The sequence below is a fragment of the Periophthalmus magnuspinnatus genome, chromosome 22 (assembly GCF_009829125.3).
Source record: "Periophthalmus magnuspinnatus isolate fPerMag1 chromosome 22, fPerMag1.2.pri, whole genome shotgun sequence".
In the NCBI taxonomy this organism is placed as follows: domain Eukaryota; kingdom Metazoa; phylum Chordata; class Actinopteri; order Gobiiformes; family Gobiidae; genus Periophthalmus; species Periophthalmus magnuspinnatus.
Window position 1 is genome coordinate 21,423,651 of NC_047147.1, and position 61,986 is coordinate 21,485,636.

The window sequence follows — 61,986 nt, forward strand, 5'->3', positions numbered from 1 at the left end:
CAGTCCGGGTTGGTTTCTGGACCCAAGTCGTGTTGTTTGTGATGGTTGTGCGTAACAGGGGATGCGGGTGGAATGTGGGAGCGTCCCTTAAAGATTTCCTAGTGTTTTTTTTGTCGGTGAGATGAGCAGTGCGCGTCTATACAGGAGGAGGAGTAACAGGGAAGAGAGGCAGACGAGCCGGCTATGTGTATTTACTGTGCGTATATGGCGAGGGAAATTAAGACAATAGCGAGGTATTTTTGTTGGAGATGTGAGAAAATAGTTTAAATAATCTTTGTCCATTTTTGAGTGGTTTTCTTTTATACAAAAACATAAGATAGTCGCTCTGACCGGGAGCAGCACTGACAATGAAATTCCCAATAGAAAACCCGAGGAAACAAGTGAACTGGGACCCGGAACAAGGTCGGTAATGCACGTTTTAGTTATTAATGGCAGCGATTTTTACAGTTATTTTTAACATTTTTTATTTATTATTATTATTTTTAAATCTTTGTTATCGTAAATTTCTTGAGTAAAATTTAAAAAAAAAAAAAAAACACAACATAAATTAATAACATTGATACTGGTTTCATCTAACGGAATGTGTTAGTGGAATGATTGATGTTTTTTATTTTATGATAAATTTTTATGATTATTTTATTTTGTATTGTTTTATTTATTTGTTCTTTTAGGCTACGTACCTCAGTGTTCAATTCTATAGAGTGGTATGATGGAAGTGGATGCTCAAGCAGGTTGTGTCATCCACATTCTTTTTTTTTTTTTCAAAATTTGCATGAAAATAAAAGCATGATTAAAAGCTGGTTTTATGCCTGCTAGTTGCTGGAAATGTAAATGCATCCAAGACAAGACACTTATGGGGGTAAATAATGACTTGCACACAAACTAACACACGCTGAGTTTACATGTTTTATGGAGACAATACATTGACTTACAATCATTTCCTGGAGACTGATCCTATGTCAAAGGAACTATATGAAAGATTTAGATTTTAAATTTCACAAACTTAACTGTGTCCCCTGATACAAGGTAAGCATGTCCAAATCAAATATAGCTTGAACTGATATCAATTGTTGATTTATTCTTAATAACAAAAAACCTGGACATGACGGCCAAGTTATTTATGTTATGATTTGGTGTTTTGGTTCCTCACACGAGTCTCTCATTTGTGTTGCCAGTTTTATTGCTGAAATTCAGTTGGTTTAAACCTAAAATGTCTCTCTCTGATCTGAATGGTCACTGCCTAAACCTCAGCACCTCCAGCCAAACATGAATCAGTGCTAGTGCAGCCTCTGCAGCTCAGTGAGTGAATTCTGGAGGTTCTGAGGTTTCACATGAGGCCTGTTCATAAACTGAGAATGAGAAAAACTTAACTATTGGCAGGTTAAGATTCTGGCAACACAGGTTCAGTTAATATTGTAGTACAATATCTTTTTTAAAACAGCAAGGGCCCAGGCTTCATACACTTCCTTTAAACATACATTCTGGGTTTACATACTTAATGGGGACAATACATTCAATACATTTCCTGGAGACTGATCACACACAGTCACTTCTTGCCTTAACCTTAAGCCTAATGTTAACCTATTTAACCCATATCTGAACTTTAAACCATGTTGTTGATCTAGTTATAAAGGGTGTACATCATGGGGACCTGATTTTTGTCCCCATAAGGCAGGCAGATCCGCACAATGTGATAGATACCTGTCCAAAGAAATTAGCCTAATTGATTCTATTCAAGTCTATTGAGTCTATTCAAAATAGCAAGCTGGATTTAGATGTGATGCATTTGAGGGTACAGTTCGATGGTGGAAAATTGATCTTGAATTGCTTGATTTGAATATGTTAATCACTGATTTGTCAGTATTTTCTGGACAAAATTAAACTTCTTCTTGACTAGAACTGAACTGACCACAGCAGTATTGACCTTTATCCTAGAACCATTGCCCTGATATTGCTTCCCATTGTCTTTGGGTCAGTGGTCACTAGTTGATTACACAAACTCATTGGGGCGACTTTAGCTCAGTTAATAGAGTGTTTGTCCACAATCTGAAGGCTGGCAGTTCAAATACCTCTTGACATAAACATCATTGGTTGAGCAGCGAGATCCACTAACTTGCAGATTCCAGGTCCCACAAATGAATGCTGTTGTTGTGTCCTTTGGCAAGACAGTGAACCCACCTCACCCCCAGTGTTTGTTTACACTGGTGTGTGAATGGGTGTGTGGTTCCTTGATGTAAAACGCTTTCAATGCCTTGAAGCTGGAAAAGCGCTATATAAAAATCTGACTATTTACCTTTAGTTATTTTTTATGTAAAGTAGGTCCGATATGGTGATATGAAAAAAAAACAACAAAAAAAAAAACAAAACAAAAACAAATATCAATATTTTTCCCCAAACACTGATCCATCACAATTTTTGATTTGATTTGATTTATTCCTCTTTTATTTATTTCAATATAATTTCCGTTTTCGTAAACCAGACAGAGTTGACTCATTTCCACAATAATGATCATTTTTCCTTCCAATCGGATGTTTCTCCTGACTGAGCATTGGCTATAGACCTCTTCTTCAGCTTTAATGTTTCACTTTAATGCTCTCTTCTATGAGGGTTGTGAAAAGTGCTTATAAACTCATCGCTGTGAATGATTAAGATGTTCAGAATGCATAAGGTGAGTGAGCTACAGCACTACTAATGAGTACAATAGCATCCGTGCGAGTACAAATAGTGTTTCATTGTAAAGGAGCAGCAGTGATGTTTGCATGGACTGAAATGGTCTGGCTCAGCTGCAGTTGTGCCTATTCACCGCCACTGGGACAAGACCTGAGCCCACCTCGCACTCTCTCTGTACCGCAGGCTACCCAATCCAACCGACTCACCTAACACCATTTGTGCCCCATTTTGTAACACATGCTTCAGTAAACAGGGTGGTCTATGGCAAAAACTTAAAATAACGGCTAAATAAAGCTTAAAGCAGACTTACTCTTATATGTTATAGTTGTTTCCTTCTCATTTACCTTCTGAAGTTGTATTTGGAGTGATTCGTGGATGTTTGAGCAGCCTTTAAGCGCTTAGATTCAAGACGCCATATTGCAGATCAAACCATGTTTTCGCAGCCACAGGTACACGCCCACTGTAACGTACTTAATCTGTTTCCAATTGTATTTCAGTTTCATATCTGTATTAAATATTGGTTTATAGAATGTTGTGAAGTCATCTGAAACCCAGAAATTAAAACTGGCAACCCAAATGAGAGAGAGATTCTGCTTTCTGATAATTGTCTTGTGAACCAAAACATTAAAACATTAAATTATAACTTATCCATAATGTCCAGTGTTTTTGTAATTAAGAATAAATCAGCATTAAAATTGTTAGTACTAAAAGCTATATTTGATTTGAACATAGATGGGTCATGTTTATGTCATTTATTATAAAAAATGACTTAAATTTCTTTGAAGAAATGGGGTATTATCGTTTATCGGTTTGAAAATGGAATATTTGCTGAAAACCACTTATTAAAATGTTTACATTATGTTTAAGTCACTCACACTTCACAGCGCTATCACATCTCAATCTGCTTTTGTATAGTTATGAAAAATGGCCGCACGAAAGTAACGCTTGTGGGCGGAGTCTTGTACAAGAAGTGTCAGCTCGTACCGCTAACTGCAATGAGGGTTCAAATAGTGCCTGGGAGAGATCGCTAGATTACTCAAACATGCATGAATGACATCTTAAACCAGTTCAGGTTTTCAGTTTTTGATGAGCGAACAAAGTTATAAACATAAAAAGCTCCAAAAAGTGGATGTTTAGTCTTTAATACACTTAGACATGTTTAAACAACATTTCTTGAGGTGTAAAAATGCATAATATTGGAATTTCATACTTTTGCTAATTTGTCCTCATAAATATTTTAGCTTACAGTACGCCAGTGGTGGATAAAGTGCTCAATTTTGTTACTTAAGGAAACGCACAGATACAGAGGTAAAAAGTTACTCAAGTAAAATATAAAAATATCCCATTGAAAAAATTACTGTTAAAGTGTAAATGTAGTGATATTGATTAAAAAATGATGCATATTTTGGTCAGCAGTTGCAATATGAACCCATTTTTTAAATTTTTCTTATGAATTTTGTGCATTTGTTTTTGTTTGCTCAAAGCCAAGGGTTGAACTCAAAAACATTAGTCAGGATATTACTATGAACATGGTAAAAATAAGTACTTTTCCAGTTAAAAAAATATGCTCTCAAGTGTTTTGAAGTAAAAATTGAAAGTATCCACTGTAAAATCTACTGTAGTAAAGTACAGATACCTAAAAATGTTCCTTAAGCACAGTACTTTACTATTTGTACTTCGTTACCATCCACCACTGCAGTACGCTCATTATTTTGTTTTCCTGCGAGCGACTGCTCTTCACCTGTCTATGACCTACCTGGCTAGCGTAGCATGACATTGCGCATAATGCTAACATGTTTCACGGTCCGTTGCTTCAGTATTGCGTCACAGAAGATTAACGCATACATTTACCATCTCACGTGTATTCAGATGACTCAAGGACATCCAGGAAGCACTGGGCTGAATACGGTTAGCTTATTCACGTGTCTGACCCGATCAATAACAACTAAGTGATGTCACAACCTGCGCTGCCAATTCAATTCAATTAAGTCACAAAATGTACCTTAAAGGGCACGGTCATGCTATTTTTAGACGAAAAAAAAAGGCCACTTAAAGGAGACATATGATGCTATTTTAGGGGTATTTCATATTAAAGGTGGGGTATTGCACTTGTATTAACTGCTAACACATAACATATTTAGATCACGTTATCTTGTATTGTTTTAAAAATGCTATATTCGTGGAAAATAATGTATTAACATGTTTTATACGTTTCTTTTTAAAGCTCTGAGCCTCACCTCCCTTTCCTCTGACTGATTAACACATAAATACTTGCTCAAAGTGGGACCAAATACCTAAGCTCCACCCACAACCACATTTCAAATTACAAATAAAGCTGCTAAACTAGGCAGTATCTGGACGACTAAAGCGGAAGGGGGAGAAGGGGCGGGGTCTGGCGGTATAAGAAACAGTGTGATTGGTCTAACAGGTATCCCTACTTCAGACTCCGCCCCTGCAGCCAGGTGTTAGTAAACAGAAACACCTGGCTGTGGTCAGGACAGTCCTGAGTGATGTCACATAGTACTTGAAATTGAGGCAACTGAAGGCGGCACGAACTTAGATTTAGGCGTTTTGGACCAGAAAGCTGCAAATGAACCTAGTTTGCATCAAAGTTATCAAAAAAGACTAGGAGCAATGGATTTAGTTTTTAGTTCCTCGGCGCGGCTTGTGTGACCGTAACAAAGGTGGCAGACATGGCTGTAAAGGTTTAAGTTTTCTACTCGAGCGTTTAATCAATAATTTACAATAAATGTGCAAATGGTGCCTAACCGCTGAAGTGATGGCCAGCAGCTGATGGTGGAGCCAGGTGGAGTCGAGCCAGAGGAGCAACCACAGGTCGTTTTATAGGTGGGTGGATGAGCTGGGCCCTATTGCATCTGGATCATCTCCAAAAACAGATTAATTATTAATTAAAATCATGCCTAAATACTTTGGTTTGCACGTAAACTGAAAAATCTGATGGACACGAGAGATGAAGTATGACTTCCGTAGTTACTCAGAGCGTGCCTTGTGATGATGTGACGTCTGTTGCTAATGTATATGTTTCTATGTGCCTGTGGACTTATGTGCTGAGAGATGGAGCTTGATAAAAGCAGACTCCTGTTTATTGACGTGAGCCTGAGGAGGCGGTAATGCTATTTATGCAACAAGTCCATGACTAATGTCCACGGATATGATGTCTGTGTGCAGAGTGTACCTGTACTTGTGGTTGCCAAGTCTGCAACTCGGTTTTGTTTCACATGAATAGACTAAGTTAAATATGCTAATAAAAATATGCATATCTCATTCAGGTGTGACTCAAAAACGTTTGACTTGTGGTTTCTTTTTGTAGTGATGTTCTTACTTGTTTTAGGCTTTTTTTTCAAAGGCTTGATTGTTGGTTGCTATCTGAAAATCTGGCAACTCTGCCAGTACTCAGCTAGGACTAAACAAAGGCTAAACCAGGACTGGACCAAGGCTAAACAAAGGATAAACCTAATGTTCAACCAGGACTAAGCTAAACTGGGACTAAACCAAATCTAAACTTGGATATTAGAAAACATTTTCTACATTTCTTCTTACAAGTTTACATTTTGAGATTTTGAACATAATAGCAGGTTATATCAATAATCACACACAAAATGTAATTGAATTTAGTTTAGGTTTATGTTAGGTTTAGGTTAAGTTTAGTTTAGGTTAAGTTAAAGTTAGGTTTAGGTTAGGCTAAGTTTAGGTTAGATTTAGTTTAGGTTAGGTTTAGGTTAAATTGTTTTAAGGTTAGACTTAGTTTAGGTTAGGTTTAGTTTAGGTTAGGCTAAATTTAGTTGAGGTTTATGTTAGGGTTAAGGTTGAGGTTAGGTTTAGGTTAGGTTTAGTTTAGGTTAAGTTTAAGTTAGGTTTAGTTTAGGTTAGGCTAAGTTTAGGTTAGGTTTAGCTTAGGCTAGGTTAGGCTAAATTTAGGTTAGGTTTAGTTTAATTTAGGTTTAAGTTAGATTAGATTTGGGTTAAGTTTAGTTTAGTTTAGGTTAGGCTATGTTTAGGTTAGGTTTGGTTTAAGTTAAGTTTAGGTTAGGTTTAGGTTAAATTTATTTTAAGGTTAGGTTTAGTTTAGGTTAGGCTAAGTTTAATTTAGTTTTATGTTAGGGTTAAGGTTGAGGTTACGTTTAGTTTAGGTTAAGTTTAAGTTAGGTTTAGTTTAGGTTAGGCTAAATTTAGGTTAGGTTTAGCTTAGGCTAGGTTTAGGTTAAGTTTAGTTAAGGTTAGGTTTAGTTTAGGTTAGGCTAAATTTAGGTTAGATTTAGTTTAATTTAGGTTTCAGTTAGATTAGATTTGGGTTAAGTTTAGTTTAGTTTAGGTTAGGCTATGTTTAGGTTAGGTTTGGTTTAGGTTAAGTTTAGGTTAGGTTTAGGTTAAATTTATTTTAAGGTTAGGTTTAGTTTAGGTTAGGTTAAGTTTAGTTTAAGTTTAGGTTAGGTTTAGTTTAGTTTACTAAACAAAAGCTAAACCAGGATTAAGACAAGATTAAACCACATCTAAACCTTACACATAAATAGCGTCACACTCCTCTTAGAAACTGGTAGAATAGCAGAGAGGTCGTGAAGGGTGAAAGGTTCCTGTGAATAGCTGAAGCAGGACTTATGTACATTAAAGAGTCTATATTTAGCTGTGCTCGTGTGCTTCAGGCCAAATGTACACACTCTTATTTATATGCAAAATAATAACAGAGAGAACATGCCTGAGACCTGCAGAGTGGAGTATTGGATTTGACTCTGGCTTGCACCACAGATAATCAAATCAACAACACTCCTATACAGGTTAGTGTGCCTTCTGCTGCATAACTCTATAACGTGGAGCAGTATACATTACAAATATGGGACTTTAAAGGAGAGCTGGTTACTTTCTGAAGGACCAAACAATGGCTAGACTCGGATTGGACAAGCTAAGCAAAGGCTAAGCCAAATGTTCAACCAGGGCTAAATTACGCTGGGACTAAACCAGGTCTAAGACAAGGGATAACCTGGGACTAAATCAGGATTAAATCAAGACTAAATCAGATGTGAATGAGCTCTAGACAAGAGCTAAATAAGAAGGACTAAACCAGGACTAAACCAAGACTAAAACAGGACTAAACTAGGACTAAACCAGGCCTAAACCAGAACTAAAAGAGGACTAAAAAAGGGCTAAACCAAGACTAAACCAGGGCTAAACCAGGGGTAAACCAGGACTAAAACAGGACTAAACCAGGACTAAACCAGGCCTAAACCAGGACTAAAAGAGGACTAAAAAAGGGCTAAACCAAGACTAAACCAGGGCTAAACCAGGGCTAAACCAGGGCTAAAACAGGGCTAAACTAGGACTAAAATAGGGCTAAACCAGGACTAAAAAAAGGGCTAAACCAGGACTAAACCAGGACTAAACCAGAACTAAAACAGGACTAAATCAGGACTAAACCAGGACTAAAACTGAACTAAACCAGGACTAAACCAGAACTAAACCAGGACTAAACCAGGGCTAAACCAGGACTAAAACAGGGCTAAACCAGGACTAAACCAGGAGTTTAAAGGAGGCGAATTGTTCAAATTCTACTTTTATGAACTTTGAAAGCCTTTTGAATGGCTGTTACTCTGTTTAAGTTACCTTTATGGTCCTGCATTTGAGGCTTGAGTTCCATTTTTTTGCCATTATCCGCCCACAGTGTTATGTAAACATTTTCAAAAATAAAAACGTAAATGTAAATGTGTCTCTTGTTACATTGAAATAAATGTATGAAGAGGCAGTGCCAGCAGCAGAGAAACCATTGTGCAGTTTTGAATAGGAAAAGTGTATAAATATATGTTTTAAAAAGTAGGATTCTGTTAACAGTTGTTATTGTAAACACTCCCGTAGCATTCACATTTGAGAGACTGAAATATGAACTGATAAACTAATACACGAATCCCATGTATTTCAGATGTTTATAGAGGTCTAAGTACAAGATGTATCTATGAAAAGACAGAGGACGCTCTACCATCTAATTGTGCAGCCAACTAGAAGAAGAATGGAGGACACGCTCTTCAATGTGCAGTGGTGAAAGAAGTACTCAATTTGATAAAAGTACAGATACCATACTTTTACTTAAGTAAAAGTATTAAAATATCTGTTTATAAAATTATTTTGTGCAGATTTTGAGGTCTAATGAAGCTACAAATTTAGTGATTTTGATAAACCTGGGTTGAGCTGAGTCGAAAGGCAAAGCTCTCAATTTACTGGTCAATCTATGTACCTCCCCACACCTATGGTCCCTGGTTTAGTCCTGGTTTAGATCTCTGGTTCTACCCTCACCTATGGCCATGTGCTTTGAGCAATGAACAAAAGGACAAAACCGTGGATACAAGTAGTAGAAATTTTTTTCCTCCACAGGGTGGCTGGACGCTCCCTTAGAGATAGGATGAGGAGCTCAATCACATGTTAGGTGCTTGGAGTAGAGCCACTGCTCCTTCACGTTGAGAGGAGCAGCTGAGGTGGCTCGGGCATCTGTTTCGGATTCCTCCTGGACACCTTCCTGGAAGGTGTTCTCACTGGGAACAGGTGCTGGGGAGCTGGAGGAAGTGTCTGAGGTGAGAGAGCCTGCAGAAATGGCTGCCCTCACAACCCGGCCCCAGTTAAGCAGAAGAAAATGGATGGAGTGATTTTTGCTTTTTAGTCTTGTTCAAAATGTAGTGGAGTAGAAAGTTTCATAAAGTAATTACTTTAGTACTTTTACTTTGTTTACATTCCACCTCTGTCTATGTGTTCATATAATGCATTTCATTTTTTTTAACGATATTGACAACTGTAATATTTAATCATTTCTGAACGTCTGGTCTTCCTTATATTGTTTGCCTTTTACATGATGATTTCCTGATGAGCTATTCTTGTCCTGTCTAATTGCTTTGCGCGAAATGTCAGAGCACTTTAGCAAAAGTTGCCTATTTACCAGTCCATAAATGAGGAGACGTGCAGGTTCATTTGTGCTGCTGCATTTCATGACTCATATTTTCTCTGTAAATCCATTAGTGATTTAGAGTTTAGTCAGTGCAGACACAGTTAGACTCTGGGACCAATGTGCTAAGACAGAAGAACAAATTACTCAAACTCTATGAACCTCTTGCCCTCACAGTCTCTACGGTTACACGCACAGAGAACTCCGAGTGAGCTAAACAACCACATTCAAATTGTCTTTGCCCCAAAACTTGTCAGATCACTGCTGTCCCAGCCTAAAGCAGGTCAAAAAAACAAATAGGTGTAAATGAAGGGCTAGGAGATGTTCAGGGGCATTTAGTAATTAGTGATCATTAAACTTTGCAGCTAATTGCTAATAAAAACAGTTCTCACACATATAACCACACTTACGTCAGAAACAATCTAAAATGAGTAAGGATCCAAATGTATTTCCTAATAGATGGCATTTTCTTACCTCGTGCAGTTGAATGACTCGACTACTCACCTAGTGCCGGACCGTGCTGTTACATGCAACAGATATACACACACGAACCAGCGTCTCCAGATGTTCTTGAAAGACGATTTAAGATTCCATTCGCAACATCTCAATTGTAGTTCCCGGGTTTACATATATTTTGATAAATTAAACTTTGTAATTTAAACTGGACTAAACCAGTTATCCGGTTTTCCTGTTGTGGATGTAAATGTGGTGAGTGTTCATGTGGTTCTCCGGTTGGAGAAGTCAGGATTCCACCTTTGCCTTTTTTTTTTTAATCTCAGAAAGTCTGGATTTTAATGTCACCAAATATATAATTCCATTCTGTTTTTTAGTGTTTAATAGACCTTTGCGTAAGAGGACCTTCACGTGCGAGCACTCTTGTGTATTTTTCATCTCGTAACTTTTGGCTATTTTTTTATATAGACTTTAGTACTTTAGTGATGCCTCATTAGGGAAATTCACTCTTTGCTGTTGACACATCCTTCCACCTGTGCCGCTGGGGCAGCCTGTCAGGAGCACTGAGCTAATGCAGCACAGTTTTGGGTTAATGAGGGAAACCAGAGTGCCCCAAGGAAGCACGCCCACACACAGGGAGAACATGCAGACTCTACACAGAAAGGCTCGGGCAATCTGAGAATGGAACCCGGAACCTTCTTGCTGTAAGGCGTGAGTGCTAGCCACCACGCCATCAGTTTAAAAATTACATCGAGAAACCACAAATGTATAATTAGGTTAAGTTTATAAAGTAGAAGTAGTAGTAGAGCTGTAAGTTGGATATAAGATTTTCTGACCAACAATATTCCAGTTTTGAACTTCTTATCATGAACATTTTGTTTTTATCTTGTATGTAACATATCTCCCACCTAACTCCCTCATCTCCTTCTCCTACAGTGGCAGTCCAGACCAACCTGGCGCCTCCCAAGAAGGCCCAGCCCGGAGCAGTCAAGTCCAGCCTGGTCCAGTCCAGCGTCCAGACCATGCAGAACCCCATGGGCTGCGACCCCAAGTCCAGCGGGCACAGCCCCTTACCCCGGCTCTCCATCTCGTCCCGCTCAGCCTCGGTGGTGACGAGCCTGGACATGACGCAGGACCCCGCGGCGGCCCTCCACTCAGTGATGAAGTGGCAGACGGTGCTGGCTGTGTTCGTGGTGGTGTTGGTGTACCTGGTGTGCGGCGGTTTGACGTTCAGCTTCCTCGAGGAGCCGTACGAGAGCCAGCAGAAGACCTTCATCACCCAGAAGAAGAGGGCGTTTCTGGAGAGGCATGAGTGTGTGAGCCGAGAGGAGCTGGACATACTCATCAAGGTACGTGGGCAAGGAGGGACAGGGAGCGAGATGTGGAGGCATTTTGTTTATCCCGAAGCACATTGAGCAGTGAAGAAATAAGTAATAATAGAAAGCTCAAACAGTGTCAGTGCAGCCTAACAGGTAGAGTCATCAGATCCAGTGTGAAGACAGTTTGAGGTGAATAACAGCCCTCAGGACAAAATAATCCCTCCTCTGTGACATCTGTGTCCTGCAGCATCACAGCTGTGTCCAGGGGGAACCAAGTGAACTGTGGGGACAACAGGAATTGGATGGTGATGAGAAAGACCACTCCTTCTGGAAGGTCTTCTACCATATTTGGTGTAGAAAGCCCGTGGCGTTGTTATAAAAAGTCTATAGCACTTCAGAGCTAGCTGGTTAGCTAGCTCCATGCTGGGTTGCCATAGATTCAGGAAAAACAAACTGCTCAAATCGCACAATCCAATAACCCTTAACTTCCATCCTATGAACTGCACCAGCTGCACTTCTTAGTTGATCAAAATCCCAAAATGTTAAGTTAAAAATTTAAAATAAACATAAAATTTTTAAGCTTAAGCATTAAACATTAAAGTGTACCAGCCAGGCAGCCACAGAAGCATCCAACCACAACTATGGCCACCACAGAACTGACTTTTTGCTTTGTGGGATCATATCTGTGGTAAATATTGATCACACCTTTACATCAGTTAAGTGGCAGTTAGTGGAAAAAAGTTGAAAAGTAAAGTACAAAAATATAGAAGTTCTAAAACAATCCCTCTGCCGCTGTTATTAATTCAGAAAACTCAATCCAAAATACAAAGACAATTTATGCACACTTTCTGACTGTTTAAACATTCATTTAACAAAATAAATGAATTTTTATTAGTCTAATCATAACTAGAGTCTAAGGAGTGTTGGAGGAGTTGTTATATCATGGTTGCCAGATAACAGCTATAAAATTACCTCCTTGTATGTCATATCTGATGTTTAAGATTTTTTTTGTTAAATCTTAACTGTAATGATGTTAATTATGTAGTGAAATTAGAAGTCTATATATAGTTTAAAGCTGGGATACCTAATAAAGACAAACCCAAGCGAACCAAAACAAACCGATGACAACGGATTGTCGTAACGGTGCGGATAGGACCAAAGGATGCAGACCAGAGCAGTTTTAACAGTGTTTATTTACAGCGGTGAAAATGCAGTCTTTAAACAGGTCACAAGAGCAGGTACAGGAACCGGGGAGCGGGAGACGGGTCAGGCGGGTGCGGTGCAGGTAGAGGCGGGCAGGACAGGACCAGAACGGGGATAGAAGCAGGTGCGGTACCAGGGCGGGCGGAGCAGACGAAGACCAGAGCGGGGAGCGGGCGACAAACCAGAGACCAGGACCGGACAGGAGACGAGACGAGCAGGAGACGAGACGAGCAGGAGACGAGACGAGCAGGAGACGAGACGAGCCGGAGACGAGACGAGCAGGAGGCGATACCGGGACTGGAACGTGACGGCAGGAGCTGGGCGAGTAGAGGCAGGAATGTTTTACACGCGGACGGTCTGGCACCGAGTGTAGACTGCCAAGCCTTCTTGTACTCAGCAGCAGGTGGTGGTGATTAGGCTGATGCACCCCAGGTGTGCACGGGAGGAGTCAGGCACTCCACCCAGCTCCAGACACACAGGTAGGGGAGGGGGAGAGAGCACGGGAGGACAGGGAAACTGACATCATGACAGTACCCCCCCCCTAAGGTCCACCTCCTGGTGGACCCCCAGGCTTGTCAGGATGAGCGCGGTGGAAGTCTCTCACCATGTCGGGGTCCAGAATGCGTGCCCTGGGCACCCAGGATCGCTCCTCCGGACCGTAACCCTCCCAATCGACGAGGTACTGGAGGCCCCTACCACGGCGACGAACGTCAATCAGGCGGCGGACGGTGAACGCCGGGTGGCCGTCAATGACTCGGGCGGGCGGTGGGGGATCGGCCGGAGGGCACAGGTCGCTGGTCCGGACTGGTTTAACCTGGGAGACGTGAAAGGTCGGATGAATCCGGAGAGACGGGGGTAACTGGAGGCGCACCGCCGATGGATTTATGATCCTCATGATCTTAAACGGTCCCAGGAATCGGGGGGACAGCTTACGGGAGTCCGTCTTCAGCGGGACCGTCTTGGCGGAGAGCCAAACCATCTGGCCAGGTTGGTATACGGGCGCCGGGACACGGTGGCGATCGGCCGTCGCCTTAGTGCGCGCTCCAGCCCGAAGAAGGGCCGCCCTGGCCTTCTTCCAGATCCGGCGACAGCGCTGGAGATGGCGCTGAACAGACGGGACGGCGAGGTCCCTCTCCTCCGTGGGAAAGAGAGGGGGTTGATATCCCAGCGATGCCTCGAAGGGGGACATACCAGTGGCGGAACTCACGAGGGAGTTGTGAGCATACTCTATCCAGGGCAGGTGAGTACTCCAGGTCGCGGGGTTGGCGGAGGCTGTGCACCGTAGGGCCGACTCCAGGTCTTGGTTGGCCCGCTCCGTCTGCCCATTAGATTGTGGATGGAACCCGGACGTGAGGCTAACCGTGGCCCCCAAACCGTCGCAGAAAGACCGCCATACCTGAGAGGTGAATTGGGTCCCTCTGTCGGACACGATGTCCACCGGGATGCCGTGGAGTCGGAAGACATGACTGGTCAGCTGGTCGGCAGTTTCTTTGGCTGTGGGGAGCTTAGGCAGGGCAACGAAATGGGCGGCCTTGGAGAAGCGGTCCACAATGGTGAGAACCACCGTGTTCCCCTGGGAAGGGGGAAGGCCCGTCACGAAGTCCAAGGCGATGTGGGACCAAGGGCGACGAGGAACTGGGAGAGGATGCAAGAGACCAGAAGGGGGTGAGTGGGAGGCCTTGGCCCGAGCACATACCTGGCAGGCGGCGACATAAGCCCGGGTGTCTGTGTCCATCGTGGGCCACCAGAAGCGTCTCCTGAGGAGGGAGAGAGAGCGACCGGCACCAGGATGGCAGGCGAAACGGGAGGCATGGACCCACTGGAGCACCTGAGACCGGACAGAATCGGGAACAAACAGTTTACCTGGAGGGCCGTTACCTGGGTCGGGGTCGTTGGTCTGGGCCTCTCGGACGGTGTCCTCGATATCCCAATGGACCGCGGCCACCACACACGAGGAGGGAATAATTGTTTCTGCGGTGACCGGGCTATCCTCCAGGGCGAACTGGCGGGAGAGGGCATCGGGTTTGACGTTCCGAGATCCGGGGCGGTAGGTGAGGAGAAAGTTGAAGCGGCTGAAGAAGAGGGACCAACGAGCTTGACGGGGATTGAGGCGCCTGGCGGACTGGATGTACTCCAAGTTTTTATGGTCGGTCCAGACGATGAATGGTTGCTCCGCCCCTTCGAGCCAGTGGCGCCACTCCTCCAAGGCCAGCTTTACGGCAAGGAGCTCCCGATCCCCTACGTCATAATTGACCTCGGCCGAGGACAATCGCCGGGAAAAGAAGGCGCAGGGACAGAGGCGGTTGTGGGGGTCGAACCTCTGCGAAAGCACGGCCCCCACTCCCGAGTCGGAGGCGTCGACCTCCACGATGAATTGCCGTGAAGGGTCGGGCTGGTGCAGGATGGGAGCGGAGGTAAATAGTCTCTTAAGCTTCTCGAAGGCTGTCTGCGCCTCAGGAGACCAGGCAAACTGCAAAGCAGGAGAGGTGAGTTTAGTTAAGGGCGAGATAACCCTACTAAAATCCCGGATGAAACGTCTATAAAAATTGGCAAAGCCGATAAATCTCTGGAGCTGTCTCCGGCTGGTAGGAACGGGCCACTCAGTGACAGCCTGGATCTTTTCAGGGTCAGCTCTTACTTGGCCCCGCCCCACAATGAAGCCCAAAAAGCTGACCTCCTCTGCGTGAAACTCGCATTTCTCAGCTTTCACGAACAGTTTATTCTCGAGGAGGCGCTGGAGAACCTGGCGAACGTGCTGATGATGCTCCTGGGGGGACCGCGAGAAAATCAAGATGTCATCCAAGTAAACAAAGACGAATCGGTTAAGGAAATCACGGAGCACATCGTTGATGAGGGCTTGGAATACGGCAGGGGCGTTGGTGAGACCGAAGGGCATAACCAAGTATTCGAAATGTCCCAGGGGTGTCTTGAAGGCCGTCTTCCATTCGTCTCCCTCCCTGATGCGCACCAGGTGGTACGCATTCCGCAAATCCAACTTGGAGAAGATGGTCGCACCGTGGAGGGGCGTAAATGCCGAGTCCAGTAAGGGAAGCGGGTATTTATTCTTTACAGTTATATTGTTCAGACCCCGGTAATCAATGCAAGGCCGCAGGGATTTGTCCTTCTTAGCCACAAAGAAGAACCCCGCTCCCACGGGTGAAGTGGACGGGCGGATGATTCCGGCAGCCAGGGACCCACGGATATAGTCCTCCATTGACTCGCGTTCAGGTTTAGACAGGTTATATAGCCTGCTAGATGGTAGTGGGGCACCCGGCAGGAGGTCAATGGCGCAGTCATATGGGCGGTGGGGCGGTAAAGAGAGGGCCTTGCTCTTGCTAAAAACCTCCCCCAGGTCGTGATATTCAGCAGGCACCGAGGACAGATTGGGGGTGTCTGGGGACGGATCAGCGACAGGAACGGACCTCCCGGCCGGAGGGAGGGCGGACCGAAGGCACTTGGCGTGGCAATCGGGACTCCAGCCCGAAACTCCGCCCCTGGCCCAATCGAAAACAGGGTTGTGGGCGCGTAGCCAGGGGTAACCAAGGACCAGAGGAGAAGCGGAGGAGGACAGGACATGAAACTGACGGTTCTCTTGGTGGTTGCCGGACAGAATCACGGTGACAGGTTCTGTGATGTGAGTGATGTGCCCCAGAAAACGTCCATTGAGCCCCTGGGCATTTAAGGGGCGTTCGAGGGGCTCCAGGTAGACCCCGAGCTGCTCCGCGACTTGGGCATCAATAAAGTCCCTCTCAGCCCCGGAGTCGATAAGGGCGGAAACGCATAAGGTCTCTGTGCGAACGCACAGGGTGGCGCTGAGCCGCAGTCTATTAGAAGAGTCCAGGATGTGTTGCTCGCCCACCAGTACTCCCAGTGCTACTGGTGGGCCCCCCCTTTTGGCCGAACTGGGCAAGTGACCACATAATGTCCGCGCTCACCGCAGTAGAGGCAAGCCCCGGCCAGACGACGCCTCCGTTGACGCTCCTCGGCCGACACAAGGGTCCTGTCGAGTTGCATGGGCTCATCCGGCGGGGGCGGGGCAGCGCGTGGCTCCGGCGGGACCGGTGACCGGCGTCTCTCTCGGCGACGAGCCCGTAGGCGGTTGTCTATACGGTGAGTGAGGGAGATGAGGGTCCGCAGGTCGGGGGGTTCGTCCCGGGAAACCAATTCATCTTTCAAAGTCTCGTTCAGGCCCCGCACAAACACAGCCCGCAGCGCGCTGTCCGTCCAGTCCAGCTCCGCCGCATGTGTCCAGAATTCAATGGAATAATCCGCTACCGTCCTGGAGCCCTGGCTGAGAGTCAATAACCGGGAGGCAGCATTGTCCTGGTAGTGCGGGTGGTCAAACACCAGCTTAAACGTGGACACAAATTCATTAAAATCCAGGCTATCCACAGACGTCTTCATTAGGCGCGCCTCTGCCCACTGGAGAGCTCTGCCCCGGAGTAATCCACATATATATCGGATCTTGGTGGCCCCCGAGCTGAAACGAGAAGGGCATTGCTGGAACATGAACTCGCACTGGAACAGGAATCCGCGACAGAGGTGAGGTTGTCCAGCATACGGCTCCGGATCCGTGCCTCTCGGCTCCGGGAGGCGTGGCGGCGCTCCGGCTGCAGCAGGCGGGGTGACGAGGAGCGCGGCCACCTGGTGGTTAAGCTGTGCCACCTGCTGGGACAATGTCTGATTTAGCTCCAATAGAGTTCGAATGGATTGTTCATGCTGACCCAGCACCGCCTCGGGGTGAGAGTGCGTGAGGCGGCGCGTCTGGTCCGGATCTGAGCCTGCTTGGTCCATAGTGGCCAGACCGTTCTGTCGTAACGGTGCGGATAGGACCAAAGGATGCAGACCAGAGCAGTTTTAACAGTGTTTATTTACAGCGGTGAAAATGCAGTCTTTAAACAGGTCACAAGAGCAGGTACAGGAACCGGGGAGCGGGAGACGGGTCAGGCGGGTGCGGTGCAGGTAGAGGCGGGCAGGACAGGACCAGAACGGGGATAGAAGCAGGTGCGGTACCAGGGCGGGCGGAGCAGACGAAGACCAGAGCGGGGAGCGGGCGACAAACCAGAGACCAGGACCGGACAGGAGACGAGACGAGCAGGAGACGAGACGAGCAGGAGACGAGACGAGCAGGAGACGAGACGAGCCGGAGACGAGACGAGCAGGAGGCGATACCGGGACTGGAACGTGACGGCAGGAGCTGGGCGAGTAGAGGCAGGAATGTTTTACACGCGGACGGTCTGGCACCGAGTGTAGACTGCCAAGCCTTCTTGTACTCAGCAGCAGGTGGTGGTGATTAGGCTGATGCACCCCAGGTGTGCACGGGAGGAGTCAGGCACTCCACCCAGCTCCAGACACACAGGTAGGGGAGGGGGAGAGAGCACGGGAGGACAGGGAAACTGACATCATGACACGGATATACATCAGTCCATTTAAGCTCAAATATGGACAGTTTTTTTTAATGAAAAATGTGCAAAAGGTAAACCCTTTGTACATTTGTGGAAAATGCGGTTTTATTTGTCCGCTTTTTCTAACTGCTTTCAGTGAGAGCCATACCACATGTGCAGAACTCAAAGGGCTACACATATCAATCGAGCATGAGCCAGGTCACCAAAGAGTAGGCTATGTTGTAAAAGCAGAACTTTGTGACAAAATGAGACCTCTGTGTGTGGTCTGCAGCTAATAATAAAGTATCTATATCTATTTTAATTGCTAATTGCAAAAGGGTTTGTGAGAGCAGCGAACTGGTTTGACTTAAGTATCTACTTCCTGTAATGATTTGAAAATCAGGTCCCCCAGCTGAAAGTAAGCGCAAGTAATATCACCATTTTGCCACAGGTTTATCACAATTATTATTATTCTGCAGTGTATTTGATTAAAGCTGCACTATGTACCTTTCCTGGTTTGACTTGATTGTTGACATTGCAGATGACAGTGTATTCCTATGACATAACACTTCATTTTGCTGCTAAACTAAACTTACAAGGCAAACCGCAGGACTATTTCATTCAAGATACTCAGATTACTCAGGCCCAAAACCACCAAAGATTTTAGATCAGATATGTCTCTATATTTGTGCCTGTGGTCAGTGCTTATGTTACACTATTAAACATCATACCCACAAATGGCTGTCATTCTGGAAATAGATTTAGGTTTGAGGAATTGTGAATAGATTTCCATTCTCGTTTCAAGTTTCAGTATTTTTGTTTCTGTTTCTAATTTTAAAATAACGACAATAAGACATTTTTTATATGGTCAACGACATAAAACAATGTATTAATTAATTAATAATAATTATTATTATTATTATCATTTTATTGAATAGAACTATATTGAAACTACTCAGAAATCCATGGCAAATAAGAAACAAAATCTAGCCTAAACACAAATAAATACTACATGAATCAAAGGTGTACTGTGTAACTTTTATGATAGTGGGATTTCCATGGAGACATCTGCATGACTCCATGGAAATGTTATTGCTTTACCAGTAATATTCCACAATATGGCATTTTATGGTATTAGTCTTGCATTTCAATTATAGCTGCTCAAAAATGCCTTCAAAAACATGTATTTTGAACTGTGATTAGGGTCACCTCTCCGCTGATCTGACCTGTAACTTGACTTGTCTCCATGGAGAAGTTTAATGCCATACTGTGGAACATATAGGCAGAACAATGACATCTCCATGGAGACAAGAAGAAGAAGATGATGGATCCTCCATTAGTTAATTTCTTTTAACAGATTCTTTTTCCAGAAAAAGGTTCCATTAGTTACATATTACACTTGTGTCTGCTGTATAGCTAGAATCTCTGAAACCCTGACCTCATTTTGTTATAATTTGGATAGTTTAAATCACAATATTCATCTAAAACGACTTAATAAAAGAAACAACTCAGCTGATTTTTGCATTACAAAACTGCAGTCCCCAATGGGAGCCGATTCCCATTCATGATATATATCATACTCATGATATGTCCCTTTAAAAATGACTACGCAACGCGGCTGAATCCTACAGGTATCATCAATTAAGAAAATAAAATTGGAGAACAAAGTAAGTACTTCACAGTGGGCGTGTACCCGTGGAGGTGAAAATTGGAGTTGATCGGAGTAATGATGTCTTGAATACAGGAGAATAAAGATTACTCAAACATGCATGAATCGCTCTATATACAAACTCAAGAGGGTAAAAGGGAAGTTATAACATGGTTGAAAGCTCTGAAAAGTCAATTTTGTGTAGTAGGTCTGCTTTAAGATAAATGTAGCTGAAACAGAGCCAGATATAGATCCCTTTAATGTCATAGAAAAGCACAGTGGTGCCTTCAGGGTCTGTATGGCGATGGGGAAGATGAACAACCATAGATGACACTTGACATGTGCCGGTGAATGCTGCGTAGATCAGAGTTATGTAACAGTGATTTCTATAGTTCGCTGGTTGGACCGGGTGACTGGTCTGACCCCTGTCCTATCTGAACTACTGATGTGTAGGATTGATGATTGATGTACCTATGTTATAAATTTGTAAGGGTTCATAGATTCAGTAATTAATACAGATTTCGATACCACAATGGTAAAAAAACCACTCTTTATTTAGAATTTGTAGAATTTGATTTCCAACATTAAATGATAGTACTTTCTTTTCTATTCCTATGTGGCCTTATATCTGTGTAATCCCTCAGTCATCCGGGTAGTTTCCATAGTGGTCCATGGGTGTATACTAGAGATATGTGCAATCAGTAAATACATTCTAAAAATATGTCAATCAATGCAGCTTTATTTTGCTGAAAAATGTGCTTGAAAACAGACGTAATGGGAGTGAATCCGTCAATATGATGAACCAGCTGCAGTTTTCTTTCAAAACAAAATTATACCTCATCTTCCTTCTTGAAATCTCTTGTTTTTGGCTCGGATTATTGTGGTAAATGGTTGTAACTGGCTATTGTGGCGCGCATGGGTGACACGCAATACCACACAAGGCAAATAAAACTATTCAGGAAAGGTTAATTTCTGCCCTCTGAATGTGACTTTTTTAGTACTGATACTTTCTCAAATTCAAATCTAGTTTCGATACTAGTTTTAATATCGATTAGTATCTGATCGATACTTTTGACAACCCTAGTAAGAAGTAGATTGTTGGGATGAATTTTAGATTATTATTTTTTTAATTGTACTTAATATTAGGGCTGAAATGTGATTCTTGTATTTATTTGTACTTTGAATGCTGTAATGTTTTAGAATGCTTTTCTATTTTTTTTTTAATTTTTCATCTTCTCTCCACAAAGTGCCACTAAACTGTTGTAAAAGTCTGATTTACTGCAGTGTTTACTGCATTAAATAAAATCCTAATGATAAAATGTGTAAATCTGCCTCACAGTAGAACAGTCCTGAGGTCTGTTCCTGCTGCTGCTCTTGGTGCTGACACACAGTCACATGTCACACTGAATCCACAATTACACCAGGTGTGAGAGACGCGTGTGCTTCACTCACAAGTGGGACTGATGTTTCTGTACGAAGCTTTGTCAAATACTAGGGATGCGCTGATCCAGTGTTTTCAATTCTGATACAGATTTTGTCCTTTAAACAAAATAAATTATGAGTTATGTACCTGTTCTTTATCCCACAAGTAACTACAGAAGAACTTAAATAGAAAGTTCAAATATTTACACTTTCTGCACCAACTATGATCAGCAAATAGTCTCATTACATCTATGTATATGTCCAACCAGGATATCGGCTGAACCGATATTTGGAGGCTAATACTCTATCCAGCAAGATTCTCTGGATCTGTGGCGATATTCAATACCAGTATCGTATCTTTGCATCCTTATTAAGCACCAACTGCATTATAATACAAATGTATTTTTTACATTGAGCACACACAGCTTAGTTTTTATGAAGTGTTTGCAACTGTGAGAAAAATGTCACTATTGTTATGCTTCTTAAAGGAACCATTATGTGGTTGACCTGTGTCTCCAGATACGAGGTAAACATGTTTGAATCAAATACAACTTTTACTGATAACAGCTGTAATGTTTTGTTTATCCAATCAGAAAGCAGAATGAGCTTCACACGAGTCTCTCACTTGGGTTGCCAGTTTCAAAGCTTAAAGTCCTAAACAGACTCTCTCTGATCTGAATGGCCACTACCTAAACCCCAGCACCTGCAGCCAGTCATGAATCAGTGCTAGTGCAGCCTCTGCAGCTCAGTGAGTGAATTCTGGAGGTTCTGAGGATTCACATGAGGCCTGTCCATAAACTGAGATTGAGACAAACTTGGATGTGTCTCTATCTGCAGGTTAATGCTCTGGACACACAGGTTCAGTGATTGTAAGACCTTTTTAAAACTGTAAGAGCTCCTTTAAAGGTACACTGTGTAACCTTTCTGCTACCTGCTTTGGCTTTCTATTCTATACATTGTATAATAGGACTATTCTAGGTCTACTCTAGAGGGCTAAACCAGGTCTAAAAGTGGATTGGATCATTGCCACAGTAGTTACCCAAGTATTTCTACCCTAAAGGAAAACAAAAACGATGATAAAATTGACTCTAAACTAGGCAAACACAAAAGCTGCTGTCTTGAGTTCCACCAGAAGGATCATGTATGAGACAGATTGAAAAACACTGTATTTTACTTTATAAGATCAGAGCATTTTTCTGAGGGTACTATGTGACTTCTCTGCCCCTGCCCTACATATATCTTTCATAAACGGTAGCGTAGTGCTGCAGTGAGTAGTAGCCACCCACACGTGTTAAAAACAGAAACCTCTCCTGGCTACTTTTTATACCACCACCATTTCACAAAGCACAGTATCCACACAGACAGTCATATCACTCACACAGAGGAAGGATATTTTAAGCCTTACTATAATACATTCTCCGGTTGACCAGCCTTTATCTCTGCACTGCACTGGCCTTGGGAGCCTTGAACCGGAAAATTAGCAACACAAAAAAAGCACCATTTATTATTTTTACAGCGCGTTTTACAAGCCCCCACGTATAAGAGCGCCCCTCGCAGTTCACACATGTTACAGCAGGAGTTATGGTCAGCAGAAGGTCACTAACGGATTATAACCCAGGACAACAAATTGGATAGAACATGTGTTTTTGAACGCTTGGGTGGATACGAGTTTGGTCTGCAATGGTACAAAATGAATCTATATTAGGCTATAGGCTTATTACTGTACAAGGCCTTTAAATGAGCATTATGGAGGAAATGTAACATAGTGTTCCTTTAACAAGTTCAAGCTCGAAGTTCAAATGAGCTTCTAGATTTGCAATAATACACTATTTTAGTATGAATTTGGCTCTATGGACAGCAGTGCAAACAAATAAAGTAGTAAAAGTAAAAGTATACGGCAGCACCCAACACGTACGGACCTGTTTCTAGTGTTATTTTGATATTTATGCTTCAAAGTTAGCATGGAGATAAAAAGAGCTTCCTAAACTCAGTGCTTTTGTTGACATTTTCATTTGTAAAGTATTTAAAAAGGAGATAGGTGGGTATTAACTGCTAAAACATAACGTATTTATATCACCTTGTTACCTTTTATCGTTTTGAAAATGCTCTATGTTTCACTTTTGTTTGTGACGGTTTGAGTCTCCGCCCCCTTTGCTCCCCACGCTAAGTCACTCTCCCTTCAGAGCGCTATAACAACCCAATCTGCGTGCATCCTGCTAATGAAACTACTGCACATCGCGTCAGGTTTGTGAAGTTGTAGTGTATTGTTTTGTATCATGTTTTTGAAAATTGTTGGGTTGGGTTCGAATAGCGCTCGGGAGAGATTGCTACATTACTCAAACATGCATGGATGACGTCTAAAACTTCTTCAGGCATGTTTTTGTTGAGGGAACGGCGTTATAGCGTGGCAGAAAGTTCAAAAAATTGATCTGAGCATTGATTAATTTTAGCACAACTCTGCAAAAAACCCATAGAGATTCAATTGGACAGGAAGTAGTGATGCTAACAGCGAGCTAGCCATTTGCATTGTGCTTAAAACCTGACCCATACAAAACTAAGATGCCCCGGGCTAGTTTGATGTTTTACCTGTCATATATTGAGAAACAGTGCTGTGCAGATAGGAGCCAGAGCTGGGGGCCACACACAGCACATGTATTATTCATCAATGACACTTGGGGCCTGAGGCGGGGAGCAGACAACCACAGATAACACACAGTCCATGTCAAGATTACAAAGATCTGTCACTATGGGAAATATGTGGAACGTATGGCAAATTATGGCCGCAAGCAATGTTTGGTACCAACTCCATACAGCTGTAGTGTGATTTTACAGATAAGTATTGTGGTTGTGATAAGATTCTGCCTCTGCTCTCCCACATTCAAAGTTCTATATTACGCAAAACTGACTTCTCTGAGCTTTTTAGCCATGTTATAATGTCTTTACTTCTTCAAAAATATAGCTGGAGTTGTGTTTTGTTTTATTCGCACGTGTTTGAGCATCTCCAAAGCTCAAAATACTAAACGTTAACTTCCAATTGGCCTTAGCCTCAGTTAGTAAATGCTAAATGGTCACATTTTTGTAAAGCGCTTTTTCACCTTTAAGGCACTCCTCCATTCACACGAACATTCATACAATGGAGGCGAGATGGGTTAAGTGTCTTGCCCAAGGACTCAGCAACAGTATTCATTTGTGGGAGCTGGAATCGCACCGCCAACCTGTGGGTCAGTGGATCTAAGTGCTCTACTAATGATGTTTTTTTGTTTTTGTTTTTTTTACGTCACGAGTGGGATTCAAACTGCCACTGCTTTACTCTGCAATACACCAGAATAACCTTAAGTTGTTGCTTTATTTTCTGAATATTTTTGTTTTACACTTTGTACAGCTGAGATGTCAATAGAAAGTCTCTAATATCTGCTGGAAGATAAGAAGCAGTTTTCATAAGGCTAAAACAATAGCTGTAAGTTCAAAGTTTGGCAAATCCAGGGCTGAAATGATCCGAATGATTTGAGTGAAGGTGTATGGAGTTTGAAAACACAGTGGAGCACTTCCTGTATCACCACTTAATGACATCACAAGTTGGACCAAGTTGGAGTTTTCAGTTTAAGAAAAGAATACAGCCTAAATATGCAAGGTTTGTGTTAAACATTATAATGTAGATAAAAAATAGTGCAATATAGTCCCTTTAACATTTGAGAGAAGAATCTGAACTGCTAAACTAACACAAGACTCCAATGCTTTTCAGACATGTTTGTAGACACCTAAGTGCATTAAGCTGGACCATACTCATGGCCCATAACTACAGGTTTTTAAAGACTTGTATCAAAATAGCTACACAATGTGGTTGAATAGTACATGTATCACCAACCTTCCGCTGAGTCCTTAAGCTAGACACCTCTCTCACCTTGCCTATGATCACCTTGCCACTTCCGTCAGTCAGTGTGTATAATAAATTGACTTGGTTGGTTATTAGAACATGCCCATATTGTCAAAGTTTTAAAAATGTTTGGTTTTACTGCACATTTTTGTGTTTTTCTGAAATTCACCTCATATTCCCCTGTGAGGTGTGTTAGGCCCAAGGACACAGGCAGCACAAGCATCACTCACTTTACAGTTTGTGCCGTCAGGGGACAACGAGAACATAAACTTTGGGGAGCAGAGCGGCTGTTTGGCTAATCTTCACTCCTCACAGCGAAAAGGTCCCAGGTTCTATTTGCTTTCTGTGCAGAGTTTGTATGTTCTCCTCGTGTCTTAGTTGGTTTTCTCAGGTTTCTATCAACCCAAAACATGCACCATCACCAAAAATGACTTGCTATGTTATCTATATTTTAGTAAATCCTGGTTAATAAACAGTTTGCAGTGGTCCAAAGTTATTCATCAATTGCCTTGTACAGTCTGAGCATCCTAATGATTCACCACGATGAGTTTATAAGTGCTTTTCACAAATCTCAGAGACCAGTGTGGAGCTTTCTGTTAAAGCTAACAACAACCAGCATGCTAACCGTGCACTTCCTGATTCTCAGACAATAAAATCTCCTATAATTAGATGTAGAGAGCATGCAGTGGAGTTATTTTGACCTCAAAAGGTGCTTATGCAAGACGATATTTACTTAATTAGATGAAAAAATCGGTAACAGCCAATTTAGTGTTAGCCAAAACAATGTGTTAACGTATTTAATAAGTTAAATCTTTGCTTTTGACACTCCGAATCCTCCCTCCCTAGTCACTACCCCTTCAGAGCGCTATCACAACACAATTAGCATGCATCCCGCTAATGAAACTACTGCACATCACATCAGGTTTGTGAAGTTGTAGTGTATTTTTTTGTATCATGTTTTTGAGAATTGTTGGGTTGGGTCTATGGAAAGTTCTGTGCAGGACCATAGATAATGGGCTTGTGGGCTGAACCTTGTACAGACTCGTACTGCTAACTGTCAGGAGGGTTTGAATAGGGCCCGGGAGAGATCTCTAGATTACTGAAACATGCATGGATGACATACAAAGCAGGCATGGTTTTGATGAAGGATGGTTCCAAAATATATAATAAAATATTATGCAAAAAAGTGGATTTTGCACAATACCTCCTCTTTAAGTAACAATATTCTAAAACAAAATAAACTTAGTAATGTGATAAAAAGAGACCTATATTTCCTATCCATTTTCCTGATTCAAGAATGCAGCTTTAGTCCAGTTCATCAAATATTTCCGGGCACAATCACCACCTCCTCCATCACACGCCCCTCCACAGTTCTGCTATTGTCACTTTGTCAATGCAGTGGGTGAGTCACATTTACAACCCTGTGTGGGAGGAGAGAGAGAGAGTGGGCTGACAGGGCGACGTTGGGGTACTGTGAGCGCTCTAAGGACAGTGAGTCATGAGGCTGGTTTGTACAGGTGGGAGCTGAGGTACGGTTAATGTTGATTTTGTGTCACTATCTTTAGAAGGTACGGCGCTTAAATAGGACAGTGGGAAGAAGAAACGGAAGCAGCGCATTGTGGTTAGACAAATTCATATTTCATTTGAGACTTCTTTGTCGTCTACCAACCTTTCAGATAACCTTACCAGTGGTGGAAGAAGTACTCAATTTTGTAACTTAAGTAAAAGTACAAATATGGGAGCAAAACTCAAGTAAAAGTAAAAGTATCACACGAAAAAAGTGTCTAAGTACCCTTTTAAAAATGTACTTAAAGAGTTAAAAATAAAAGTATTTTGTGCAGATTTTGAGGTATTATAAAGCTTCAAATGTAATGATTTTGATAAAGATTTTTTGGTGAAATGTGTTCAACAGAAACAGTGCATCATTATTTTCTAGATGTTTTTATTTGTGCCTTTTCATTTGCTCAAGTTCTGAACGTGTTAAAAAAATAAACCATCAGCCTTTTCAGCAGGTCTCAAACAATCATAAAAAATACTTGAAAAACGTAGTGAAGTAGAAAGATACAGATATCTCCTCTCAAATGTAGTAAAAGTAAAAAATATCCACTTTAAAATCTAATTAAGTAAAGTACAAATACCTAAAATGTGTACTTAACTATTGTACTTTACTACTTTTAGTTTGTTACATTCCACCATTGGACTTTACTTACTTATCCGCCCTGCATGTTTTTTACCCGACCACTCTCTGACAAAACTTTACAAAGATGTGTAGCACCGGAACCGTCTCAGAGTTCAGATAGGTGTGATTGACAGGTGGATTAACCAATCAGAGAGAGAGGCAACACGACACGTAAAAAAAACAGGACTGAGAAACAGAATCTACAGAATTAACAATGCACCAAACACCAAAGAATTGTACTGAATGATACGAAAATTTTGGAGAGGAGATTTGAGAGACACGTGATACAAATCGATTGGACCGTCCAAGTTAGACTGTATGTATAAATGGACATAGCTAACCTGCTAGCCGCCGCGTTCCAAATAGGAAGTGAGCATGAGCGCACTTCTGGCTCCCTCGAGTCCATTTCCAAATCACTTAACACTAGAAAACAGTTTCCCATCTCTCTGTAACTGCTGCTTTCGGGTCATTTTGGTCTTGTATGTACATATTGACCTGCTCTACATGACCCTAGTATTTTTATTTCACTATTGTGTCTGTAAATCAATACAGGACTAAAGGTTTTTGCGCTCTATGGTCCAGGATGTAGAAGGGCCTGGCTCTTTGCTTATTTCATCCATCAAACATAAAAATGACTATTATTACAATCTGTTTAACGTCATGTAAAAGTGTGCATTTCAATCCTGACAAAGCTGCACTCATAATACCACTAGTCCGGTGGCTACTAGAATACACTCAATATGACTCAGCCTTGGCCCTTGTCACAAACACAGGGCCACTGTGAAAGTGCGTGGGCCCCTGTCTCTAACTCTGGGGGGGGGGCCCTTACCCTGCCTGCTATGCCCAGAGACAGAGCACGTGTGTGGGTGTCCTTTCTCTGCCTCTCCCCCTCCCTTTGCAGTCTGACAGATGAGGCTCCGATCCGCTCAGAAACTGGGCTGTCACGGACACCGCTCACGCCTCACTTATTGATGAGTTACTGAAGTTTTTCGTTTTTAAACAAATTAGGACTTTAAAGGTGCGCTATGTAACTTTCCTGGAGGTCCAGCACCTGCTTGTCGCCGTAGAGGTGTTATTGCTTGGCCTGGATTTTTCACATTAAGGCATTAAACGGATCTGTCTTGCATCTCTCTTGAATTGAAGGCATTGTTATTGCTTTGAAATACATGTATTCATACTGTGAACCAGGTCACCTCTCCACAGATCTGACCTGTGACCTGGCCTAGTGGTGTTACCAGATTGTCTCCATGTGGATAGATACTGTGGATTAATCCAACCAAAGCAATTACATCTCCATGGAGAAAAGCAAGACCTTCCACCAGTAAAATTACACCTTTAAACAGTGTCTGTGTAATCTCTAAGTCGTCCAGGTCTGATCCATAGCAAAAGAAAATTCAAATCTGTCAACTGGACAAAAGTTTTAGAGTTAAGATTCACTAAGTTTTGCTGCTCATCCAAGCAGTACCACAACCTGGCCACTAGTCCAACTCACGACAGGTTTAGATCTATGATTCCAGTGCAGAATCATCACTACCTAAACCCCAGCACCTGCAGCCAATCAGTCACCAGGGCTAGTGCAGTGGCCTGTCCATATACAGAGAATTAGAAAAACTTGTACGTGTCCTCTATTCATGGGTTTCAGCATTCAAAAGATAGTTAAAGGAACCTAGTTTTGTTAGGAAAAACGATCCTTCCTTAAACACGAATGGAGGCCTGCCATATAATCTCTCACTGATCTATGATTCCATCCTCAGACCCAAAGCAAACAAAAGAAACAAAGAGAACAATATGCCGGTCATTAACGGTTGAATAGGGTCGTTAAGCCTGAAACTGGAGACAATACCTCTTCCCAGTTTCATTGTAGTTAATTCCTCCCTTCAGATAGATATAAGGCAGTGTCCACCAGCAATATGACCAGAACTGAAGGAGCAGCGAAATGTCTTCACTCTTACAACGATTTGTCTGGTTGACTGATTTAAACTTCATCTTTGCTATTCAAAAGAAATTGTTAATTGCTATGGCAACAGTTAGAGATCCATTTATATGCAGGCTAAGACATTGACAACCCAGGTTCAGTTGTGATTGTAGTTCCCTTTTAAACGACACAGGCGACATATGTTACTATTTAAAATTTAAGTTGGTTAAAAGCTCAAAAATGTTACCAAAACTTTACTCACACTGGAATATAAGCTATTTCCTGGTATGATAATAAACATTTTGCTAAATTATGTCAAATCGAATCACACTATTTATATTGTTGAGTCTTGTTAAGTCTTCATTGATGCTTATGGTGCAGAGTGTGTCCTGCATATTCTTCTCCTGTGAAAGCATCTTAACAGAGACTGGTGTGACAGTGACCTTCTAGGCTTCTTCAGTCAGTTTTAATTATGTACCTGAGTGCATCGAGTTACTGTTGGCCTATTGTACGGCTGCTTTCAAGGGCTTGGAGTAAAGTTTGTAAAATGTGTGCATGTGTTGGCACAGACTGTATATAAAAGTGGACATAGTTAACCTGCTATATAGGAGGTACGTATAAATGGCTCCAATTTTCTTCCATTTTCTATGAACATTAATAACCTGACATCCGCTCCAACTAGCATTAGCAACAGGTTTGAGTGATCCCTATTGCTTTGTTGCTAGGCCCCTGCTAAAACCAGAGGTGCTTACAAATAACAGCCTCTCTCCTGATTGGGTCTTTGGTTGCCATGAAACATGCACTTAGGGGTGTACTATGTAACTTTTCTGGAGGGTCCGCAACCTGCTTGTGAAATTGATAATTTTTTGTAGCTGTTTTTATTATTTTTTTTATTTTTTTATATTTATTTTTCCTCAAACTACGAACATGTTAAAAATAAACCCTCAGCCTTTCCAGCAGGTCTCAAACAATAATACAATTTTTTAACGTTTCACAGTCCAGTTGTAGTACAATGTAGTAGAGTAGAAAGTACAGATACCTGCTCTCAAATGTAGTGAAGTAAAAGTTAAAAGTGAAATGTCCTTAAGTAAAATACAGATGTCTACAGTACTTTATTACTTTTACTTTGTTACAGTCCACCACTGCACCAACCCAAGTCAGAATTAAAACAAACAAACAAACAAACAAACATGAAAACCTGTCAAAACCTGCACTTTAAAGCTATACTGTGGAACAATCCAACATTTTATGGCGACGAGAAGTTATGCAATGCAACTTTAACAAACAGCAAAGTGAAACAGTCTACAGTCTATCATCCATGTCCAAAAGTTCTCTGACCCACCCGCGCTCCACGTCTGCTGAAATGAGACTTTTAAAAGTTGTGGAGGTTGATGATCCTTTACTGTTGTCACTGTTAAACTGATGGTGGTGCAGAGGGGAACGCTGGCACGGTCGTACCCAGGAGAGGAGAGGGGACGCTGGGGTGAAGGAGAGTGCCCGAGCCCCCGCTGTGGAGGAAGAGACACAGGGGGGAGGATGAACAGAAGCGCACTTTAGAACAGACCTGCAGAGGGGAGAGAGGGGGGCATTAAGAAAACATGAGCAAAACGTCAGAGAAAGACAGTTGGACAAGTTGTAGCGGAAAGAAATTAGGGCACTGGATGAGACAAAATATCATAAAATGCTTTGAAGATTCTTGACAGATTCAGTAAAACAGTTAAACAATATTGCAAAAATACAGTTTCATCAAGCAGGTGACACCATTAGGCCAAATTACAGGTCAGATCTGTGGAAAAGCAAGCATCAAGATAAAAACATACTTTTGTCTCTATCTGCAGGTTAAGGCTCTGGCAACACAGGTTCAGTTGTGATTGTAGTACCTTTTTAAAACTGTAGGAGGCAGTCTACATACAAACAAGAAATGCATTAAAAATTGATATTTCATTACCGATACCCAAATAATATCAGATTTTGAAATTCCTGAAGTTGGGTTAGAGGCAGAGCATCTTCTTGGCCTCATGTAGTTCCATGGAGACCCTCTAACTTCCCGTTTCTCTCCAAACTGCCTCTAGCAACTTTCCCATCACTGAGCTCCAGCGCCTCAAACCAGGAGCCAAAAATAGCTCCTCCAGCACATCAAACATTCACAAAGACTGTGCTACTATTTATAGCCTCCCCTTGACTCCTGAATTAGGTTACAGGGCTTTTCATTGCTGCTTGGGTATTCCGCACACACGGAGCTGAGTGAGCTCAAATCTGTAGACAACATTACAGCGGCTGGTGCACACGTGAACGTATGGAGATGTGCACGTGATTTGGACAAAGGGTCAAGAAGAGGATGTGGAGGAGAGGAGCAGAGGATGCAGAGGAGAGGAGCAGACGCAGCAGACGATACAGAGGAGAGGGTCAGATGAGGCAGAAGAGGGGGTCAGATGATGCAGAGGAGAGAGTCAGATGATGCAGAGGAGAGGGTCAGATGAGGCAGAAGAGGGGGTCAGATGATGCAGAGGAGAGAGTCAGATGATGCAGAGGAGAGGGTCAGATGAGGCAGAGGAGAGGGTCAGATGAGGCAGAGGAGGGGGGTCAGATGAGGCAGAGGAGGGGGGTCAGATGAGGCAGAGGATGCACAGGAGAGGAGCGGATGAAGCAGGAGATGAGGAGAAGAGGGTTGGAGAAGCAGAGGATGGATAGGAGCGAGTCAGACACTCTTGTTTGTCTCAGGCACACTCATGATCTCGTGCATGCTCGTTGGTGTTGTGCACACTTCTAGTCTCGTGCACACTCTCTGGTCTCGTGCACACTCTCTGGTCTCATGCACACTAGCTGACCTCGTGCACGCTCGTCTCTCAAATGTGTGCCACTGAGGAGCAGGTGCATTATTGATGAGGCAGAGGTACATTTTACTGTCAGATCCACGTTCAGCAGATGTTTGAGAGAAGCTGTGATTTGATGTGAGGAGATGGAGAGAGTGGTGTCAGCACGAGGATAGATGCAGAAGGGCCTAAGGGACGACCTGGTGGCTAGGCACATTTAGCACACTAGTTATCCAAAGCCTGTGGACTAAGTTACTAGGCACATGTCATTTTCCTTAAAGTGTAACTTTTCTGGTGTAGGGGTCCCTATGTGCCTGTCTCTGTGTTTTTGCTTTGAATGATAGTTTGGAATTAAACTTATTTATCTTGTATTTAATCAAATTACCTTGTGCTGAAAAACATGCATTCTTACTGTGAGTTATCTTGTCTCCATGGTGACAAGACCAATACAATACTGTGGAACTTTCCTGGCAAAACATGGTCTGCGTACATGGGTGTATGAATGTGTGTGAATAAGTACCTTGAGGTGAAGTGCTTTGAGTGCCTTGAAGGTGGAAAAGTGCTATATTAAAATGTGATTTACCATTTATAGAGACGATCGTCCACAAGAAAAGCTACATAGATTCACCAGACTCACACCATAGTAAAGTTGTAAAGTATTGTGTGTATTCTGGTTCTCAGGCTAAACAGACATTACTTTGTTGTTTTAGATCAATACTACAATTTAAAATGTGCAAATTATAACATCCACGGCTGTCATTCACGGGTGTCACAAATTATAACACAATATGTCTGCTTTAAGTACTGAGCTGAAGAACACCAGGCAATACCATAAATATGAGGAATATATACTGTCCATTTAACCCAGTGTATTCAAGACTGACCTAGGGCCTTCCTCATAAATTATAGCTGATAACACGCCCATATGTCCATGTTTTCATTTTTAATATTCTGTATGCATTATAGATATGTATACAGTTCCAATATGGCCGCTTGACAAACAGGCCCAGAATACAAACTGACGCATCGCTGGTTTTGGGATGAGACCAAAAACCATAATTATAATACATGACATTCTGTGAAATCTGGATGTAAAATCTTATACCTGGGAAAGTTGGTGGTTCAATTGCCGCCGTGTCCTTGGGCAAGGCACTCTAGTTTACATACATTATTTGCATATTAATATGAGTGTTAGATAGATTTGGCTAGCGTAATAACTATTCGTATCTATTGTTGAACTAACCCACAAACTGTATAAAGAAGTGGACAAAGTGAGTGTGACGTCACCAATAGCGTTCAAATGAAGCTCATCGACACTATCGGTTACAGGGGTGAATTTGGAGCTGAGTTCCTTATTTGGAATTCCGACCGTGAGTATCATAGCAACCAAAGAGCCAATCCGGAGTAAGGCTGTTGAAGTAACGCCCTTTCCTGCCCACTGTGCTGGTTTAGCAGGGAGTGGGTACTTAGCAACGCTGTCAATCAAACCTGTTGCTAAGGCTAGCGGTAGCAACCTCAGGTAATGAAGGCTCCTCATTAGTTAGTTTAGATAAAATTGTAAAATAAACACACCAGGATCATGTAGGATAGATTTATAGATTAGTATGAGTCGATGGAGCTGGAAGTGCGCCCATGCTCATGCCATAAGAACTAATCAACTTTTCTTATTTTTAAAGGGGCACTATGTAAACCTTTCTGATGGGAGGTCGGCCACCTTCTTGTCACCATGAAGACGATATTACTTGCCCTGTGATATTATGGCATTAAATTGACTGATTGTGCATTAATTCGATTCATTTTTATTACAAAACAAAATGAAAAAAACAAACAAAAAACACACATTAATATTGCAAGTGAGGTCGCCTCTCCATGGATCTGACCTGTAATTTGGCCTCGTGCCTGGTGTTGTCTCCTGCTTGTCTCTAAGGATATAATGTAATTTCATACAGTGGAACTTTACAAGCCAAGCAATAACATCTGCTGCAGGAAAGAGAAAATACAACTGAGGGAACATGACCCAATACCCACCCAATTTTTGGCCATCAAAGCTAAAATATCTCCATGGAGACAAGCAGGCATTCCCTTCACTATTAAAGTTCCATAGTGCATCTTTAAAGGACTTGTACCCAATTTTTCCCATGTATTTGAGCTAAATTTGTCCCAGTACAGATATATTGTTTGAGCAGCTCTTGTCTAAATAAGTCAGCTATGTAACGTCTGCATCAAGTTATAAAGCGTTTTATTGTCCGATAGTCAGGAAGTACTCCCTTAGCATGCTTGTTGTTGTGAAAAACCCTTATAAACTAATGGTTGTGAATAATTAGGATGCTCAGAATGCATAAGGTGAGTGAGGAATAACTTTGGACCGCTGCAACTGCACCTTTACATTGTGTACTTTTTTCCACTGCTTCTTGAACTTCATGTAGTGTTTCTTTTACATGTTAGACAATCTGGGTGATTTTTGTCTGCAAATTCCCAAGTGGAGTAGTGTATTTCTGCTGACCTCTCTCTCCTCCTCTCTCCTCTTCTCCCCTCCTCTCTTCTCTCCTCCTCTAGTTTCCCGGTGGTACTCCGGTGTAGTGGCTGTAATCACACCCCTTATCTCCGCTTCGGTCTATTATCAGGAGATCTCCCAGCATGCCCCTCTCTCCTGTCTTTCTGTCTCATGTCTGACCCCTTGTATTGATCCCCTCCTCTGTTACCTCACCTCTGTTACATAAGTGAGGGCTACCTGAAGACTTTAAAAAGACACAGATGGGTCGTTTTAAAAGCATAGTATGTAACTTTTGACAGTGACTGTATAAAGAAGTGGTCTAAGTGAGTGTGACGTTAACCATAGCGTTTGGCTCCAGTCACATGAAGCTAATTGATACTAGCCGTTATAGGGGTGAATTTCAAGTTTCATATTGGGAATTATAACAGCAAGTATCATAGCAAACAAAGAGCCAATGTGGAGCAAGGCTGTTGAAGATAACGCCCCTTCCCGCCAGTTCTTAGCGACACTGTCACTCAAACCTGTTGCTAATGCTAGCAGGAGCAACCTCGAAGAGAGAAGGCACCCGATTTGTGTGTTGTCAATGTTTTTTCAGCCACAATAGCGAAATAAAAACACCAGGATCATGTAGAACGGGTTATACAAACATTTTAAGACCAGAATGATGAGCCTGACTACAGCATTTACGGAGAGAGGGGCGGTGGTTTTACAATAGAAAGTGAATTGAAGTCAGAATCGAAGAGGCGGAAATTACGCCCATGCTCACTTCCTATTTGGAGTGCAGCGACGGGTTAGCTCCATTTATATATACAGCCTATATTGCTTACTGTGAACGGACTTACATCTCCTGGGTCTAATTTAACCTGCTTGTTTCCATGACGATGTTCTTCCTTTGTCTATAATATTCCACAGTATGTCATCTCATCTATCGCCATGGAAAGTATGTTTTTAACTTGATTCGCCACCTCCAGATAGTTACATAGCTTTAAATAGGTGTAAAATATCACAAAATGTACTGTATGCAACTGCAGGTGTGCATGCTGTGTTTTTGATTTGTTAGGGTTTTTTATTTCACTCGGAAAAGTTAATAAATCAAAAGAAATCAACCAAGACTCCAGAAATCATGCAGTGCAGGTATTAGTCGACATTATCACAAAACCAAAGACAGCAGCCTGTTACAATATGAAATCACAAGCGGTGTTTCTGTCTGTGTCCTCTGTCTGCAGCTTAAGGCACTGGGAGCTCACATTCAGCTGTGTTTGTAGTACATTTTATAAAACTGTAAGTGTTTGCTCATGTAAAAACACTAAAACTGGATCAAAAACCTGATGCAGTTTCTCACACGCTAAAGCAGAGGATCCCATGAGTGAAATAATATGCAAAAAAGGCCGTTTTTGCCAACACATGCACAATCTGAGGTGGAGGACATGCAAATGAAGTTGTTAAGCGAGTGCTGCCGGATTTATCACAACCATGAGAGCAAAGACTGAGATAATAAGGTACACTGGAGAGACAGATGCAGACTTTTTTTTAAATAGGACTTGGTGCATCTATAGGGTATTTGATGTATTGATTTTAAATGTTTTAAAATGACCCATAAGAACAGATGAGATGATAACATGTTGTTTGCAAAGAGGCAGTAGTCAAATATAAACTTTACCTGCGACACATTGACACTTATTTCACTGAACTGGAGCGTCTGTCCCCTGTCCTAAAGACCCTGCCCCTGCGCTACTCCGATGCTACAGGTGCATACTTTCTTGCACATATTTCCGCAGTCCGCCATCCCACGTTTAAGTCCAAAGCGAAAAGGATGACGTTGGTAAATTTGCTGTTCAAAGTTTTCACGAGTCCTTGTCACACGCTCCTTAATCCAAACGCTATGAAATAATGTTTACTGTAGTTTAGTTTATTTATTGAGACAAGGGCAGTGCACAAATATTTGTTTCCACTTGTGGTTCCTGCGCAGGCTCATGTTATAGTTCATAAAATCAAACACACAAATGAAAGAAAATGTCTTAACAATGACCGAACCACCGTAAAAGTTCTCTACCATCATTCTCAGCAGCTTAAAATCATCATCCATCATTCAAAAGCATCAGTTCATTCCCTCCAAAACATCACCCTCTCTCCAGACACACATCATGTCACATTATGGGAGCACATTTCATTTGAGAGGAGCCATTGTTTCTTCCAGGCGTGAAAATATGCCATAGCCGGAGGAGCAGCAGATAAACATTTGCATAGAGTTTCAGGTTTTCAAAACTAAAATGTTGTGTTTATATGAATATGAATATACCAGTAGTGGAATAGCTGACTTTTTTTAGTGTTGGGAAGCAGGGGCCAGTGTTCATTTGCACAGCCCAACACTTCAACATTTCAGTTCAGTAGCCTGTAGGAGCAGAGGGATGCAAACTTTAGCGCTCCCTGAATTCTCTCATTTACATATCAGTTTTGCAGCAGAAATAATACACACACTTCTCAATATAAATCACTCACAACTTGCCCCCAAACTACACGTGCGTTTTTTCTGTTTATACTCAAATATACTACAGACAGCTCCTTTAAAATGTGATGAGACAGAGTGTGGGATTGTTAAAGTTCAAGTCAGAGTCCATTATTACCCCTAGATTTCTAGTCTGATTTGAAGGTTTTAGAGAGAGAGACTGGAGATGACTGCTGACACTTTATCTATGTTTCTGTGGGCCAAAGATGACGACTTCAGTCTTGTCTGAATTTAGCTGGAGAAAGTTGTTTTGCATCCACACACTGATCTGTTAACTTAGTTTCGATCTCTCTCTGTCCACAGCATGCCATCAATGCCATGAATGCAGGGGTCAGTCCTCTGGGGAACGCCTCACACTTCTCAAGCTACTGGGATCTGGACGGGGGATTCTTCTTCGCTGGGACGGTCATCACTACTATAGGTGAGCCCTCCGTCGTATGACTACAAACACTGACAATAGAGAGTAGGGCTGCAAGATTTATCACAATTTGAAGGGTCGCAGTGAACAAATTACAAAGGCTACAAAAGCTAACCCTGGAGTTTAAACATCTACAAACATTTCAAACTCAATCTCTATACTAATTAATCGACCCAATATTCAATACTGATTCTGATACCACAATGATAATAATAATAAAAAAACAAAACACTTTCTTTAGTTAATAGAATGCGATTTCAACATGGTAGTACTTTCTTTTATATTACTGTGTGGCCTTATATCAGTCGTCCAGTAGGTTCATAGTGGTCCATGGGCTTATACTAGTCTATGTGTCTTAAGCTTGTTTTAATACAGCTCAAGATCATTGTAAAGATATTCAGGAAAATCACATTTACATATTTCCAAAATTGTTAAGCCCTAGTGGAGAGCTCTAGGTGCTTACCTCTCAGTTTGACCAATTGTCCACCAGGTTAAGTGGTGCAGTGTCAGGAGAAGCAGCTCAGCATCATTCTGTGTGAGGACAGTGGATTGTGACAGTGTTAACCACATCAGTGCTGACACAGGCTGCGGTAAAGTGGATATGTGCCTCCTCCAGGCCAATTTAAAATCAGGTTTATGGAGATGCAAGCCTGCTCACTGTAAGGACACAGGTTTTTCAGTGCTGCACTCTTTCTTTTCTGCACTCTTCTGTTTCTTCTGTTTTAATGTTAATTTTATGATGATTATTTGTGATTATTTATGTTTTGATTTGTGTGATTTTAATGTCTTTCTTATTCTGTAAAGCACTTGGAATTACATTGTGTATGAATTGTGCTATACAAATAAACTTGCCTTGCCTTTTTAATTCTAATTTTAAATTCAAATGTATTCCTTGAAAATTTAGCTTTACTGCCAATCAAGCTTAACATTGATTGGCAGTGATGTTTGCAAAATCAAGACCTACAGCCCAAAAGTGATGTATATCTATATATTTGTATATCTATCTATATATATGTATATATGTATATATGCTGAAAACATAAAGCTCAATTTGTTGTTTAACTCCACTGTGCGCTCCCTGTGTCAGACTGTCTGTACTGAGCCAACACATGCCACATGTTCAGAGGACAGAGTGATGAGTAACAGAGACCAGGGCTTTATGTAACATCCAAGACAAGAAACGACATCTCTGCACATTTTTAAGTTCAGGCTATTTTTTCAGCCCTGTTCTGATCATTTCAACAGGGATCCTCAGGGTCCCAGAAACAGGCCAACAGGGCCTCCTCCGGCTTGTTTCCATGGAAATGTTGTTCCTTTGGCTATAATATCTCACTGTATGGCATAAAACGTATTTGTCTCCATGGAAATTGTTCCAAAGTATGGTTTTAACTTTCTAATTCCATGGAACCAGGTGATGTACCACCTCCAGAAAGTTACATAGTGTTCCTTTAATAATGATTTATATATAAAAAAAAAAAAAAAAATCATTATATCAACTCAGATATGAAGTAACCACGTTTAAATGCTAGCTAGCTCACTGTGTCTCAAAGCTAAGAGTTCCTTTTATTAAAACCGGAAAACATAAAATAAAGAGAGATTAACTGGACAGGAAGTAGTGACACTAACAGTGAGGCCACCGGCGCTATTGTGCACAGAGCCTATTATAAAATGAATGAAAACAAGCTCGCCACTTTCTATATATGTTTTAATGTTTAGGTGTAAGTGCTTTGTGATTGTACATCACCTCAATCATGCAGAGACAAAAGTGAAAAAGTATACAATAATGCAGCTCTGTGTTAGTTCTGCTCCGTATAACTCCATATTGAATCTATCTTTGCCTGTGACCACATGTAGACTCATCACGTCATAACTGCTCACTCATAAGGCAGACACGTAAACAGCGCCATTACCAAACACGTTTACACCCTCCCCTGTGGAGCGGACCCTGGCCGTCAGCGCTGCTCTATAATTAATGTCACTTTCTCTAAAGATTCACTAATTACTGCCTCCCGGGAACCATCTCCGACCTCTGCCACACGGGGCGCTGTTACATAAGCCTGCTTGGATGGACTTTATTGCATAACACTTAATTATACAGTGTTGGTAATGAGCTACTGCGACACTTGGGAGCCATCGGGGAGGTTTTCTGTCAATGTCAAGCTAATGTACTAATTATACTTTTACTAGAGTGACTTTCTGATGATATTATACCAGGAGACGTTTGTACTACTTTAAAATAACTACAAAGTAGCCTTAATAAATCATGAACAAAGACTTAATTCAAATTGCTTATTAAGAATGATGCTTACTTAAAGAGCCCCAATGTATTTGAGCAAAATGTGTCTTACCCCAGTGCAGATAGTTGTATAAGCAGCTCTTGAGGTCAAAATAAGTCTGCTCTGTACTGTCTGCATCGAATTATGAACCGTTTTATTGTTTGAAACTCAGAAAGTGCACTGTTAGCATGCTAAACTCCTCTTGACACCGATATTTGATACCAGTGGTAAAATGGTACATCCTTACATTTTATTTACTGTCTGAAAATATTTAAATGTATTTTTTATATAATAATAATAATAATAATAATAATAATATAATTTAAAAAAAAACATAAACTGCTACATATTAATTTCTTTTTCAGTAAATCTGGATCTTGTTTTTACTGTAATGCAATACAACATGATATAACTATGCGGTTATTTGCATACACATTGTCTACTCATCTGACCAAATGCGTGTGTTTGTATGTGTTTGATGACTTGACAGGTTTTGGAAACATAGCCCCCAGCACAGAGGGGGGTAAGATCTTTTGCATCCTGTACGCAATCTTCGGCATCCCCCTGTTTGGCTGCCTGCTGGCGGGCATCGGAGACCAGCTAGGCACGATCTTTGTCAAGAGCATCCTCAGAGTGGAGAAGATCTTCAAGGTACATTTACACATGAACAGGTACAACCTGTGAACACAAGCTCTGGTGCTGCTGAAATATGCCATATACCAAAAGTAGTGTAAATAAAAAAGTTTATATGAACCAAATGTTGAAGATACATACTTCTTTGGTGTAGGGTCTGCCACCTGCCCATCTCCATGGAGATGTTATTGCCTTGCTTGAAATGTTCCGCAGTATAACATAAAGCTCATCTTTCTGTATGAATACAAGTAGGTGAAGGCACCAGGCAGGCCAAGTTAAAGGTCAGATCTGGGGGCCAAATGCGGCCCTCAGGCCTCCAGTTGAGCTGGGACAACTGATCATAATCAGTATTTTTTACGGCAATATAACTTAAAATAACATCACACTGCATAGTCATACAGACCTAATATTCATATTTCAAGCCTTATTTAAATTATGACGTCAAAACTATGTTAAATGCACCATCTGAATTATTGACTGTATTCACCACGACCATGTTGAATATTTTTCAAGATATGGCCCTCGGTGAAAAGAGTTTGAGCACCCCTGGTGTTGAGGTTAGCCCACAAATAATATAAATACATATTTTTCAAGATTTTTTGTAGTAAAAAGATAACTGAATAAATACAAGACAAAAAGATTTAATGCCATACTGTGGAACATTCCAGACAAAGCTTTAGCATTTCCATGTGGCAAACCCTTGATCAAAAAAGTTACACTATATAGCTTTAACTAAATATTTTCAAAATGATGTTCTAAACTCCAGCCCTCAGCTGCGTGCTCAGATTGTGCAGTGGCTCACCAAACCAAATCCTCTTCACTCATTGATAGCTGAGTTCTTTTATAATGTGCCCTATTTCTGCGCTCAGCAAAAGCACCGTCAGATCAGCCAGACAAAGATCCGCGTGACGTCAACCATCCTCTTCATCCTGGCTGGATGCTTGGTGTTTGTGACCATCCCCGCGGTCATCTTCAAACACATAGAGAGCTGGAGCACGCTGGAGGCCATCTACTTTGTGGTCATCACCCTCACCACCGTGGGTATCGGGGACTACGTGGCAGGTGTGTCCAGTGTCACCAACCAACTCTGACATTCCTGACAGACCGATGAATAGTAGATAGACAGATAGATAGATAGATAGACAGATACTTTATTAATCCCCAGACTGTACTATTAAATTGTTTAAAAGTTGATTCAGTGTTTAGTTACACTGTAATCTGAGTTTGGACAGTTTTAATGCATTCATGATGATTTCCACAGTACCAGGTCCTATTCACATTGTTAACAGAGTGGTCATATCGACTGGCCCACTGGTTGGTAGTTCAACCCCAGCTTCAGTGAATATTGTTGTGTCCTTGGGCAAGACACTTAACTCGCCTTTCCTCCCAGTGTGTGTGTGTGTGTGTGTGTGTGAATGGGTTAGTTGCTCCTCGATTTAAAACACTTTAAAGTGCTATATAAGTATGACTATTTATACCATTTTGTCCCAGTTGTTAGTAGTTGGTGTAAGTAGATGACACACGAGGCATCTTATGATGATGAGCTTTTAACTATGGTTTCCACCCATCACTATCTTAGAGACAGATGTATTTTGATTATAGTTTTCACTCACCCCTATCTCCACCCACTGCTCTGAAAAAAATGTCTTCAAAAACCACAAAACAGAAGAGAATCCTTCCTCCATTTTTGAACAATAAGTCAGTGGTCCCATTTATTTTATGAAGCTGCTTTAGATATGTTGCTTGATGTTGCTTTTTAAAATCAGCATACAATAAAGTTGTGCCGCTTACACAAATACGCGGTTTTTAATAATGAAATGACCTTCTACCGGAGCACAATATGTATACTAAAACCTTCCCATTTCTTACATTGACTCCAGGAGGCAACCAGCACATCGAGTACCGGGACTGGTACAAGCCCCTGGTGTGGCTGTGGATCATGGTGGGGCTGGCGTACTTCGCGGCTGTGCTCAGTATGATCGGAGACTGGCTCAGGGTGCTGTCTAAGAAGACCAAGGAGGAGGTGGGTGTCATTGGATTACATCAACATTAACCACATGATCACATGATTTCATGATTAGATGAGACAGGCCCTAAATAAAAGGTCAGGCAGCACCGGCCCACCCACACTTTCCACATCAACTCCAGAGGACTTCATCACACGTGTAAGCATGTGATGAAGTCCTCTTCCTGCTAACTTTTTTCCACAAGTGCAGACATGCCTTTGTGGAAAAAAGTCTCAAAAGCCATGTTCTGACTGGTTCGCTTTGGAGTGGATTGGTATGGTTCGGAAGTGTTTGAGGGACCTCGGGATGCACTAGCTGCGCCTCGATACAGTTCAGCTGAAGGAAGCGCCACAATAGAAAACACAGACTCAGGCGTAATAATCATTTTTCACCTCTTATTAGATCGTGTGATTAAACGCTGTATTTCCAGTGATGACAACTTGTATGTTGAGTCGTCCTGCTCTACAAAACAAAGCTAGCATATTAGCAACAGTGTTTCCTGTTTATTGATGCACGGCTCTCAGGTCAAGATGGAAAATATTAGATTTCCAGAGCATAATGCATTGGACATAAGCCAAATCCAGTGCATTACACATAGAAAGATGAAAACGTTGCATAGAGGCGCAGATAAGTGAACTAAATGAGGAAAAAGCTGAAGATAAACCAGAAGTCATTTTGTATTTATGCCTGACCAGCCAGTCCCTTCTAAATTGTGTTCAAATCCAGAATTGGTTGGAATTGAACTACAGAAAGTGACAAATCACTTTCCTAATTTGGGATGATCCAACCACAGCCGCTAATTTGCATAATAGATTAACGGATGAAGTGTAATTGAGGTACAATTTAGAGAGAAAACAAACCCTTGCCCAGCAGCATAGAAACACACGTACCAGGACTAAATGAAACGTGGCTATAGAATCCGAAAAACGCCAATCAGTGTATGAGAAGTTCGTTACAATCTAATTTTTGACTTACAGGTGCACTTTTTCATTTTTCTGGTTAGGGGTCTGAAACATGCTTGTCTCCGTGAATATGATTTGTGTATATGTTGATGTATTGCGTTTATTGCTTTAGGTGGCGTCACCTACATGCTGCAAAATTGTCCGTCTAAACAAATCAATGTATATCTAAATTGCCTGAAATCCAAAATACACACGTCTTAAATACTTCATGAAGATATGAGTCTGGTCACCCGTGAATCTCCCTGTTTTCAAATGTGATTGACAGGTGGATTAGCCAATCAGGGACACACATGGTCCATCATATAGGAAAAAATTAAGAAAAAAAAAAATATCACAGGGGCTGAAAAACATGGATCAATGAGCAAAGCAGTTCAGTCTGTTAATTTGAGGTGAAGGAAATTTGATTTAATCTGTAAATAATAGGTAACCAATGAGCTCGTTGTTTCACATGTGTCACTGAAAAAAACCCCAAATCTGATTGGACGATCACATTTGACTGGGCTTGAGACGCAACGGAGGATGTGGGGACTAGACTGAGATCAATCTATATAAAAAATACAGACAGATATCATTCTGTATTTTATCTAAGTGCAATTCAACTCTAATCTAGTGTTACACCTCTGTTGCAGGTTGGCGAGTTCAAGGCTCACGCGGCGGAGTGGAAAGCTAACGTCCGCGCAGAATTCCGCGAGACCCGACGTCGCCTCAGTGTGGAGATCCACGACAAACTGCAGCGCGCCGCCACCATCCGCAGCATGGAGCGCAGACAGCTCGGCCTGGAGCAACGCGCGCACTCCCTGGACATGCTATCGCCGGAGAAACGCGCCGTGTTCGCTAGCTTGGACGCAGGACGCTTCAAAACCTCCTCCCAAGAAAGCATCGACACCAAGCTAAACAACCTCAGGCTAAAGGGCGCGTATGAGAACCAAGGAACTGACCAATCGCAACAGGCCGCTTCTGCGTCTGAGGAGAATTTGTTCAATTTGAAGTTCGGGTCGCTGGGTAAGCTAGGAAAACGCAAGAACCGCGAGCTGAGGAGGAACATTGCGGACAACGCGAGGCGGGCGAGTGAGTGTATCAACAATACCAGTGCCATAGGTGGAGAGGAGGACGAGGAAGCGATGAAGGAGACGGGAGAGAGGAAAGAAGGAAACACAAGCCTCACAAACATTTACGTGACAGAGCGCAGCAAGTTGAACGGATTCTTACCCAAAGATCGCGTCAATGACTAACGGAGGAGTTCTGCGAGACACTGAGAGATTCTGCAGACTGAGGACAGAAAGGTGGGAGTTTCTTGGAGGGAAATCAAAAGATGTAGAATTTGTAATGCTTCCATGGACATCGTGCCATAGAGTGGGGAGGAGATGTGTTGCCAAAAATGACTAGACAGAGAGCATGGCTACATGTACAAGATACTGCTTTTTTTTTTTTTTTTATATAAAGGCTATCAGTAGCAGCAAAATCTTGTGTGCAGCTACTGATCAAAACACACTGCCCAAACAAAAATGGTAACTTCTCTAACTGTAAAAAAAACATTTATACAGTGGATATAATTTTCATATTCACTTACATATAGGAGATTAAAGGGGCACTATGTGATTTTGCCTAGAACGTTCCACAGAATATGATGTAGAAATTAGCCATGTCCATTGAGAAATACTTGCTATGTTATTCGCAGTAAAAATTCCTATATTTGAAGCAATAACATGTAGGTAAGTTGATAACATCCACCATCCACCAGAAAAGTTACATAGTGCACCTTTAAACATTTCTTGAAAACTTGTGTATAATGTTATCTCAACTTACAATAAAAGGCCAAAATACTTTCCATTATTCAAGTTCATAGGATAGCGCTTAAATGTTTTACTTCTCCTTTATCTAACTCAAACCAGTCTAATTTTTTTGTATGTGACACTTGGTTGCCATGCCGACAAGTTTATATGACGTTGCTATTGGTCGGTTACTAGTTGATTTTAGAGACTGGCTCTACCGAATTTCTTCTGTTTGTTTATTTTCTGAACACAAGGGCTACCATAGGCCATAACCCACACCAAAAACAAGAGCAAAACAACAGCAGTCTCAACTCACTCGAGCCAGTCTCCGAAACGGACCAGTAACCGACCAATGGAAACTTTACATCAACTTGTTGGCATAGCAACCACGTGTCAACCAAGTCTCACATACAAAGGCAGTTATGTTAACTAACTAAAGATAAAATATCAGATAATTACAATATTATACCTTTTAAATGGTCAAAACTTCTCAAAATGTTGCCGATAAACAGGAAGTTGAAACCCGTGAATGCAGGTTTTTAGTGGAGTAAGGAAAACCGAAGGAGACACAGGGAGAACACGCAAACTTCATATAGAAAGGCCAGTGCAGGAACCAAACAAAGGCTCTTCTTGCTGCGAGACTGAACCACTCTAGAGGCTTATAGTCTGCTAATTCTGCATTTGAAGTAATTAGCAACTATTACGTTACTTAAATCATTCTTACCATTGAAGAAGCTGTGTATGATTTTACTGTCTTAAAAACAAAACTAATTTATTTTAAATGATTGGCAAAGGTCCAAAGTTATTCCTCACTTACGTTATACATTCCGAGCATCCTAATTATTCACCACGATGACTTTATAGGCACTAACTGCACACGTCTTGGTTCTCTGAGAATAAACTGCTATATAATTAGAAGCAGACAGCACACAGCGGACGTATTTTGGCCTCAAGAGCTGCTTATACATATATGTACTGCAAGACACATTTTGCTCAAATACTTAAATACTTAAAACTTGGTGGTTCAAATCCCAGACTCGACATAAACATCATTGGTTGATTGGTCTGTGTACAATGGCATATGAATGTGTGTGTGAATGGATGTAAAGAGCTTTGAGAGCCTTGAAGGTGTAAAAGCACTCTATAAAAATGTGACCATTTACTTATGAATATTTCAGGTGCAGCCATTTTAAGTATCTATTTACATGTAGCCAGGACAATAGAAGGTTGATGCTGATATACCTCATGAAGACTCGTGGGCAGGTGCCTCTACATGTGCCAGTGGTGTCCTCCCTATGTCCCTGTCCCATGTCTCCTACGGGACTTGTTGTTACTGGGACCGCTGAATCTTATTTCTCCAATTAGCATGGGTTATCAGCAACGCTCCACCCAAGCCATCCATCTTGGAGAGACTTATCGATCGGCTATTTTTAGACACGCCGAGAACTTCTAATGCACCGAGACGCGCAGGATGAGTTTCGCTTCCGATCAATAGTAGATACGAGCACTTACCCGAAAGACTTCTACACAAACATAGCATAGACGCAGCCAATAACGAACCCAATACCGCGCAGGACTTGTCAAACGTGTTGCATGGCTATCGGAACTTAAATTCAAGGGCAACTGATCCAAAAGGACGGAAAAGCTGGAATCTTCCAAATATTGTATCTTTAGGCCATAAGATTGTTATAATATGAACAATAATAATGTGTTGATTTTTAAACTTTCACATAATGTCTTTTGAATTGTTATTGATGAATGTGAGACTATCATTGTGTAACTGTCCAGCATGTTTTTGTTTAAAGGGGCATCATGTAACTTTTCGGTTGGAGGGTCCGCCTGCTTGTCTCCATGAAGATGTTATTTTTACCTTTGCCTGGAATGCTCCACAGAAAAGCATTAAACATATCTATTTTTGGTTTATTTCTTCAGTGCATATGACAGGTTTCTGTGATAAAAATAAATGATAGTTTTACGTCAATCAAGAAGCAATTTGCGAAGAAAATTTGAAAAAACATGTTGAAAATGACAGGAAGTAGAGAGTTCTAAAACATGGCATCAAGTATAGGAGAATTCTGTCCGAAAGTTTGGCACAATTTACACACAACAAACACGTTTTTCTGATGCTTTAACCATTATTTCAACTAAATAAAGGTGTTTCTTATCATTTTATTTGTCAAATAATCATTTCTGCATACATTAGAGGAGTTTTCACCCAATGTAAAACCGTCAGGAAAAGTAAAATGATAGAATATAATATGTGTTTTAGTAAAATGAGTAGTCCAACCTGTTTTTTTTTCCGCGGAGATACTGTGAAACATTCCAGGCAAAGCAGTAACATTTCCATGGAGACAAAAAAGTGGCAGACCCTTTACCAGAAAAGTTGCACAGTGCACCTTTTCACTTTTTGATACCACCTTTGAACATCTGTAGAAAGTAGTTTAAAGACACAATATGCATGTATGAACTATAACAACACGGTCTGACTCTTAACATTCCCCATCAAACATAGCAGAGGTTGATGGTTTGATTCCAGCTTTGACCACTGCATACTGCCATTGTGTCCTTGGGAAAAGTATTTCACTCACTCTGTATGAATGTTTTTGTTGGAGATTGGTGGTGGACAGAGAGGCCGATGGCACACATTAACAGCCACAGTTTCAACAGTCCCAGGGCAGCTATGGCTACAAACGTGACAAAGGAGTGAATGAATAACGCAGTATAAAGCACGTTGGGTGTCTTGGTACGTGGAATTTTAAATCACTGTAATTATCTTTTTATGTTTGAATCTTGTTCGAATTCTGTTTTGTCCAATATCGCATTTGACTTGTTTTGATTCAGACTTAAAGGTGCGCTGTGTAAAGTCTGGAGTCCACTGCGTATTATAATATTGTTGAATGCCAAACTACACAATGTCTAGATGAACTTAAATCAGCCCACATTCACACTGTCAGTCGTGGAAAAGACCAAAGTTTGTCTGAGTGAACATCAGGCTCTAGGCTCCGTGTGGTAATGTCTCCATAATTGTATCGTAAGCTGAGGTAGTGCTACATGCTAGTTTTGTTTTCACATTTGTAAAAGTTAGTAAATGTAAGGAGAAGGGATGAGAGGGTCCCGTTCAGCGAGAGGCCAATTCACACCAAAGCACAGCGGCACGTCACGGATCTTAAATAGGCTTTAACACAACTTTTGCTGTGTTTTAAATAGGAGTTTTACCTGCAGATTACGTATAAAACGAGAGACACAGCACGCGGCAGTCACGGGAGAGGAGGCGGGGCTTTGAGGAGGTTATAGTGAGCTTAGCAAGAGCCGAGTTTCCAGAAATAGGCAGAAATAGGCAGAGTGACCGGTGAAAAAGCACCTGGTGTGTATATGCTCATAGAAAATAATGGAGGACGCTCTGATGTGCACTGGCCTTCACCCTGAAAACAACTCTCTAAAATCCCAAACCCTGCAGATATCAGTCACAGCTCGTCTTTGGTGATGACAGGTCTACGCCAGCACGTTAATATATTTTGAAATTTGATGTCTTGCTGAAGTAAGTATAGACGATAAACGATAATATTGAAACCAATTTATGCCGCTGACACAATAACCCAAGAAAAAAATATATAGTTCAAGCGTTTATATACTGAACGATAAGTCAATATAGTGATTATCGTGACAGTCTTAGGTCTAAGTTTGATCTTTGTCCCTGTCTCACTGTGAGTCCTACCCACAACTCAAGATTTTTAATGTTGATCGGAAATCTTTTGTTGCAGCCGCCAAGAAAAAATGTGCAGTGGACACCCGGCTTTACTTTCTACTGGAGGATCTGCCACCTGCTTTTCATATGGTTGTTTTTTTTTTTTGCTCTAGCCTTAACACACTACTGCATCTCCACTAAAGCTGGCTGTGTTCATGTGATAATGCCTGGTTTGTGTCTGCATATTGTGTCTTTAACGTATCGTCTCATTAGTAGTAGTTGGTTGCGTTTGGTAGCACTTCTCTACACAACTCTTCTGGACTCTTCTGCATGTTTTCATATGGGACACTTAGAACGTCTCCGTCTCCTAAGTCTATGGCATTAACCTGTCGTCATTCCCGTGAGTTAACTCTGATCACATGTTCAAAATGACAAAGACATCACCTTAATGTAGTGAGTGCCTTTTTCACACAATAAAGATGAAAACACTAGTCTGTGTCATTGCCTAAAAAGAACTTCCTGTGTAAAATAGAGGCCTACATATTGTTTTCTTGTCAGCTTATTTTTCAGGGATATCTTTAAAGGATTGCTATTGGCCTTTAAATGGTCCATATTGTGTTATTTTCTGATCTATATTATAATGTGGTTCCCTCATCACAAACAGACCTGGAGTTGTGTTTTGTTTCGCTCACACATGTTTAACACAAAAACCCTGCGTATTTAGGCTGAGTTCTTCTCTCAGACTGAAAAACTACCACTTTAGACAGACTAATGATGCAGGATTACTCAAACAAATGTGTGAATGAAACAAAACACAACTCCAGGTATGTTTTTGAAGAGGTAATAACAGATTAAAAGCTCAAAATTTTGCATAATATAGGACTTTTAAGGTATATTTCATTGTCGTTGTAGGAACCTTTGACCCATCCCTCAATGCTGCTGGGGCAACTTCAGATCTTGAGTTAGACTTGGCCAGGACTATCTTATAAAATCGGTACATGCCTTGGGCTGACCGGGTTGATGGGAGAAACCATAGTGCCTAGAGGAAACCCCCAAAGACACAGGGAGAACATGCAAACTCTACACAGAATAGCCCAAGCAACCCTGGAATTAAAACTGTTAAAAATGGGGTATCATGCAAAAAATACCACATACATGTTATAACGTTGTTGCCTTATCATAAACATCCCTGAGGAGGTTTCAAATGTCATCCATGCATGTTTGAGTAATTTAGTGATCTCTCCCAGCCCCTACCCGAACCCTCCTTACTGTCAGCTGTAATATTTGGCCAACGCTCCGCCCACAAGCCTACGTCACCCATGCTCCCACATGACAATTCTCCATAAATATACAAAAGCATGATACAAAACTGTGCACTACAACTTTACAAACCTGATGCGATGTGCAGTAGTTTCATTAACGGGATGCACACTGATTGTAAAGTGATAGTGCTCTGAAGGGGGAGCGACCTTTGACTCAAAAATGATGTGTCAGAAATGAAAGTCAACATGTTAATAGGTTGTTTTTCCGGCAAATATAGCGAAACAATTAAAGGTAACATGGAGATCTAAATATGTTATGTGTTAGCAGTTAATACCCCATAGAAGTGATATACCCTCTCTTTAAGTGTATGAGATAAACTGGCATCAAGTGGAGGAGATGGTGAAGTCTGCTGCTCTGATGGAAATGCATAGAAATACATACAACTTCTCCCATTGTGTTCCATCACTTCCATGTCCCTTGAAGCTACATGTTTTGCTTTAATTAAATGTCAGACTGTTATGTAATTGTGTAGCAGTGTTGCAGGATGTGGCCGGGCTCTCCATCCGTGCCTATGGAGCCTGTCACGTGTGTTTGAGTGTGTGCGGTACCTATGACAGAATATGACAGAAGGTAGATTGTATCTTTATAGACTCCCAAAATAAAAATAAAAACAAAAAACAAAAATTAAGCCTCATTTACACATGCGCCCTGACAGGAATTTACCTGCATTTTGCCAGGATGAGAACAATACAGAAGCTCCTGCCAGGGATAGTGAATATCATCAAATCAGAGACATTGTTGAGTGAGAGCCATGAGGAAACAACTGCCTATGGCCATCCCAGAGAGTTGTTGGTCTGTCATGGCTCAACATACATGTGAAAGAAGAGTGTGTACCAAGGTTAAATCTATTTATTTATTTATTCATTGAATTGATATGTAAAGAAGGTTTTGTAGTTTATTAAAATAAATGTGGATGATTGAATAGGCAGAGTTAAAATATGAGACAGTTAAAATTAGGTGAGAGCTGTGCGGTGTGACCAAATGAGGCAAACTGTTAAAAGAACTTATTTAATGTATTACAAAGGTTTAAAAATGGATTAAAAGCCGACAAATAAAGATAAAATGTTCTAAAATTGACTGGTGGTCCACAGTAGTTAAAATGTTAAAGGGCTCGCAGGGAGGCGGCGGGATGCTTCCTTTGGCTCCTCCTAGAGAGCAACAAGACAGGCCTCCAGAAATGGCACGCAGCAATATACCACAGGCTGGATGTTTGAGCAACACTACAAGTTCTATCAGAGTACTCACATGCAAGGCAGGGTTTCCCCTGCCGTAGTGTGTTCATCACGGTGCTCCTCTCGATCAGTTGACCCACTCACAGGCTGCCTCCTCCCATCCACCTCCGGCGCCTGTCGCACACAACACCAGCCAGCTCATAGTGCAGATACATAGTACCCCCAGAGCCCAAGGCCCTACAATCTGAGCACCACTAGAATACACCGATAGAGTACAGGCAAGGCACAGTGTCTGTACCCTGATCCATGTCGTGGTGCTCTACCTGAGGTGAGCTCCCCCTGTGTTATTGCAGTGTAGTCCTCAGTCCCACTTACAGCCGCCTCCTCCATTCTCTGCTGACTGCCCTCAGATCAGATCCACTGTCCTTTTTCCTTTCATTTTGCTGCCACCGCACAGGTGTTTTGACTCAAAATACACAACTACACAGCAAACTCATACAAATGAAATAAACATGTGTGGTGATATTGAGTGTATCTGACTAACCAACTAAATTATATAAAATTTAAGTAATGAAAAATAAACTAACAATACCATAGGGTCTAGGCCAGAAAATAAATTAAAAGGAATAACTAAACAATACGGCACACAGGTTCTGCCCAAGAGGTAGTTCCAGTTTTAGAGAAGTTAACATGTATTCACTTAATAAGTGCTTTTAAAAGAGAGAGTGAAGGAGTGCCCAGTTTGTACAGCCTAACCTAGCGAGAGCAAAGTTGACAAATCCAAACTAACACAAACTGCATTCAATAGTTTATTTCACATGGTAAGTTACTTATGATGGATATTTTGGGCTCAAGTTTGTCAAACAGGGCAGGATGGTTGTCTCGCAAATGTGCATGCAAGATGTTCGTGTTTGCCCTCAGAGCTGCAACTTTTGTTCAGCTCTGCAGATTGGTGGCTCATCTTGCTGGTCTTGTTTTTCAAATCCATAATAATTCCACACATCAGACTTCACCTTGAATGGAGGATATAAATGTGTGGCGTCATCTGGATGCAGATCCACTGCTTGCCCACGAGCCATGATGGTGACCAGGGTGAAGAACCATCCCCAATTCAGAATATTCACAGAAGTTAACATTGGTATGATAGAACAGCAGAACTAACACCTAAACATTGTATTGAAACCGGAATCATGAGGCAGTCTGGTGCCGTAAAGGAGATGATAATCATGTGCGATGATCGCGATTATTAAAAAATGCTACAAACAATTAATCGCATTTAGCAGTGTTATCGTATATCGTTCCATTCCTATTCATGACATCACAAGGTGGAACAGAGCATTTTGAACCTTGGAAATGCTTGACTAATTATAAAGGGTTACTCAGACATTTTGTGTAATAGAGGACTTTTAGCAATACCAAAGCATAAAATAATGCCAAAATAAAATTGTTACTATACGGGTATTGGGCATTATGCTCTTATTGCAATATCAACAATTTTGCATCCTTACCCTCCGCCTCTCCCTTTCTGCATCTGTCTGACCCCCGCCATCACTGCCCCCCGTGACTCCCAGCACCTTCACACATCCTGTTTACCCCCGGTTCCCGCAGCGACCTCTTCAAACATTCATTGCCAGTTTATAATGAGCCCTCCCTGTTATTACGCCTCGACAGTATTATTCCAATACAAATCACTACTTGTGCTGGTGCCTCCCCCAGTGCAGATGGCTCTGTCTTTGCACACTGCAGTCCACAGCCACCTGTTTAAGTGATGCTCTGCCGCGCAACAGTTGTTTTTATGCCGCTTCGATTTGAGAACACATTAGCATACAGCACTAGCATTTAGCCGGGTGAGCTGCTAATGCTAGGCTGTCACAGAAGGACGTAGGCTGCATTCTAAGGCTTATTGTGCAACTATTCAAATCGCGCTGTGAAGAGGCACAACCTCTATGTAGGATTGCTCAGACTTATTTGAATATTTGAAATGTGAGCTTGTACAAATCGAGTAATACAACTGAATGTGAAAGAGATTTTACATTATGGCCATGGTTTTCAAACTGTGGTACAGGTACATATAGAGATCCTGCACCATGTGTCTACATTTGACAGGGACGCCATGTTGGAAGAGAATGTGCTGAATTACCACTAATAAATGGCACAAGTCACTTTTGGAGTATTTTTGTTTTTAAATGAAATCGTAGACAATGATTTATGTTAAAACCTTCCTTATAAAACATGTGCATGTAACATTTACTGATATTGAACGAAACTGATGAAATAGCGAAAACATAGTGTGCTCTAACTAATGTGCAGACGGTGTAGCCTGTTAGTAGCTAGCTCATTCAATGTCAGTGTATTAAACACAAAAAAACATTGATTTAGGTGTAGTTTGTGATTTAATTTTCTATAATTCACATTTCTAAGCAGTCAACGAATGTCAAGCAAAAAGCATTTAAGATGGTTTCTCTTCAATCTACTCTCTCTGCCTGATGTATACACTACATTGTTAGTGACAATACACAAAGAAATCCCCCCAAAACCCCCCGATATCGATGTCAAAAACACATTAAAATCTTAATTAATGTACTGTTTCATTAGCTGTTAGTTTGTTTAGCTGCAGAAATTCACTTCTCAGCCACAACCACTGCTAGTGTGGGGTTTGGAGGTGCATGCTGGGATTGCGTGACCACTAGAGGAGCTCTGTGTGTGGAGTGGTGTGTTTAAAACTGCTGTGCACACAGCCTGGTACTGATAAGCCCATAAATGTTCTATCCCATTCATTTAATGAGGCATTGTTTTTTTGTGCATTTTTATCCAGCATAACATTAGACTTAAGAAATGATAGTTGTTAGTATTTATGCTAATTTTGTCATTTCTACATCAGTACACTAACATGTTTGACACGTCTACACATGGTGATGTTTTCTACTGAGGCTCTGGTGTTACTCACGTGTGGTCAAGTGGTTGTCAGTTGCCAAAACAGTCCTGCTTTTGTAGAGTTTGTGATGTTTGGAGGTTTGCGCTAACTCTCCCATTGAAATTGCATTGGAAAGAAGTTTCTTGTTTGGAAGATTATGCTGGTTATACTGTTACTTGAGTAATATATTTTATAATGTAACAGGGATTTTTATTTTTTTGTTTTGTCCATCCAAGAACATACATTTTTTAATCATAAATCAGATGTTATGTCCAATTTTATGACTTTTACTCAAATAGTTTTCCCAAATACTTTTTTACTTTTACTTTTATACTAATTTCTTTGACCAGTACTTGACACTTTTTCATATTGTTTATTCTGCCAAAATCACTGATGTCCCTGTGTGATTCTTTTTTGTCTGATCGGCTGATTGGCACCTGTCAATCACGCCCATCTGAACTCTGGGAGATTCACGGGGATCAGACTCAGAATGTGGACATTTTTCTGGGTCCATTTGAGATGAGCTCGTGGCACGTCTTCAGTGTGTGGGAGTGTTTTTCACTTTGTCACAGAATGATAAACACATGTCCAGGCTGTGCTCTGGCAATTTTGTGTGCAAAGAGTCAACAACATATTGTAGAACTGGGTCAAATATATCTGGGTCAAATGCAGGAACCACATAAGGACACCCTCTCTACAAGTCAACACTAATGTTTACACCACCACAACACCCTGTCCACTCTCTATTTAGCATATTTTATAAACAACACTTCACAAAGTTGATTACAAAAGGGACCACATAAAAAAATATTGCCAAATAAGGATGCAATAAATACTACTAACTACTAAAATAAAATAAAATTGGAATTATATGGAAACACTATTTAATGAAATAGGAATTAAAAATTGTCTTAAGATAAATGATGGATAAAAGAGCTTTTCTCCCACCTGCTTGTTTCCATGGCGATGTAACTACTTTGCCTGAAATGTTCCACAATATGGCATTAAACTTATCAATCCCCAAGGACACACACAGACCACACCACCAGGCCAGGCTACAAGTCAGATCTCTGGACAAGTGTGTTCACTCACTGTTGGGATGCATGTTTTTCAGGCTATTTTTAAGCAATAAAACACCGAACTGAATCATGCAAAATAAATAATGTTTAATTTCACTTACTCTGATTGGTCCAGGACCCATCGCATCAGGAAGTATAATGGTTGAGCCTTGAAATAAACTAAAAAAAAATAAAAATTAATATTGAAACTCCAACCAAATCACACTACTGAAATATAATAATATTCTGGAAAAGTGACTGTCTGAGAGGCCAGAAGTAGGACAGTTTTAATAGTTGGCTTTTAGTGTATTTTATCCCATTTGCACGTGTTTTTATTTGTATATAATTTTACGAACTATCATCATCTTGTTGCCTAAACTCAGACAAGACTGAAGTCATAGTCTTTGGCCCACAACAAAGAAACAAAGTGTCAGCAGTCACCTCCAGTCCCTCTCTGAAACCTTCAAATCAGGCTAGAAATCTAGAGGTAATAATGGACTCAAACTTTAACTTTAACAGCCACATCAAATCAATAACATCTGCAGCATTTTACTGCCTAAAAAACATCGCAAAAATCAAGGGTATACTGTGGTAAGACAACTGCAATACATTTAGAACGCTGCTGCTCAGGTCCCGCCTAGAACCAGGAAGTACTTCACACATGTGTCCTGTGCTCAGGTCTTTGGCTCCTGTGGCTCAGAGAATAGACTTTAAAGCAGCTCAGTGTGAACAAGTCTCTCCATGGACCAGCACCAAAGAACATCTCTGACATGTTAGTACCATATGAAACATCTCACTCTTTGAGGAATATTTGTACCAAACTGGCCCGCAACAAACCAATTCCCTTCATCCCAGTAAACCAAAAAACATATAGCTCCAAGACAAATGTTTCTGCTTGTTAAATTGGTTTATTGAACTACACTGCCTGAGTCACGAGAATGCAAACATATATAAATAAATGTGTTACTTTCAGTGTAGTTAGACCAGAACTGAAGAAGCCATTTGAATGAGCAGCGAAACGTGTTCACTCTAAAACTTTTGTCCATTTGACAGAATTGAATTTTTGTTTTGCTGTAAGAGTCCTCAAGTCTTCAGAACAGACCAGGACACAGGAGGACAAGCTGACTGTGGAGCATCTGCTGTTCTGAGGATGTAAGTGTGCACGTGGAGCTACATGTGACCAGAAAATAAATAAGGTAGATACTGTCACCATTGTAAGTCACTGAGCACAATGCCTCAGTGCCAGAGATTGGCCTCAACAGCAACATTAGGTTACCAAAGTTTTATTAGAACAGAATTATACTGATGGAGTAAATAAACATTGTGTAATACAGTACACTGTCTACACAATATAAAAAGCAAACATTTTACAGTCATCTGTGCCAGAGGTGATAAGAGCCAGTGTCTCAGATGATTAAAAGCTGATGACATTAAACGATAAACAGGACAGCTGTATTCATGGATTTCAGAATGATGAAAAATGTATTAGCTACCATAGCAATTACCTACCTACAAAACAAATGTTATCTATTGAATTGGAAAAACGTCTAGGTAGTGCTATGAGTCCAGAGGGAGGGACCATAGACTCTATAAAGAAGTCAACTAAGGGCATATGACATCACCCATAGCGTTCAGCTAGAGGGGCAAATTTGGACTCGAGTTCCATTTTAGAATTCGACTGGGAGTATCATAGCAACCAAAGAGCCAATCTGGAGTGAGGCTGTTGAAGGTAATGACCCTTTTGGCTCACACTGCTGGTTTAGCAATCAAACCTGTTGCTAACGCTAGTGGGAGTAACTTCAGGAAAAGAAGGAGCCTGATTTGTCTGTTATTAATATTCATATCTTGATTTATGGACACAATAGCAAAATAAAAATACCAGGATTATGTTGAGTTGCGAACATTTTAAGAGCAAAATGATGAGCCTGACAACAGCAGTTGCAAAGAGAGAGGCAACAGTTTTTGAAGGTAAAGTAAACACGAGCTGAAAGCACGCCCATGATCACTTCCTATTTGAAACGCAGTGACTCGCAGGTAATCTATGTCCATTTATATATGCAGTTTATGGGAGTGACGGAAGATATCAGGTAGCTTTGGTTGCCACAGTAATGTATTAGCTTTTGATGCTATTAAAAGGCCTAAAAATGTTATATTTTGGGTAGGGATGCACCGATCCAGGTTTTCAGTTAACACGCTGATATCAATACTTTAATACTTTGATATTAATACAAATGTAGGACCTGAAAATATTTTTTTTTTTCCCCATGAAAAAACACATTACTTATAACAAAATGTATCCAATTGTTTTATGTAGCTGTAATTTATCATTACAGTTCAAACATTATGAGGCGTCCTGGGCCTATATCAACCAGTAAATAGTCTCATTACAGCAAATTAAGGTTTAGGTGCATCTATAATTTTAGGCTGTTTTGTTTTATTTTATAATGTAAGTTGAAATAATAGGGGACGCATTTGCTTTTACTTTTTACTTTTCTACCTTTACTGCTTATATTTTAACCACTGTAAGTCATTTTCCTCACCTTACCACAATCCTGTTCCTAAACTTAACCAATCCGTAAATTTAACCAAACTCTGAGCTTAACTATTTCCCTAACCTTAACTATAACCTTTTTCCTCACTGTAACCATAACCATGTTCTTAAACGTCATTACTTTGAATTAGCAATCACAGCATTCTAGCATTAACCATCGGGAAAAGTGCTATAAGAAGCTGAACCTCATAAATACTGGCACAGAACCTCAAACACAAGTTGTCAGGAGGATCTCAGGAGGACCACACCAGCAGTGTCTGTAACCTGCGGTACTCACTTTAGCTTTTACTTGTTATAATGAGGTCTAGTTCATCTGCACCCTTGTGAAAGCTCAAAAACAGAACATTATCCTGGTCATTGTACTGTACACTGTAGATGGACTCAAACATGTACCAGCTTCAAAATCTGTAGAGGGTTTTACAGCCACATTGTGACGTGTTGTGCCTCCTGATATTTGTCTCAGGGCAGCTGTGGCTATAATAGTTAACCATCAGCAGGTGTGAGTGAATGTAGAATACAATGTAACGCATCTTTGTACAAAAAGCACAATAAATCCAGTTTATTATTACCTTAAAACTAATGTTACATCTGTATTTGTTACAATGCCTTTAACTAGTACAGTTTAGTTTAAAAAGCATATACAGTGGAAAAATATGAGCTGTATTTGTTACTTCCATTTAAAGATTTCAAATGATTTGAAGCTCAATATACAGGACTTGGATTTGTGAGTCATTGACTTGGGACTTGACTTGGACTTGAGGCAAAGGCGTGAGACAAACCAGTAACAAACTGATTTGGATTAGAAAACTATTAGAGACAAAAATACCATATCTAAACGCCGTGCTTGTCAGAAAAAAATGGCAATTAGATATTTTCCCCAAGTCCCACAAATGACATCCATCTTATCCCAAACCTCCTGGGTTGGTCTGCACATGAACGCTCATAGTCTCTCCCACTTCTGCTGTTCTTCTCCTGTTTCGGAAGTAGAGCACCACTCGATGGAGCTGAGCCTTTCCCGTCCTAGTGATGAAGCAATAGAGCAGTGGGTCAGCTAGACAATTCAGACATGAGAACGCTATGGCAATTTTATGTGGATACAGCAGCGACTGGATGGTCATACAGTCCTTCACCAAAGTACGAACTAGCATCACCATGTGTATTGGTCCGAAGCTGATCACGAGACACAGCAAAACTGTGAGGAGCAACTTCGCAACGCGCTTGGACTCCTGCTCCTGGGTGGCCTGGTTGGTCCGAACTGCCCTGAAGATACCCCAAGTCGAGAAGAACACCACCAGCAATGGAACCACGAAACCTAGCACGAATCGGAGAATGTTAGCCCGCGCCATGTTAAGTGTCAAAGGTTGCAGTATGTCGAAACACAAGGAGGCTTCATCTTGATTGCTGTCTTCTGTGGATATAGTTCTGGCATTGAAGATCAGGACCAATACCCACATGGTGAAGCTAACGCAGATAGCAGTGTTTATATTACGAACAAATTTGTACTTGAACGGATGGACAACGGCAAGATACCGGTCAAAAGCGATGCAGCAGAGGAGGGCGTCACTCATGTAGAAGTTAGTGAAAAGGCAGTAGATAGAAAGGACGCAAGCTAAGCCTCCATAACCCCAAATGCCGCGCCAAAGGAATTCCAACCACATACTCAACCCAAAGGTGAAGGTGAGGTCACTGAGGGCGAGGTTGAAGAGGTAGATGCCGAGTTCGTTCTTTTGGCGTATATGCTGCCAAGAGACATACAGGAAGAAACAGTTGAGAGGGATGGAGGCTAAGATGATGAACAGGTAGAAGAAGATGAAGGTTCTCCTCCGACTGGTGCTGTCCACAGGGTGGCACTCAGAGGTGTTCAGGAGAGTGGAGGTGCTGGAGGTGAAATTGTCCATGTTGGTGAGGGCCTTCGAAAAGATGGAAAAAAAAAAAAGTGGCTATCAATTAAAGGTCGAGGAACAAATTTGAGCCCAAGGATCTAAGTTTAAAATGAAAGGTTAAACGTACTCCATGTAACTTAGAGATGTCATTGCTTTTCTTAAAATTTTCCACGTTATAACGTAAATATGGGAACAAGCAGATAACAAGATTTTAAATAAAAGAGAAAGAAGGTTTTAAATGACATACTGTGGGACTTGGCAAAGCAGCAATATATCCATGGTGATGGACCACCAGAAGAGTTACATAGTGCAGCTTTAAACTTCAAGACGTCAAATGCAAACACACACACACATATATCTATATATAATATACTCACTTTAAAAATGGTATTTCGACCTCATTCACAGTCCATCGTGTCCACCCAAACCCTTCGATATGCCTTCACTTTAGACTCCTTTCTTCACCAAATAAAGCTTTATTACAGACACAGGGCCCGCCTCATGGTTGCCCCTGACAACGACCGGCCCTTCAATTTTGTAACGTCAACATTGTTTCACGATAAGGCTAACCAGGTTTAACACAGGGAGGATGTGTCAGGGGCATGTGGAGTGAAGGTGTTGTCTTCAGAGGGTTTATGGGTTTACTATTTACATATGATATTACTTTATCAAATTTAGTGTCAGACTTAATTGCACTGGACTAATAACGTTATTTAAAGAACACATATTATACAAAATTGACTTTGTGGAGATTTTAAACTATTGTTCTGTTTAAACCTGTATTCATAGTAATCCTCTTTAAAAAGTGTTTTTGCTCTGAGCCTCCCCCACACTGTGATGTCACAGATAGGAGCCCTGTGCAGTTTTTAATAAAATCAAACTTTAGTTATAAAACACTTTTCATACAAAAAAATAACACGCCACCCTACCCCCACAGCTGCTTGACCATTGTCTGCTGCTGAGAGCAGGTTCAGCTCTCAAGCAATTTTCGCAGTCCGCTTTTGAAGGTACGATGCCTGATATTATGAATCGCTTCAGGTGTCTTTCCACCACCTGCACCTCAGTCTGCTGCCATTGAATTTTACTCTGGATTTTGCCTGAAAGGGGTTAAAAAGAAAGCAATGGTTAGTGTGTGCAGTGACTCCAGTTCAAATGTCTGGATCCTATTGTCAGCAATGTTAGGGAAGTTACTTTAAAAAGTAATTTGTTTTTAAAAATGTTACAATACTTACTTCTTACCTCAAGAATGTAACTCAGTTACATTCTGAATTTGAAAAAAATAGAAAAAACCCCAAAAACATCTAAAGAGGGGTTACTCTCGAGGGTCCCAAAGGTGACAAACATGATCCAATTTTTGTGTTTCAAAATAAAAAACTTTTGCACTAATTTCAGCATGTCACCTTTCCAAGTGTCAAATAAGTAAGTAAAAAGTAAAACGTTTACCTTTGCCAGAAGACTGCTCAGGTCTGTCTCTTGAAGGTTTGTCTGACGCCTGTTTGCGTTTCTTGGATGGAGGTTGAGATGGAAGTGTCATCTCTTCTAATAATGAAAATAAGAAAAATGTGGTCAATAATACATTATGTAGCATTTATAATACTTAACACAACTGCACTGTAAATGAAATATTGACATGTAAAATTTTAAGACTTGATTCTTTTTGTCCGTCTTTACCTTGGTACAGAAAGGGCTTTTTCATTCTTGTGTGAAAAAGTCTGTGAATAAAACCAATTATTAAAACTGGGGAACAAAAATCAAATAAAAATACACTAGAGCATAAACACACTTAGAAACTCATGCAGACCTTGTTTATGAAATACATTTTAAAAGTAAGTACTATCCAAACAAGCCTTGCCAATCAGAGTGTGATGTTACAAAATTCTGTGCATTTCCTGGATAAAAAATGTTGTTTGTTCTTTATGGGGAGCATGCACTTTTACACACAACTATGTAAACAACAGTGACTGCCTGAAGTTTGTTATGGGGAAATGTTGAGTCAAACTCTATGAAACTTAAGTAAAATAAATTACAACAGATGCACAAGGCTCTAAAGAAAACTTAAATGTTCTTCTCAAACAAACGTACTTGGCAAATATAATTTCATGTAGAAAAACAACTAAGCAAAAAGTAAAGGAAATGCTCAAAACAAGATGCACATCAAGAAAGAGCATTAGATGTTAGGAGATGAAGCATTTGTACCTGCTGAGGAGAGCCGTATTGACCAACAGGCTTATCCATCTGAGTTTGGGACTGGAGAGAATGGCTGTCACCTGGACCAGTGCTGTTATCTGCCACGCTGGGACACTAAAGGGAGAGAGAATGGACGAGAGAAAATTATACAAACATAAAGACACAACATGTAAACAGTAAAACAAACATTATACATACATACAATAACTCCTGTCTGCACTCATTCAACTGCAAAGTCAGTCATGGGGATATCGAGAGCACGCGTTGTAACAAAACAATTTAGAAAACGTACATATCCACAATTCTCTAAAGAGGACTTAAATATT

At 41.3% G+C, this 61,986-nt stretch overlaps 2 protein-coding genes across 2 annotated transcripts; one reads left to right on the top strand and one right to left on the bottom strand.

The window, feature by feature from the left end:
• Nucleotides 1-347: 347 nt before the first annotated feature.
• On the top strand, nucleotides 348-44,347 carry kcnk10b (potassium channel, subfamily K, member 10b). Its single transcript, XM_033988568.1, has 7 exons — nucleotides 348-402; nucleotides 11,000-11,412; nucleotides 37,124-37,241; nucleotides 40,005-40,165; nucleotides 41,017-41,209; nucleotides 42,028-42,170; nucleotides 43,745-44,347. Exons 1-7 carry the CDS (start codon nucleotides 348-350, stop codon nucleotides 44,345-44,347), a joined length of 1,686 nt encoding a protein of 561 aa, XP_033844459.1.
• A 14,145-nt stretch (nucleotides 44,348-58,492) lies between these two features.
• On the bottom strand, nucleotides 58,493-59,488 carry LOC117390111 (psychosine receptor-like). Its single transcript, XM_033987763.1, has one exon. The coding sequence runs from the start codon at nucleotides 59,486-59,488 to the stop codon at nucleotides 58,493-58,495; it is 996 nt and encodes a 331-aa protein (XP_033843654.1).
• Nucleotides 59,489-61,986: the final 2,498 nt, after the last annotated feature.

Bases quoted from the DNA above. Each gene is read 5' to 3' on its own strand.
- kcnk10b (XM_033988568.1), top strand. From the start codon at position 348: ATGAAATTCCCAATAGAAAACCCGAGGAAACAAGTGAACTGGGACCCG. The intron at 11,413-37,123 runs GTACGTGGGCAA...CTCTGTCCACAG, and splicing joins AGCTGGACATACTCATCAAG to CATGCCATCAATGCCATGAA. The intron at 41,210-42,027 runs GTGTGTCCAGTG...CATTGACTCCAG, and splicing joins TATCGGGGACTACGTGGCAG to GAGGCAACCAGCACATCGAG.
- LOC117390111 (XM_033987763.1), bottom strand. From the start codon at position 59,488: ATGGACAATTTCACCTCCAGCACCTCCACTCTCCTGAACACCTCTGAG.